The sequence below is a fragment of the Psittacula echo genome (assembly GCF_963264785.1).
Source record: "Psittacula echo genome assembly, chromosome: 1".
NCBI lineage: Eukaryota > Metazoa > Chordata > Aves > Psittaciformes > Psittacidae > Psittacula > Psittacula echo.
The window spans coordinates 77,173,113-77,244,877 of record NC_137735.1 but is presented as its reverse complement, the minus strand read 5'-3'; the positions used below and the strand labels follow the sequence as shown (position 1 = coordinate 77,244,877).

The following is a 71,765-nucleotide window of genomic DNA, read 5'->3' as shown; positions in this document are numbered from 1 at the left end:
TGCTGCTAAAAGAAAGGATATTTTTTGAAAGAGTTCCAGATGGTATTGTTTCCATTTCCCCCACATCCAAAAAGCAGTATCACTTAATTTCAGTTGGTAAAAAATAAGCGTGTACAGCTTACAAATTCTTGTATATCACCTACCTAATAACCTCTACACTCAGCATTTAGTTTTTCTCACATGGATCCTAGGATGCAAGAACCTTTCTGTCTTGCAAGTCCACACTCATCCCACTCGTTCTTTTTGCTTTTTGTGTTGTGGTAGGGTGTAAAAAATAATTGCCTTCTACCAACCCATGGTCTGTTCAGTTGGAAACTAAAGCAAACAAATGGTAAAGGAACAGAGAAGGAGTAAAGAGTAAATGAGAGTAAAAAGCAAGGTTTCCCAGCAGCAAGTGATGTAGAAGCCACACTACTTTAGTCAGCTTTAGTTCTAGGCACAGATTTTTGTTCTGCTGTTTGTTTGCTTGTATTTAAATGATCAGATTTTTGTTCTGCAACTCATTAGGTGTTAGAAACGAAACTATACAGGAGTTGTCTGGCAAGAGAGAGTGCTAGTGCAGTCTGCGTGGTTCTCTAGTCCTAGAACAGAGCAGGGAGGCATATGGTAACCATTTTCCAGTTGTCATCTTTCCAAACAGTTCAAAATCTGCTGTGAATATTAAGTTGAGTAAGTTTTACTTTGGCTGTAGAGGTGCATCCCAAATCTAATAGCATTCTCACTCTTCCTATTTGGGTCTACTAATTACTGCATGGACAGTAGCATTGTAGAATGGCCAGACAGAGCCACCCTTGCACAAACTAGGTGTCCAACAGCATTAGACTGCTTCAGGATTGTGTGGGGGGCTGGCAGAGATGGCCTGAGACCTGCAGGAAGACCCTTCCCAAGTGGCAGCAGAAGACACGGGGAATACACAAGGGCATATTGCGTTCACACTGCATTTGAGTATATTTTTACTGCAATGCTGCCAAGCTTGTGTTAAGAATATGCCTTAATATGCCGTAATTTAGGTGTCTTAACTCCTAAGAAGTCTGGTCCAGGTAAAGTTGAAAATGTTTATATAGTCTCTAAATATGTTTCTATACAGAAATCAGCACACATATCTATGTTTGTTCTTTTTGTGGTCACCTTTGTGTTTTCACAGAGGTGTCTTTTCTGTTTTCACAAAGACACAAAAAAAATATTCCACAAATCTTCCTTTGTGATGGAAATACTCGTTGCCAGGAGGTGTCTGCACACATTGACTCTGCACACAGACTGACAACAGATGACTTGGAAGTCTGCTTCAGTGGGAAGAAAAGACCTTTCCCTCGGAAAACTGATCTGAGGTGTTTATCTTGACTTTGTTTTCATTTATTTGCATGTAGGCGATCTATCAAGAAAGATGTATTTTTTTTTTATGTAGAGAGATAGCTTATGAAAGTGGTTTTCACTGAAAGGCAAGCATGATGGATCAGAATTAGTTGTAGAGAATGGTTTTAAGAAGGGTCTCTGTCCTATTTATTTGGTTCAGAACATAAAACTTAACAAGGACATTACAACCATTGCCTCTCTGTGCATCTCTCATTACCCTGAAGATTCTGTGAGTAGCAGTATGGATGCCAGAAAGGGACTCTTCATCAGAGGTAATGAGTTTGAAACAGGGGAAGTTCAGGTTAGATGTAAGGAAGAAGTTCTTTACTGTGAGGGTGGTGAGGCACTGGCACAGGTTGCCCAAAGAAGTAGTGAATGCTCCATCCCTGGCAGCGTTCAAGGCCAGGCTTAACAGGGCCTTGGGTGACATGGTCTAGTGTCCTTTCCAGCCCAAACCATTCTATGATTCTGGGACATGCTCTGATCGGTGCTAGCATGCTTTCTGAGTGCCATCAGCCACATTGCTGCAGGCAGCAATTGCTGGAACATCTCCAGCTTTGCCTGCTCTCCACAGAGTCCATGGAGGATGCTTTGCTTTGAAAGTGGGCCATCTGTAAAAGTCTTCTGGTGGCATGTAAGATTGTGTGTTACCTGTGACTAATGAGAAACATCATTGATGAACTTCTTCCTGAATAATTTGTTTTCCTTAAAATTCATCCTGTGCCTGAGTCTGAGAGATGTGTGTGCCCTTCTATTGATGAAGGCCAAATTGAAGAGGCTTGGTGCAGCTAAGCTTGCAGTCTGAGTGAGGCCTGGGACTGTGCTTAGCACTAAAGCAGTGTGTGCTACTGCAGGCACGTGCTATCCAGCAGGGGGAAGGAGATGGTACGCATCTTAGAAGGGAAGAAGTGTCCATAACTAGCAGCAGCGTCATGTGCAGTCACTATCTCCTGGTGGAAAGTTGTCCAATACAAGGGAGTTAATGCCTTTTCTCCATCTTCTAAGAGTCGTTTTCAGTAATGCAAATCACTGCAAATACTATTGAGTCAAATTCTGGCATGTGTTCCAGAGGGAGAAAGCAGAAATGGTTGTTGGAAGGGACAAGTGGGCTGGTGAAGGTTTTGCATGATTCGTTCACAGGACAGCAGATGTCAGCAATGAGGCAGAGATACTGAAACCTCCCAGCGCTGCCTGAGGTGGGAAGTGACACGCCTGATTTTCCGCTTTTAAATTGTCGGGATGGATCAGACAGTGTCTGTTTATGACCAAATTAAGAATAGGAGTGAACGCAACGTTGTGCCTGCTTTGCATATGATAGCCTTTCTACATATTAGGATTTTATTAGTGACCCATATATAAGCCTTTTTCAATTATTGTTGTCATATCTAATAGGAAAATGTCACTGCTGTATTCAGTAGGTGTGCTTCGTCCTGGTTATTCTGAGTTGAAAAAGTTTCATTTGATGTATGCTTCAACCTCTTCTTCCTTCCCTTGTGTCAAAACTAGGGTACACTGCAAGCTTCATAGACAGCTTAGTGTGTTCATTCCTTCTAGTGGTATAATATAGTTGCAGGTGATAATTTGTTTAACCTCTTTGTTAAAAAAAAGGGGGGGTTATATACTTATATATGGGGTTTTATAGCTAGAATGTAACCCATGCAAAACTGCATTTGAACCTTGCAGCTGAACATAAAATGAAGTTAGATAAAGCGTGCACAGCGGCAGGAAGGCTACTTTTGTTCTATTCATATACATATGTAAGAATGTATGCACTATAGTTAAGGAGGTTCTATTACAGTTATATATATATAGAAATAGACATATTTATTTATATAACAATACCTACATATGCTGAAGTCTTAGAACATTGGACACTGGCTAAAGAAAAAAATGTTTAGTTTATGGTTAAATGATATGGTTCTTGATGCATCACATGTACAAACTGGCTTTTTGTAAAAGCCCCATCACCTCACAGAAAACCTCTAGCCACATTTATGTATCCCATGGTACACTGGGGTTGTTGAGCACCCTATTTTGGATCAGATAGGTATCTTCAGAGCAGGACATTTCATTTCCACCGTGTCTCTCATGGTTAACATTGAAAATGTTATTGGACAGAATGTTATTTATTGGACAGGCATGAAGAAGCCCAGGATTTGGCTCGTACTGTACGGATTTGAAGAGTCTCATTGGCAGAGAACTTACCATGTCCCCGATAACCTTTTTCATTGAGTAGATAAGAAGATCCAGTTTCTGGGTTGAAGTTCAATTTGAACTTCACCTGCTGGTTTCTGTATTTGTAGCTGTGTGCCAGGTTAAATACAGCTTTAGAATTCAACAAGTTGTAATTACATAGGCTGTCATCAAAAGTGTCTTCAGCCACTCTTCAGTAATCTAAAAAGAATTTTCTTACAGGTAATTGTACATTTAATAGTCATCCCTCATCTTGGTTGTGTTGTTTTTCTGCCTTTTTGTTTTCTACCCAGCTTCTTCAAAACGTGTGCTCTTTGTGAATGGAGATGATTTGACTGTATGTACTCATTTTGTGCCTTCATCTTTAGATCTCTTGTCAAGCTCTGAATCTAAGACTTTCCATCACGTCTTTCTTCCCTGGATATTCAGACATTTAGGCAGGTATAAAAATATCAGATTATAGATGGCATATCTAGTTCTCAGCCTGAAAGCCTGGCTGAGTAGTTGTGTCAAAAGTGATTGTTCCTAAAAGTCATCTTATCAGTTTGAGTTGTTCCAAAATGCTGCCTTCTTAAAGGACAAGTTGGCTTGGGAAACAGCCTCACTTAGAGCTTTATGAAGCCCTTACTCTTGGTCATACTTACTCCTAGTCACTTGGGAGATTGTAAATTGGGGTTTTACAGGGCATGTTACTGTCTTGTGCAGAGCTATCAAATTATCTTTCAAATATGGAAACCTGTACTTTGCTGCAGTACACTTTTTTTCCTCAGCTGGCCTTTTTTTTTCTGAGGCAGTCAGAAGGTACTAAACTTGTTCTTAAGGACTCTCTGAATCAGATTCGTGTTCACAATACGAAGTAAAAATACTGAATGTTTAAGCTTATGTGATGTTAATAGTTTAAATCTGGTAGGTAATATCAGAGGCTCTCATATTTTATCTTCGTGGTTTGTCTGAGTATTTTTGCCATTTTATTGAATTGCACTATCAAGGGAGTATTATTTATGTGATATAATCCTCATTCGGTTCCTGTTTATTAAATGAAAGGAATGTGTCAGGCAGTCAGTTCTTAAGACGTCTGGAATCTGGATTGTAATTGAATCCATTCCCTCTCAGCTGATTTATGTACTCTGATGAGAAAGAAGTGTAGTGCAATTTGTTCAAAAATGGAGAATGTTCACTCTATGGAACCATACCAGAGAAGTTCTCTGAAGGAAGAACTGCTGCAAAAGGGGAAGTTGGGCTCCCTTCTGTCTGATCAGCCTAGTGAAAGAGGATGAAATTAATGTCTTGCAGTAGAGTTGTACTATTTCAGTTTTGTGTGAGCTCTTGCCCTGTGTTTTCATTAGCTTTCTGTGGCAGTGTGCTAGACATGGAGGTTTTGACACTGTACACTGTAGCCTTCCATCCTCGTGCTTGGCTTGTTGTTGATGGGGTTTCATTTCATCTTACTAGTTGTGCACATTCTTTAAAACAGAGGCAGGGAAAGAGCCATTTGCTGTAGAACAGGGGTCCTACATTTTCCCCTGAACTAAGGGGCTGAAATCATTGGCTTGGAAGCAGTAAAACTCCCTTGGTTTTGGCCTTATCTGATATTGGCATCAGTCTGAGCAGGGGAGGTCTGACATTCAGTGTTTGTGGTGATGCACCTCATCTGCAACGAAAGGGCATCATGACACATGGGTGTTTTCAGATACAACATGTGGGAATTGGCGAGGACCATCCCATCAGGTTCTGCCCTTCTCTTGCAGTTCAGCTGTGGTCTGTTCTGGCTGCAAGGGGGCACAGCACTTGGCAGTCATTCAGTAACTGGAGTTGGAATTCCCTTCCATTTTATTGTCTGGTATATTCTAAAATACTATGTGTTAATCTGTAAAGACCTTTAGGCCAAATTGTGGCCAGCAATATGTTCCCAAGCATGGAGCATGAGGCAACTTCTCCTTTCCCTGCTGTATCCCGCAGACCTGCAAGCAGTTTACAGAGGAGCTGTGCTCCTACCCCACTTTCCTAGGCAAGAGCTGAGAGGACTACAAATCCAGACTTCATTTCAGGAAAAAGGTAGGAATATCCTGAGTTTCTAAAATGTGTAATCTCCAATCTTGGAAAGGATTAGGCAGACTCCACCCCCTCATTTGCAGGGATTACCATGCTGCTAGTAATATTACAGTGTAAAAGAATCCAGGGTTGAGAAAAAATAATCATAGAATCAGAGAATGGTTTGGGTTAGAAAGGACCATAAGACCATCTAGTTCCAACCCCCTGCCATGAGCAGGAACGCCTCACACTCGACCATGTTGCCCAAGGCTCTGTCCAATCTGGCCTTGAACACTGCCAGAGATGGAGCATTTACCACTTCTCTGGGCAGCCTGTGCCAGTGCCTTGACACCCTCAAAAGCTTCTCAACATCCCAATTTCATAAGGACTTTGCCATGGCTAATAGAGTAGGTTTCATTGGATCTTTTTGAAAAGAGATGCTGGTTTCAAGCAGTTTGACAAGCACAATACTAAACTGTCTTTGTTTACAATAATGTTCTGTGTTTGTTGACCAATACTCAAATAATACCAAGCCAGTTGCTGCTGAGACTTTGGCGCAGTGGGAGGTAAAGGGTGTGAAACCAGGGAACCTAGGTGAGAAGATGTCAGTGAAGGCTGGTATTGCCCCAGGCATGTTGGCTGGAGTCCCTCTCTAGCCATATTGTGGGGCAAATGTCCTTGCTGTTTATCTGTGACTCCAGAGTCCTTCCTTGTATAATGGTATTCATAGAATCATAGAATGGTTTGGGTTGGAAAGGACCTTAAGATCATCTAGTTCCAACCCCTATGCCGTGGGGGTCGCCGTTGATCGTATATGAGCCTTAGTGTCATATTCATAGACAGGAGGGCCCGAGTTTGGAAGATTTTCTGTACCTCTGATACTGTTGCTTTCAGTGGTATTTACGGCTTAGTCACCTGCTAGGTTCGTACTTATGCATATTGTTTTCTCATATTGGGCATCCAGGATTTCTTGTCATAGTCTTCAGATCTTTTGGAGGTGAAGTGAAGCCATGTGCTGACAGGAGGAGAAGGTCTGTGGAATCCAGGAGATTGTTCTTCACCACCACTTAGGTGTGCAGGGCAATGGAGAGTGAGGGCAGGTAGAGAGAAGAGTACATTCAGACTTGACGTTTGCATGTGTGAGGAGAAATTTCCATTGCTGCCAACTTGGTAAATGTTTCATTTGGAGATGTATGATTCCACATCCGGCTTCTATTTAAGTGCTGCAAATATTACTTTTAATTTCTCTCTCTCTTTTTTTTTTTTTTCAATTCAGACTTCAATCTTGTAAGAAAGGTAAAGTCTTTTAAGAGAAAAGATTGGCTTTTGACAGCTTTGAGCAAACTAACTGTATGCTTTTGAAATGGAGAAATGGAAACTACAAAATGCTATAATCTTAGGAGAGGAAAAAGTGTAATGTAAGGAAAAGACTATTTTGTGCTCCTTGTCAGTGCAGTTGAACTATCACTGGAAAGAACAAAGGAGAACAGTAGGAAAAGCCTCTCAGAAAATAGAAATTGGCCGGGCACTTGTCTGGAATGTGATTTGGGTTAAGGCTTCTGTGTGCAATCTGAGAATCATAAATGATTCACGGCTGTTTACGTGTGAAGACAGTGTTATGATGCACAGACAGATGCATTCGGCAGCGGGACCTAAATGCAACAGCTCTTTTCCCTCTTGCTAATTGCCTGAAAATAAAGGGAACAGTTTTGCAGTGTTTTCCTGTGCATTCACACATTCCAAGGAGGCTCTGCAGGCCACAAGATCAAATACTATGCATCCTGCTTCACCAGATAGCCACGTAGTTTCCTACCAGCCTCAGTTCTCACTTAATGTGGACCAGAAATTATACTGAATTTATCTCTGCAATGCTGACATTATATATGTGCCAGTGCTGTCAGGCTGGTTTTTGTCGAGCTCTTCTGTTGTTTGTGTTAGAGCTGTCAGTCCACGTGATACTAACCCAGCAACGTCTCACGCGTGGAGGATGTGCTGAATACTCTCAAGCTGCAGTGTTAAAGGCCCCTTTAATGGCTTCCTGGTATGGCTGCATTGTCATTAATAATATTAGAAATGAGAACAGCTAATGGGTGAGGTCCCAAACAAGGGACATACTTAGGCATCCCTTCAGTACTTCTGTATTCAGAGAAACACTTAAAGCCTATGTTTACATGCTTTTCCAGGCCAGGGAACTGAATAAGGACCCTAGATTGGGGTGTTAGTTACAAAATGTATCTGCACACAAAATGGTAAGAAGAATGTAAGTTAAAACACAGTGCATCATGAAGGAATGTGTGTGAAGTGTGGAGGGAGAGGCATTGAGGCAGCACAGAGCCAAACACAGCACGGCCATGCACTGTGCACCCGCAACATGTCTGCTCTGACTCATCAAGCAGAATTTCAGCCGTCATTGTAGTGGCCAAACTGGGTGTTGTTCATTAGTAATGGACATCAGAGGAAGATTTGTACTGAAGCTATAGTGTCCCTGTAGCTCTAGGTTTGTGCCGAAGCTTTGTACTGAAACTGTAGTGTCCCATAGCTTTGCGAGTACTTTTGGTTTGTTGTCTGGACACACAAACATCAGCCAGAGCACTGTGTGCTGATCCCACGGCAGTCTGTGATTCCTGCCACATACACAGGTGCCTAAGAAACCACTTTTTCCTTCCAGTTAGACCGGGAAATAGCTGTGGCTACAGTCAGTATGTCCACATTTTTTAATGGATGGTTGTATGGAATAAGTAGGACTTTCTTCAGTTGCCAGCTACATCCTAGTGAAAATGATGGCAAAATTCTGCTTGTTGCACTGGTAACTAATGGCATTGCTGTGCCATTACTGTAGAGCTGTGCTGGGTATTGCTGAACTGTGTGTTTTGGGCAGACAAAGTTTAACTGGAAAATCACCACATCTTGCCATAAACAGGTTTTCTCTCTAATGCTGAGCAGGGTGAAGCCCCAGCCCCTGTAATTGACAACCCATACCTGCACCTGGCCAAGGGCTGTTTCTTGATGATTACTAACTTGCAGGAAGGAGAATCAATACTGAAGGAGGGATCTGGTTTAACTCCTTAGGAAAACTTTCACTAAAACTTCCAAAACTATTGTTTGGAAAAGTCATAGCATCTTAAAAATGTTTGGGGAGGGGGGAAAGGAGCAGGGGAAGACAAAGAACCACCCCGAGTGAGCTCAGGATAACTCAGTACTTACTGGCTTTTGTGGCTGCATTTTTCAATCTTTCCTGTCTGAGCTATGGCAATAATTAAAGATCCAGTGAAGGATGGACGTACAACTGCGTTTCCCACATCCTTGGTGAGGTCTGAGCAGTAAGGGTCTTGAAATAAACATTTGGTTGAAAAATTCCTCAGTACCTTGAACCGAATGTGCCTATCTCCCATGCTGCTGCAGCAGAGGTCTGCAAGTAATTTGATGGTGTACAAGAAAAGTATTTCCAGTTAAAAGTTTGTGTTCAGTATCATCATGTTTTCCCTTATTTTCAGCTTACTGTGATGCCTGCATGATGCTGTATCACTTCTTCATGCCACTGTATCTCAGTACTTAGAAGCTTTAAATCTGCATCTCTTGAGGGGTATAAAGAAGGTAACGAAAGCAAACTCCTGGCCTCTAGCAGAGATCTGCCTGGATAATAGTATCTTCTTCTGTGCTTCTCTTGACTGCTAAAAAAAAAAAAAAGGAGGGGGGGCATACACAATCTTTTTGTTTGCTTGCACTGCAGAGTCCATATTTATGTTTGTGAAAATCTTTCGATGATGCACAGTAGTGACTTCAATATCAAAATATCCTGAGGGCACCCATGCTTATGGAGAACAGACAGAAGTCTGGCTGGGGAGTCAGTAAGCCTTCAGGAGGAAGCCTGAGGGCTGTGTTTCATCCTTGTCTACTTCAGGACAGGGCAGCTTGCTTCATGACAACAGAGGATATGCCAAGTAAAAGTAAAGTACTGAGAATGTTAAAAACTTCATCATGTTCTTTTGTCTTTTCTTTTTTTCCCTTGCCATCAACATATATATCCCTTCCTCAACATATATATCCCTTCTCTTCCTCCATGAAATAACCATGTGACTTTGTTTTCCTCATCTTTAGTTTTGTTTCAAATCTTTTCCTGATTTTCTTGGTTTCTGGCTTTCCTTAACTCCATCTGCCTCCTTTTCTTTTCTCACTCACAGAGAGCTCAGAAACTTGGCCATTCCTCTGGGAAGCCTTTTCACAATTTTTTTGGTTTTTAATGGAAATGAGGCTCTCTCACGGTGACAGCCCCAATGCCAGCCTGTGGTGTGACAGTGGCACAGGGACAGAGGGTGACCCAGCTCTCTCCTGGGGGTTTCCCAGTGCTCCCTGTCGGGTCGCTGCAGCTGTTCAGCACAGCTCCTGGAGCTTTTCATTCTCCCTTTTATACCAGGCGCAGTGCCTGAGTGGCAGGGAGTTCCCGTGCTCCTCCAAGTGAGCCCAGCGGGGCTTGTTCAGTGCAATCCGAATCTCTCGGCCCCACTAAATTCTTCTGGTGCCTTTCCAGGGGCTGAAGCATGAGCCTAATTTAAGGGAATAATGTAATTCACTGCAGCAGTAAAGACCATACATCTGCAGGTGATGACAACTTAACTGCAAGTGCTCTATGGGTCCCATAGGCTATTTTTATTACATCTCCAAAAATGACCACAAGCTAGGAAAGTGGCTTAATCCCTTTCACTGATAGGATATTTTGGGAGGGTATGTTTTTTCTCTGCTATAGGCTATCCTCCCTCCAGCTGGCCCCCTTTCTTGTGTAATGCCTGGAGGCTATGGATTTAGAAGGATATTCCAGGCTGATCTAGTAACAAGGTTTGGATGTGGAAGCTGCTGCATGCTGAGCCAAGCTGGAGTCCTAGCTGTGCCAGAAATGCATTGTTTAAGCACTGTCTGGGTAGTGCACCTGCACCTACGCACTGGAGCTGCCACTGAGCAAAACTTTTCCCCAATGCTGCTTCTCATTATGACCCAGAGCAAACATTCTCTGCAGTGCCACGGTATCTGGTATACACTGAGGTTTGTCGAATACTGATACCATGCTCTCTGAGATGTTCAGAAGCTCGGGGAAATAGTTGGGAATAGGGATTTATGGTCTTCTGCGCGCGGGCAGATTGCACATGTAACCACTGAAAATATTTCCTGAAGAACAGCAGGAGAAGTGGTGGGAGAAGAATGGGACAGCATTTAAGGTGGTGCCCTGGGTTCAGCTGTAGCAGAGTTTTTCTCCTTCTTAATAACTGGTGCAGTGCTGTTTCTTCAACTTTAGTCTGAGAACAGTGCTGATAACACACCAATGTTTTTAGTTGTTGCTAAGTAATGTTTACTCCAATCAAGGACTTTCTCAGTCTCGTGCTCTGCCTGTGAGGGAGGGCATGGGAAGTCAGGAGAAAGCAAAGATGGGACACTTTGACCCAAACTAGCCAAAGGGGTATTCCATACCACAGCACATCATGCCCATTATATAAACTGGGGGGACTTACCTGGAAGGCCCAGATTGCTGGTCAGGCTAGGTATCATTCGGCGGGTGGTGAGCAATTGTATTGTGCATCACTTGTGTTTATTTTCTTTTGCTTTTCCCCCTTTAATTTTATATTCTCTCCCCTTGTTATTTCCCTTATCATTATTATTATTGGTGGCAGCAGTAGTGATTTGTGTTATACCTTAGTTACTGGACTGCTCTTATCTCAACCTGTGGGAGTTACATTCTTTTGATTCTCCTCCCCTTCCCTCTGGCAGCAAGCTGGGGGGAAGGGAGGAGTGAGCGAGTGGCTCCATGGTTCTAAATTACTGGCTGGGCTTAAAGCACAACAGGTGGGAAAGGAAAGATAATTCTTCTGTCCTTAGTAAAATCACATAATCATAAAATAGTTTGGGTTGTAAAGGACCTTCAGATCATCCAGTTCCAACCCCCTGCCATGGGCAGAGATGCCTCACACTAGACCATGTTGCCCAAGGCTCTGTCTAACCTGGCATTGAACACTGCCAGGGATGGAGCATTCACCACTTCTTTGGTCAACCTGTGCCAGTGCCTCATCACCCTCACAGTAAAGAACTTCTTCCTTATGTTTAATCTGAACTTCCCCTGTTTCAGTTTAAACCCATCACCCCTTGGCCTATCACTGCAGTCCCTCTCTGGCATCCTTCAGATACTGATAGGTCCTCTTCACATACTGGAAGGCTGCTCTGAGGTCTCCATGCAGCTTCTCTTCTCCAGGCTGAACAGCCCCAATTTTCTTAGCCTGCTTTTTTCTTTTTTTGGACTGGAACATTCAACTTATTTCTCACATCATATAATCCCATGTATATCATAAAATATTACAGGACATAATCCCAACCATTTCAGCCCCAAACTGATGCAGAAGTCAGAATTTTCACAACATTTTTCATGAAAAACGCACAAATTATTAATCAGACCTGTCACATCTGCTAAAATAAACAAGGAAATAGGAACTGTCCTTTCCATGGAATCCCCTTCCCTCGTCTTCCCTCGTCTGGAAGCCCCTTCGCTCGTATGCGCGGCTGAGGAACAGCCCATGGCTTCCAAGCGTGACGGCTGTGGGGGCATGGGGAGAGCTTGGGGCTGTTACCAGCTATTATTTGCCAGGGTGTCTGCAGGTTTGCCAGAGCATGTTTGAATGTGTTTAATAGATGGGTGTTGATAGGCTTCCTGCTGGAGTTCTACTGTGATTTTCCACTATGCTTACGTTTCCACACTGATACGTGCCTATAGATGCCTTTTGATGTATGTTTCTTGCAAAATGACAACTTTACATAAAATACTGAAGTATAACACAAATTATGTTGTGTTCCATACTTTGGGAATTCTGTCTTGAAGACCACAGGTGACAGATTTTAAAACAATTGTGTAGGAGGCAGGAGTTGTGGTAACATATAGCTCTAGTTGGATGTATAGGAACTCGTAAGTTTTCTCAACTTGTGTTTGAGAATATCCCTTTTTTTCACTGTTAGACATGGCAGTATTCTGTTCTATATACAGCACATATATCATATTTCCAGTACTCTAAAACATTCAAATACATTAAGCAGATGTGGAATAAACAATGATTACATCAGTTATAAATAAAATTATTTGAGAATCCAACTCAAAACATTAGGGAGAGGAACAACTTATCTATGCTTTTTAATTTCAAACTGCTAGAAAGTGATTAGTCTGCTCTAAGTGAAATGTTCCCATTGTTAAACATTGTGCTATTCCAGTGTTTTAAGAAGCAATTAATCTTTGGTTTTTTTCTTGTGTACACCCCACATACACTGTCTTCAAAGACAGATGTTTCTTGAAAGCCTTTTCTGTAATTGTTCCACTAAGTTCTGGTCGCTCCTTTATCCATCGTGGTTTGTAGCATTGCTGTCTGTGCTGCCTGACAGCTGAGTGTTCCCCATCCTTGTGGCGTTTTTGCTTTTCCCCCTGATACTTGCTCCATTGTTGCATTTTCTTGCAGTTTTACAACTGTTGTTACCCACCCATTAGTTAAAATCAGAATAATTTTACTGTAGCTTTCAAGGAACTTTATGGGTATGTTCTTTTGCAAAGGATGGCAAAGACTTTGCTGTCTCTGGTTTTATGCTGTGAAATGTTACATATATAGTGACATGGGATTTGTTCTTACATTGCTCCTAAATGAGAGAGAACTTCCCAGGATTTGCAAATGAGGATTCTGAATAGCTGTGTTTCGAAAACAACAGCAGCTTTGTATGAAAGAGAGTTTTTGCATTCACCTCTCTGCAATAGTTTTTATTCATGTGTAATATGCAGGTACATAAAAGGCATGTGAGGCTGCTGTCACTGAAGCTTTGTCCTGGACCTGCCTGAGATCAAGGCTATTCAATTTGTTCTTTCTCTTAGAATCACGTTCTTTTTCAGACATTGAAGCATCTTAGTCTTGGAGGATGCACTGAAGAAGGGATCCACTGTAGTTCTCTGAATACTGCAAAATCCCTGCTGTCCTGTAAAGTATTTCTTCAACCATGGAAAATGATAACTGTGTTCAAAACCACAGTTTTTTTCTATGAAACTGATGAGGGCACTCAACCAGTTTCCAGGAAGCCTTCATCTGCACTTCAGGCTTTACAGGACATTTACTTCTCCTTATTAGTGTGCTAATGTTTTCCTTAGTAATTATTCTGTATTTCTTTTTCTTGCTATGGTTCAGAGAAATGCAAACTGTTGGCTTGATACTCTCCACTTAAAATGCTTTCGTTTGGAACTAACACTAGAAATGATCTTTTGACCTTGAAAGTCATCTCTGTGTTAGTGAAGAGAGAATTTAAAAAAACCCAAAAACATTATGGGGGGGGGGGGGGGGGGGGGGCAGTGTCAGCCTCTGTTTTTCATTATTGTACTTGCATCTACGTTTTGTCAGATCTGTTTCCCCAACATCACTGATTTTATTTGACACCCCACAGTGTCTCAGCCAGATGCCACAGACACAGTTTGGTCATAGCACAGATAAAATTCTGCCATACCCACTGGTTGAATTGCTTTGGCTGTTTCCTCTGCGTTCATTGCCATCTGTACCAATTGCTTCTTAAGTCGCAGCTTGCTGAGGGGATTGTTTCAGTTTATGGTTGTCTGGAGTAAGCAGTTAATATCCTCTTCATGTCTGCATACTGAAGACAAACAGGGAGAGTGGTATTCTTAAAAACTGTGTTACTGACTTTCAGTGCACTGTGTAGTCCTGTTGTATTCAATGTGTTCTGTGTAGTTTGAGGAACTGGAGCCTCCATAAGTTTTATCCTACCAGATTTCGAAGGGGTTCTGGTTATAAACTGTTTCTTATTTCAATGTGCAAGTAGATGACAGAGTTTGACTCTCTAGTTACACCTGTGTGTCTCATGTGCATAAGATTTGCAGTCAGATTATAAACTATAAATCGATAGTAGAGAAAAGATAAGGAATGTGAATAATCTGTATGCCATTTGCTTCACTAACATCCCAGCTCTGCCACCTTGTTTGGATTGAAATAGAAAAGTTGCCTGCCTGATGCCCTGTCATCTCTCAGCTCTGTTGCTAAACCTACATTTGAATTAGGTATGTCAGTCTCGCAGATTGATAATATGTGATTTGACAGCATTACAAACCCAATCTGTCTGCAATAGTTATGTTGATTTGAGCCATTCAAGCTATATGTTGCTGTGTGTCACACCAAGAGTTGAAATGGGTGTAGTAATGGGTTAGATCAAGTTTGTAGCAGCAGAGAATAGGCACAGCCTTTTCCTGTACCAAGCATTCAGCCCTAAGAAACTAATGGATTATGCCAAGGCCAGTGTCTGCAAGATGTGATGCCTGAAATTAAACCTGATGTTTTTTAAGTAAGTATCTTACTTTTGAAGATTTTGGTTTTAAACTACTGGCTTTTAGTAATTCTTCCCAGCCTTAGCAGTCTCCTGGGTGCTTTGGTCCCACCAAATCCTAGCAAAACACATTTTTTTTTCTCAACTATTGGCAAGCTGAAAACTGCAAAGGCCATTTTGCGGAAGATCTTACATCCTGAACCCAGAGTTTGTAACCCAGAGGTTTTCTGAGGATGCATTTTATGATAGTCCTTTGAATCTAATAAACTTAGGAGTGACTCTGCCAAAGACCTTTTTCCCCAAGTGTCGTAGTTTAAGCCCAGCCGGTAACTCAGAACCAAACCATGCAGAATTGGCTCACTCCCACTGCCTCCTTCCTCACCCTACTCCTGGAGGGATGGGGAGGAGAATCGAAAGAATGTAACTCCCACAGGTTGAGATAAGAGCAGTCCAGTAACTAAGGTATAACACAAAACCACTACTGCTACCACCAATAATAATAATGATAAGGGAAATAACAAGGGAAGACAACACAACCACTCACCACCCGCCAACCGATATCCAGCCCGACCCGAGCAGCGATCTTGCCCTTCCGGGTAACTGCACCCAGTTTATATACTGTGCATGATGTGCTGTGGTACAGAATACCCCTTTGGCTAGTTTGGGCCAGATGTCCTGTTTCTGCTTCATCCCAGCTTCCTCTCCTCCCTGGCAGAGCATGAGACTCAGAAAGTCCTTGGTCAGAGTAAACATTACTGAGCAACAACTAAAAACATCAGTGTTATCAGTGTTGTTCCCAGGCTGAAAGTCAAAAACACAGCACTGCAGCAGCTACTAAAAAGGAGAAAAATGACTGCTACTGCTGAACCCAGGACATCAACACAGGGTAGTCCTTTCCTCGATAGCTGGCATTTTTGCCACTTGAAGGGCATTTAAGTTGCTCGAGATGGGAACTCCTTATGCATTCTCATCTCTCCTGCTCTTGTGTATTTAAGAGCTGAGGTCACTCTGTTATAGATAAAATCTTAAGCATATTGCAGAAATGAGGAACTAGAGGGAGGCAGGAGGGAGTCTTAGAGCAATATTTTGGATACGTGCCTGTCCTGGGTTCAGCTGTAGCAGTCATTTTTCTCCTTCTTAGTAGCTGGTGCAGTGCTGTGGTTTTGACTTTAGTCTGAGAACAACGCTAATGACACACTGGTATTTTTAGTTGTTGCTCAGTAATGTTTACTCTGACCCAGGACTTTCTGAATCTCACGCTCTGCCAGGGAGGAGGGGAAGCTGGGAGGAAGCAGAGACAGGACACCTGACCCAAACTAGCCAAAGGGGTATTCCATACCACAGTACGTCATGCCCAGTATATAAACTGAGGGCAGTTACCCGGAAGGCCCAGATCACTGCTCAGGTTGTCGGTCAGCAGGTAGTGAGCAATTGTATTCTCTCCCGTTGTTATTTCCCTTATCATTATTATTACTGCTGGTAGCAGCAGTGATTTGTGTTATACCTTAGTTACTGGACTGTTCTTAACTCAACCCATGGGAGTTACATTCTTTCGATTCTCCTCCCCATCCCTCTGGGAGCAGGGGGGGAAGAAGAAGGGGAGTGAGTGAGCAGCTGCGTGGTTCTGAGTTACGGGCTGGGGTTAAACCACAACAGTGCCTAAGTATTTAAGATGTTACTTCTAAATGTTTGTATAGCTGGCAAAGCTTGGAGAATATAAGAGTTGCTAATGCAGCTTACCGAAAATGCAGCTTTGCTGAAAACAACAAGGCAGGCAAGTGCCTCTAGGCTAAGGTATAATGGGAATCATGTACCTTTTCCCATTTCCAGTGGGAAAGATGTATCTAAATGTTGCCAGGTGCTTGGAAATTGCAGTCTTATTCGTTTAGCACATTGGTTACTCTGAGGATACCCTCAGTGCCTCATCCATTAGGATCTCAAAGGGTTTGCATTAGTTGAGGTTTGGGAAGAGGGAAAGAAACCTTGAAGGTTATGTCTCCCCTGGCTTTACCTCACACAACTTAGGTAAAATAATGGGGAAAAGAAGTGTTCATTTTTCATAAAAGTATTCTTTTTCATCAGTGCAGCTGATAATTAGAACATTCTAGCACATGGCTTTATAGATTAATCCTTTCTGGACTCCAGTCTTTGCTGTAAAGAGATTACAGTTGGAAAGGAAGAAGACCCTTTGAAAGAAACCACAGGAAGAAAGACAGAGAGATCCATGCATACATTAAGCATGCTTCAAATACATGCCTTAACAATCCATCGTTTCATCTCAGATCCTTAATCAAACTTTGATCAAGAGGCTAATTTATTCATAGATGTTAACCCCACTTCCTTCAGAAGGGAAGATGTTGGAGAAGCTGGCCCAGCCCCACAAACACACGCATCCAAATGGATGTGCAACAATAGTTTGACATTTCCTGTACTAGCTTGCCTACTTGTCTAGTTGACTTGTAGTTCCTCCAAGTCTTCCTGCTCATCATGTCTTTCTGTGGCTCCGACCCATCAAAGCACACAAGCATTGTTTTCGGTGCTAGTTACGCACATCTGAAGGTTACGTTTTTGAAAGTGATAAAGGTTTAGGCATGTGCCTAGGGGGATTTTGAAAGCTCCTTGCAATGCACCCCACCTACTACAAGAAACTGTCAGGCTTTGGAAATGTATCTTGGCACTTAACCTGCCTCTTTGGCAGCTGAAGCAATCAGGGCTGCAGTTGTTCATCGTCATCTGGCTTTTCATGAGTGTAAGAGGAAAACTAGTAAGTGAACCTATATGACAACCAGAAAAATGCTCTACTGTGATGCCTTTCTTCATTTCTAGGTTAGCGTTTGCTAGGAATTCCCCCCAGATAATTTCAGTCATTGAAACAGGTTGCCCAAAGAAGTGGTGAATGCTCCATCCCTGGCAGTGTTCAAGGCCAGGTTGAACAGAGCCTTGGGCAACATGGTCTGGTGTGAGGTGTCCCTGCCCATGGCAGAGGGGTTGGAACTAGATGATCTTAAGGTCCTTTCTAACCCAGACCATTCTGTGATTCTGTAATCAGTTAATAAATCTTTCCCTAATGTTTGATTATTTTCTAGGAAGATTCAGTGATCTGTTCTCCCATCTCACTGCTGATCATTATATACTCCTTTGTCTGTTGTGATGAGGAACTGGTTTCAGTAAATCCACAGTGAATGAACTTGAGGTCCCCTGTTCTGCAGAGACCATTGTTCAGAACCTTAGCTGGCCACACCACTTGGTGTGGAGCAGGGACAGAGGGACACTGCATGCATGCTCTTGTAAATGCTTTGGTTGGTTGGGTTTGCTTTGTGTCAACACCCAAGGCCTATCTAGGAGGGAAGCTTTAATGACTGAGACTTTTAGTTTTATAGGGTGATTCTGGCGGGGGCTTCCATCTGAAGACATTTTTAAAAGGCGTATTAGGGAAAAAATATTACTTGCTTGCTTGGCTGACTGCTCTTGCAATCACCACATACCTGTGCACAAAAGAACAGGACTCTGGGTTTGTAGGTTGATCTATCAGATATATGCAACTCCCAACAGGCCTTCAGTGATTATTAATTGCACAATATGTATAAGCTGCTCATCCTGTTGTTCGTTCAACAATTACGTGCCTCTCTTTTATCTTTGTAGCTTCAAGACAAACCTTTTTCTTCTCATTGGCCATAAATCCTGATGTGTTGGGTCGTTTTATACTTTAATGATGGAGACGACTAATAAGATAATCCATTCTGAGTGACTACTGCACAACTTGTGGAGCCTGACTGTTTCATAATTTCTTGGGATCAGGCCTATAACCCTGAGGACTTTATTTCTTTTCCTTTTATTGCTTTCATTTCTTCTCTTTTTCTTATTAATCTTAGCCCCTATCCTGAAATGCAAAAAAAGTACCCTACCGAAGTTCAAACAGCGGTGGGTGTAGTGAGCAGAGCTTAATTGAAGAGGAAAACTAGTAAGTGAACCTAGGTGACAACCAGACAAATGCTCTACTGTGGTGCCTTTCTTCATTTCTAGGTTGGTCATTGCTAGGAATTCCCCCCAGATAATTCCAGTCACTGAAACAGGTTGCCCAAAGAAGTGGTGAATGCTCCATCGCTGGCAGTATCCAAGGCCAGGCTGACAGAGCCTTGGGTGACGTGGTCTAGTGTGAGGTGTCCCTGCCCATGGCAGAGGGGTTGGAACTGGATGATCTTAAGGTCCTTTCCAGCCCAAACCAGACAGACTGTGATTCTGTGATTCTATACCTATTTGCATAGAAGCACACAGCAGTATATAGCAGGGGTAACTCCAGTGGACAGTGTGGACAGCAGTAGTCCAGTGTCTGGAGATCTGGTAGAAATTTAGTCAGCAGCAGTTATCATAGAAAGTTCTGCCAGAGTTTGAAGAAACCACAGTTCCAAAATTCTGAAGCACCTGAATTACATGGGCCATTGCAGACAGGCAGTGACATAGTCTCTCCATGATGGTATGTTGCAGAAGGATTTGTAGGGGTTTTTTTCCTACAACATACAACTGGCATCACAGATGATTTTTCCTCCAGGGTTAAATTTCTCTAAGGCACAAACCAGATGTCCCCATCCTTCCACATTACCCACTGAGTACAACCAGGTCCTTGTGTGAAGGGAGCCTTTCCCATGGGAAGAGCAATCCACATCACTTTCCCAGCCACTTTCTTATGTGCACTACGAGGGTCTTTTCCCACAGTTTGTAGGGGTTTCGTTTGGGCAGGACCAGGACAGTGAGAAAATCCTCTGGTGTCCCAGCACTTCCATGCCCCATTTCCCAATGCTCTCGTGTGTTTAACAGGCCATTCTCTAATCCTATTGTCTGACTCAGTTCTTTCTGGGGTACTCCTCTTTGGAGTGGGGAAGAGTGTGAGGAGTCCTCCCCTGAGGAGAAAGGAGCAGCAGAAAGAACATCTGATGAACTGACCACAGCCCCCATTCCCCAAAGAAGGAAGAATCCTAGACTTTGCAAACGAAAAGGGAAACAATGTAGCAGTAACAGGTTTGGTGATTTTAATGACACCCTTCTAAGACAGCAAACTTCAGGCACCCACTGAGGTTATGAGGACTGAAACATGTGCAATTAAAGTCCTTCAGCTTTGACAGAAGGCAAGGTGCAATGGCTTGTGATATAACAGGATGGTGAGACAGGAGAGTGAACAGTTGGTGAGATAGCACAGAGATGTTTAGCGTGATCATCTGGATTCCACTGCTGCCTGCAGAATAGCCGTGTGGGGGTGTGTATGTAGATAGAGTAGATATATCATGTGTGCTTGTGTTACATGTATTTGAAGTCATCTTTGAATCATAGATAATTCATGGCAATTATCTGATGAGTAAGCTCTGTGGAAAAAAGTTTTTCAACGGTTCTCTGTGCATATGTGTGAAACAGAGGAAGAAAATCTAACCATTTTAGATGGTGGTAGACAGAACAATATGAAGCTCTTCATGGGGACAGGCAGGAGAGGTGTGAAATGGCAGTACCCAAGAACACAGAACTCAGTTTTTCCAATATAAAATTGACTATTTTATATGAAGATTAGAGATTCTTATTTTTCTGCCAAGAAAAAGGCTGAAAAAGAGAATCGCAGGATGATAAGCATCTTTTGGCTGCGGAAATTCCAGAGCTGTCTTTTGTAACAGAATTTCTTTCCAAGTCCTTTTTGTGTTGCTGCTGTTCTGACTGAGAAGTATGCCAAGCCATGAGAAACTTCAAACGCACTGTTTAGTTCGTGCTCTGCTAAGAGCTGTGTATCATAGAAAAGCTTTAGACAACCAGCATCTTGAAGCACTTCCAGCCTACATCATAGGACTGAGGTTTGGGTTATGCTCTTGTCCAGTCTAGATGTATGTTTCCCAGGCACTGTGGGTTTGCAGTTCAGTGAAGCTCATTGCTAGCATACCACTCCCTCAGCCACCTTGCATTTATCTTCACCTCCTTTCAGTTTGTTTCCCTTCATGCTATAGAATCATAGAATCATAGAATGTTTAGGGTTGGAAAGGACCTTAAGATCATCCAGTTCCAACCCCATGCCATGGGCAGGGACGCCTCACACTAGACCATGTCACCCAAGGCTCTATTCAACCTGGCCTTGAACACTGCCAGGGATGGAGCATTTACAGCTTCTTTGGGCATCCTGTTCCAGTGCCTCACCACCCTCACAGTGATCAGAAAGTCACAAGACCTGACTTAGAGGCCTGTGGTTTTTGAAAAGAAAAAGATAAAGGAAGGAGAAAGAAAGATAAAAAGTATTTGTTTTTAAAGCCATGCAAAAAGGGGGGGAGGCAACAGCTCAGGGAGGTATTTCGAACTCTTCCTATTTATAAGCTTCATTGTCATGGAGTAGCTGTAGTCCCAATGCCTAGCAGTGATGTGTTAGCTCTTGTCCTGTGCTTGTTGAACATACTGTGTGAGTATCAGCTCTCCTGCAACCATAGAATCATACACTCATCTGGGTTGGAAAACACTTTAAAATCACCAAGTCCAACCATTCCCCCAGCATTGCCAAGGCCACTAAACCATGTCATAAGGGCCTCATCTACATAGTTTGTGAACACTTCCAAGGACGGTGATTCCACCATTCCCTGGGCAGCCTGTTCCAATCAATGCCTGATCATCCCCTTGGGGAAGAAATGGTTTCTAATCTCCAGTCTAAACTTTCCCTAGTGTAGCTTGAGATCATTACCTCTTGTCCTATCATTTGTTACTTGGCAGAAGAGACCAACCCCACCTCACTACAACCTCCTTTCAGGTAGCTGGAGAGAGAGATAAAGTCCTCCCCAGTCTTCTGCAGACCAAACCCCCTCCAGGTCCCTCAGCCATTCTTCATCAGACTTGTGCTCCAGATCCTTCACCAGCTCCATTGCCCTTCTCTGGACCTGCTCCAGCACCTCAATGTCTTTCTTGTAGTGGCAGCTTTGTCACTGTTCAGTTTAGAGCCAAATTTCAGGGGTTCTGCTGTTGTTTGGGAGAGATGCAAAGGAAAGACTATGTTCAGGAGCTGCACAGTGAAGGTGCTGGTGCTGCTGCAGGAGCTGTCCAGATGTGAGAATGAGGGAGAGTGAAGAATCAGTGCAGGATTCTGACTGCAGGGTCATCCCTCAAAGTGGCTTGAAATAGGATGAAACGGCACCACTGCACCCAGTGCTGATGGGGCTGCTTCCCACGGTCAGTAATGAGAGGCAGTAAAGTACATGTGAGCTGAATGGCACAGGCACTGCCAAAACAGTCTTAAAGATTTTTTTTGCCTGTAGTGCTGAATTTTCCCATCTGTTTTAGTTCTCAGGATGGCAGCATGGCCACAGATCAGAGGCAGAGATCCCCATTGATCAAAGTGCCAGTAAAGTAATATAAAGAGGATGTGTCAGACACTTGCTGTCTGCTGCAGTGACTCCTGCTTTGTAACTGCATGTGCAGCAGGCAGGGCTGAGATCTTGCACCACCACTAGGAAACTAAATCAGGAACTGATCATATTAGCCAGAAGCTCATTTCTACCACTTTTATACAAGACTTCATTGGAATTACTCCTGATTTACAACTGCTTTGCAAGATAATCAGTGAGTTTAGCTAAATGCTGTAAGGGTTTAATTCAGCAGTGACAATGTAGCACAGGTAAAGAGGAAAATATCACCAAAACAGCTACTGTGCACAGTAGCTGTGGACAAATCAAATTGCCTTGTTCTCTGAAGTACTGTAATATATCTTGCCCTACCCTGGCAATCATTTGATAAAATTATTCCAGTCAAAATTCAAACAGCAAAACTCAGCATCTTTAAGTTTCTTACGTGGAAAAAGTAGCCTCTTCTTGTTTAACCAGAGGTGTCTGACATGCACCTCATTGTGAAGCAGTGGCTGATGTGGAGTCAGACACATGTGCTGCATTACTTTGTGTCCTGTCCCACCAAGGTTTACACCAGAAGGCTGTGAAGGGACTGACAGGCCAAATCCCATTCAAGTATGTCACTCCTTTATCATATTTGGCAAGCACATGCAGAATGCCAGTTTTCTCTCTCCCATTAGAACAATTGCCAGCACACTCCTACCAGAGGGCAGAAAGGAGAACACCAGCATAAAGGAGCTGGGGCTGCTTTTTGTTTCCTCGTTCTAGTCCCCTTTGTTGTACTGCATGCCTCTATATCCCTTGTCTGCAGCCTTCTGCTACTGCCCAACTGAGGCAAGCTGGTGTGTAAATTCCTGGGGGGGGGTCTGAAGCCAGATAGTTTGCATAGCAAATCCATAGAACCACAAACTGAAAAAAGCTGTTGAGCCATCATTGTTTATAATTAGTTTTTGACTGAAGTCCCAGTCTGCTATAGGGAACGGTTTTACCTCTGTGTATGTGTGGGTGGGAAGAGAAAAGTAGAGAACTGCATCAAGGAACCAATCCTTATCCTGAGGGGAAGAAAGAATAGGGTAGTATACTCTAACCTCATGGGATCAAAGGTGGGGCCAACACAGACATAAACACCTTTACGTGATGTTCTGTCTCCCTGATTTTGCTGATTGAAATAGTAAATAGTAAGTTGGGACAACAAAGCTTTTAGCCTGCGGATGCACACCTTCTTTTCTTTTGGTCAGATGGTGATTGGCAACCCTCAGGTTGTTCAGTGTCTGAAGCGCTGTCCTGGACCTGATGCACTGTGGCATTTCAACCACCACAACAAGCTGTGTCAGAAGTTCTTCATCACAGCTCATTTCACAGCAGATTACGGGAGAAATGGGGACAATCACACACTGAGGCATCAAAATCCAGTGCGTAACCTAGCCATGGAATTTCGGTCTAGGAAAGCAGTTATCCAGCTCCCTGAATTTGAGATGTGAGTGTCCACAGGACTCCAACCAAAGGCTGGGGCCAGCAGTTGGGACTCTGCTGCTCTGCCAACAGCCCACATATCCTAGGGAAAAATCTCCAACGCTTTTTGTGCCCTGGCTTCCGCAGCCACTGATGAGCTGGAATAAAGTCTGCCTTACATCTCACAATAATGTCAAGTGGTTTAGTGCAGGTTTACAAAAGGACCCAGAGATTTTGGAATGAAAGACATTCTGTAAGCACCATGTGGTTTGATGTGCTGCCATCTTGGTACCCAAAGGGTAGCTTTAAGGATACAAAACCCTGTATTCACACTCCTGAGTTTTGGGAGGGCATCTGCCTGCCTGCAGAATAAAAATCTGCTCAGACCAGAACTAGCTGATAAATGAGAAGAAAACCCTGCCTCACATGTTTTAGGCTGTATTCCCAAACACACTGTGCTACTTGTTATATACCACTGCACCAACAAGTCATTGTCATAAAAAAAACCCCAGTAATATGCATTCTTCTCTACAGCTGGACTGTGGGCACTGCTCAGTCTTTCATACTGCGCATTCTTAAGTGTAGTGCTGAAAGCTGTTACATTTATTCCAAAACACATGGTAATGAAGCAAAATAATAATAGAAAAAGTAAACTGAATTTTTATTCTTTAGCATTTGATCATGTTCACCTGATAGCATGTTTTCATCTCATAGAAATATAGAATAGTTAGGGTTGCAAAGGACCTTAAGATCATCCAGTTCCAACCCCCTGCCATGGGCAGAGACACCTCACAGTAGACCATGTTGCCTGAGGCTCTGTTCAGCCTGGCTTTGAACACTCTCAGGATAATTTAAATATTTAAAGCCACACAGAATTCTGCTGACAAAAATGTATTAGATTAGATTGGGATTATAGTAAGGTCTGAATAGCATTTACTGCTGAAGTGCAGTTTAGTATTTCTTGTAGAGAAATAAACACAGATTTGATGTGATTCCCTATATCCTGATTTCCAGCCCCTTTTTCTTGCAGCAGCCTTGTGGTAAAATGCCTTGATGACAGCAAGCGAGTTTCACCTTGACATTAAAAAGCAGGGGAGAGGCTGCTCCAGAGAAGCCAGCTCCAGCCTGTTGCTCCAATTCAGTTTTCTTCTGCAGTGCTGAAATGTTCTTAGGATCATAGAATGATAGAATAGTTAGGATTGGAAGGGACCTTAAGATCATCTAGTTCCAACCACCTGCCATGAGCAGGGACACCTCTCACTAAACCATGTCACCCAAGGCTCTGTCCCGCCCAGCCTTGAACACCTCCAGGGATAGAGCATTCACAACTTCCTTGGGCAACCCATTACAGTGTTTCACCACCCTCACAGTAAAGAACTTCTTCCTTATATCCAATCTAAGCTTCCCCTGTTTAAGTTTGAACCCATTATCCCTTGTCCTACCACTACACTCCCTGATGAAGAGTCCCTCCCTACCATCTCTATAGGCCCCCTTCAGATACTGGAAGGCTGCTATGAGGTCTCCATGCAGCTTCTCTTCTCCAGGCTGAACAGCCCCAACTTTCTCAGCCTGTCTTCATACAGGAGGTGCTCCAGTCCCCTGATCATTCTCATGGCCCTCCTCTGGACTTGTTCCAACAGTTCCATGTCCTTTTTATGTTGAGGACACCAGAACTGCACACAATGCTCCAAGTGAGGTCTCACGAGAGCAGAGTAGAGGGGCAGGATCACCTCCTTTGACCTGCTGCTGATCTCTCTCCTCTTGATGCAGCCCAGGATACGGTTGGCTTTCTGGGCTGTGAGCGCACACTGCTGGCTCATGTTCAGTTTCTCATCGACCAACACCCCCAGTCCTTCTCCACAGAGCTGCTCTGAATCTCTTCTGACCTCTTGCCTGTTTAGGCAGTATTAAAATTATTTCCTACCAGTATATATTACTTTGTCCTTCCAGTAACACTGGGGTCTAGCTGCAGCAGCTCTTCTCATCCTACCTGCTGAAAGTGAGCATGAGGCTTACTTAAATCTCCTTAGATCATCAGTTTTCAGTGATGAACATGAATAAAGGTATGCAGGGGAAAATTCCTTCCATGGCCAGACATCTAGGCTTCCTCAAAGTATCCGCTGTCTGCTGGTTTTTGTTTTACAGAACATGGGAATGCCAAGAAGCTCAGAGCTTATATGTGGGAAAGGCAGCTGGAGGGTGCTGGGGGGGGGGTGTCTCTTAGCCCTCAGTACAGAGTTCAAAGAGACTCTTTTTGTTTTGCTGGTGGACTTGGAGATTGTATCTCGCACATGATGGAATCTAGTCTGTCATGGAGTGAAAGAGTCCATGGCAAAGCTGTTTGCTTTAGACATTGATTTCCCAGCAGAAAGGCTGGCTGGACTCTGACCTTCATCTTCGTTGGCTTAAATGGGGCCATATGGTAGAAGTGGGTTTGGAAACTTGGCAAAATGCAAAAAGTTATTATCTATCACAGTATCACAGTATGTTAGAGATTGGAAGGGACCTCAAAAGATCATCTAGTCCAATCCCCCTGCCAGAGCAGGAACACCTAAATAAGGTTACATAGGAATGTGTCCAGGCGGGTTTTGAATGTCTCCAGAGAAGGAGACTCCACAACCTCCCTGGGCAGCCTGTTCCAGTGTTCTGTCACCCTCACTGAGAAGAAGTTTCTTCTCAAGTTTAAGTGGAACCTCTTGTGTTCCAGTTTATACCCACTGCCCCTTGTCCTATCATTGTTTGCCATTGAGAAGAGCCTGGCTCCATCCTCATGACACTCCCCCTTTATATATTTATATACACTAATAAGGTCCCCCCGCAGTCTCCTCTTCTCCAAACTATAGAGACCCAGCTCCCTCAGCCTTTCCTCATAAGGGAGACGCTCCACTCCCTGAATCATCTTAGTTGCCCTGCGCTGGACTCTCTCCAGCAGGTCCCTGTCCTTCTTGAACTGGGGGGCCCAGAACTGGACACAATATTCCAGTTGCGGTCTCACCAGGGCAGAGTAGAGGGGAAGGAGGACCTCTCTCGACCTACTGACCACCCCCCTTCTAATACACCCCAGGATGCCATTGGCCTTCTTGGCCACAAGGGCACAGTGCTGGCTCATGGTCATCCTGCCATCCACTAGGATCTGACAGTTAATTGACTATTTCTACATTTAGATGTTTAATTTCTCTTTAATGAGTGTGGGGAAGTCTTTGCAAAGAAACTTGCTCCCCCTCCCAAGATAAAGTTGAGTAATTTCTTCCTAAACTGGTAGTGGTTTTCCAGGAGAAACAATCTCTGTGCAGTTGGACTCATTAACCAAGTTGTGTCCTGGGGGCCAGGGAAAAGCTGTATGGATGAAACAAGATTACTGAGTAGAGAACTAAAAGAATCTGCGCATTTAATTTGCATATAAATTTTCAGATCTTCTTAGATGTAAACAGTGAATGAAAAAAATGTTCTGGTTACCACTTAAGGTGAGTACTCAGAAGCATTAAATAATTCTGTAGACAACAAATTAATGTGACCAATAAGCGTATCAAAGCAAAGCAGTTATTATTACTAGGCCAAATGCATGGTGTCCACCCAACCTTTCACTCATTGCCTGCAGGCATGTAAGTACTAGGAAGAGGGCAGCTTCTACTTGTGCCAACTCGCTTGAAGATGTCACTTTGTGATGAGCACAGCATTGTACAGTAGGTGGCTGTAATCGAAGGCCGTAGGCTTCAGTGGCAACTCATCCACTAACTTCAGTGATGCTGAAATGAATTGTGTAAGCACATTGTAAATTGGTCTCCAAGTCATTACACGTTGCTCCATTCCTACCGGAGTGATTCAGGAGGTTTAGAGTACGTAACGGTGAGGACTGGTTTTTTTCACTCTTTCAAAGTGAGGAAGAAGTCAAGGCACTTTAAAACACAGAGAATCATAGAATCACAGAATGATTTGGGTTGGAAAGGACCTTAAGGAAGAAGCCCAAGGCTCTGTCCAACCTGGCCTTGAACACTGCCAGGGATGGAGCATTTACCACTTCTTTGGTCAACCTCTGCCAGTGCCTCACCACTCTCACAGTAAAGAACTTCATCCTTATATCTAACCTGAACTTCCCCTGTTTAATTTTGAAGCCATCACCCCTTGTTCTCTTGCTACAGTACCTGATGAAAAGTCTCTCTCTAGCATCCTTGTAAGGCTCTTCAGATACTGGAAGGCTGCTCTGAGGTCTCCATGCAGCTTCTCTTCTCAAGGCTGAAAAGCCACAGTTTTCTCAGCCTGTCTTCTAATGGTGTTGTGCAATTTATAGGTACATCTGAGCTGAAAAGGTTTCTGAACAAATACTAACAATGAGCATTCAAATGACAGCCTGTTTAGTTGGTTGTGTGGCAAGTACAAAGCCCAAAAGGGATGAGGTCAGGTGATAAAAGATTTGGGAAGTCAAAAACCAGAAGTGTGAGATGGTTTAGGGAGTTCCAGCACCTCTAATCTGGGAGAAAGACTGAGATGATCTTAAAGTCCTTTCCAGCCCTAACCATCCTATGAGTTAGGATGATCAACTACTGAAACACTTCTGTGGCCATTCTGTATTTCAGCTAGCTGGCTGATTCCTTCTGACATTTGTTTAGCACTGGGCACTGTGGAAACTAGCAAATACATTCAGCCCAATCCAACGGTTTGCTCCAGAATGAATCCCAGGCTGATGCCTACAGCTCCCCAGAAAGCTGGTATTTTCCTTCAGGGAGTTCAGCCCCTCCTGCTATATCTGGCCCATGGGGAGACGTCCACAAACTCCTTACTACCAGTGTTGTATTAAAAACAAGAGAAAGGAAAACAGTAAGGCAGTAAGAGAGTTCCAATGAGATCCTAGGGGAAAACTGTTTATTCCCACATCTGGTTTGCAGACCTGTGGTGGTCTAGGAAGCACTTCCAGGTGGTCTTCAGAGCTGTTTCCATCACAAGGGTAAGTAGTTCTCGAGCACTACCTCTTACCCCTAGTTATAACCCGGGCTCTGTGTTAAGTACTGAATGGATGGGGAGATGGCTTGGGGCCTCAGTTTTGGTTTGACAGACATGAGCTATGTAGGACCACATTTAGCCAGATTTTCTAATATTTAGTAGACTTCTGCACCTCAGTGAATCTGTATGGCTTTCAGAGGGGCTGTTGTGGAATTAGGAACTACTCAGCATTAATCAGGAAGTCAGAATCTGCCCTCTAAGCTGAAAGATCTATTAAGATCTATTAAGATCTATTAAGATATATAAGCTGAAAAAATCTATTAAAAGTAAAGCATTTCTGTTTCACATTTTCACAGCTTTTACAACTGGAACAGAAATGTCAGCACCTCAAATTCCAGCCCAAATTACCAAGTGATTGCAGAAAATGCCTGTGGACTATTCTTCAAGAACAAAAGTCATAGGAAAATAGTAAATGTGGATTCCAAGCTAAATGTGGAGGGTTTTTTCAATATTCTGAATTGCCTTTACGCAACGGAGCTTGACTGCTAAACTGTTGAGTCCAATTGTAAATATTGTCTTTACCAATACACACCTAACATTTCAGGCTTACTCAGATGTGCTATTCCCCTTGTTCACACATCTGTCAGGATAAACTTAGCCTACCTTGTTTATGACTGAGTGTGTCAAGGCCTTTCCCTTGTGATGAGAAAAATCAGAAGCTGAACTGACTGATGAACCTGAAAGATTTCCAAAGCAGAGTTTCACTTCTAACCCTAACCCTTTCCCTGCCTTTCTTTGTTCCAGCTGGTGCTGTTGCTGCCAGGATAGGCTGCAGGCTGAAGCTCTGTCCTATTAATTGGTTTGCTGAGAAGTGCTAAGGAAAGGGAAGCTTGGGAAAGGAAATGGGCTGAGTGGGAAAGCGGGACTTACTTCAAGATGTGATGAGTGAAACATGGGAGAAGTACATCTAGTTTGGAAAGACACTGTGTTTTACTCAGAGGATGACACGTGTGCCTCTAGCTAAAAGGAAGACTTGCTAAACTGGTGGCCACACATCACGGGAGTGGTGGTCTGGCCCCGTATTCTTAAAAATCAAATTATTATGATGAAACATGCCTGCAGGGATAAAAAGAAATAAATATTGGATTAAAATAAATAACTATTAGGCTTCTTTGAAGCAAAAGCTGCAACTTGCAGGAATGGTAATATCTCAGATCCTGGCGTGGCCTGTTGAACACCAGGAAATCCACAAAGCAAAATCAGTTCCTGCATGTGAAGCATGAGCCATCTTCTACCCCAGCACTTCTGCAGCAGTGAACTGGAACTGGCAGAATTCCTTTCCCAGCTATACGCAATCCTTATTATTCCTCCTGAATACAAAAGATTTGAGAGGTTCTGAGGAAGGCTGCTCCATGAAGGTCATTTAGTTCTTGTAGCAGATTGTGATTATCAGTGGCAGACAGGTTGAATTTTAACCTTATCCCTCTCAAAAGAGACATTGGAAACTAGATGCATCTTCTAGTGTGTGTTTCCACAGGAAACACTAAATGGTTCAGAAGGATTTACAATTGAGTAAAAGGAAAGAAAATGCTTGTGCCTCAGCAATATTATGAACTGGACAAGTTTCGTAGACTCTTTCTCTCATAAATGATTAACAGCCCTAATGTATGCTTGCTTCACCTGAAAATGGCTCTGATCCTATCCTTGCTCACATTGATCAGTCCCTACCATTTCTTTACATTGTAGCAGTTAAAGCCAAAGAGAGCAAATGCTTGAATCATACCCAGGCATCCCATTTTCAGCCATAGTTGAAACCTGATTAAATTGCCATGACTATTTTCTCTTCTATATTGAGAGCTGAATGGGTAATAATGTTAGAGGCAGGTTCCCTGTGTAAGAAACCAATCTCTGGTGCTCCTCTGGTGCCAGCCGCACATCCCTAAACTTTACAACTGAAGTCCTTGGACTATAGATTGGATGTGACAAACACACCCAGGCTTTGGTTACTCTCAAAACCAACATGAACTAAGATGGGCAATAATTTGTTTGGGTTTGTACAGAACTGATCTAGGATGACAGTTTGTTTGATGTGCTTCCCATGAAAAGATGGTCGCATATTAATAGTAGTAGTACAAAATATCAAATTATATGCATTTCAAAATAAGGGCATTGGTTTGTTGGAAATTCAAAAATGCATACCTAAAAATGTGTTTGGTTGCATTGAAAGTGGGCCACCAGTCGAACTTCCTGCAGCTGCGCAACATCTGCTACAAATAACCAGCCCTTGAGCCACTACGTGGAAGATCCTCACGTGCCAAAAGCCACACCAACAAGCATTTATGCATGTACGTTGTGTCCCTCCACAAGTTGCAGGGCACAGGCCCATGAGATCCATCTGGCTTTGTCTTCTGTAACACCCACTGATACAGAAGCAGCTTTTGAGAAGTGCTTGCTATAGCCTGAACTGAAATTGGCGTAAGTTATCTCTCATGGGGTTCAGCTTGAGCGGACTTAGTCACAGCCACATGATCATCCAGTCTACTGGTTCCTAGCTGTACGTAGCTAAAAGAACTTCATTGCTGTCCTTGCATCTCCTGAAAGCATTGCAGGAGAAACAAACTGCCCAGTGCTGGGACATGAATCTGTACTGAAAAATCCCTACCCTCAGAGCTAATTGCATTTGTCAAACTGTATGTTTCATGTGAAGAAGAAGAAAATTTGTGACATTAAAACCCATGTCTTTTCTTTCTCCTGACTGGGTATCTGTAATATTCCAAGTTTCAGGCCTAGCCAGGGAACAACACAACATGGATGCCTCTTGGAACAGATCTTTGTTGTTATTTATGACTGTGTCATCAGAAGCAGGACCTAGGTTATATCTATGTGGCTCTTCTCCCAGTGATTTCTTCAGCTATTTTAAAGTCTTCTGGAAGAAAAATAAACAGTTGAAAGATCTTTACCTTGTGTTCAGTGATAAGAAGGGAGATTTTTATACTGGTTTAGAGTTGGTTTGTGCCTCTCTCCTTGAGGTAAGTGGAAGGAAGACCCCACACTGGCTGTAGAGTCTGTGTATCTGGGGCCTTTGTCTGTCCTTTTTAAAGTCTATAGGTTATGGGATTTGCCAAAGTGCCCAAAGAAGTTTGAGAAGTTTGGACCCAACTTTTCCCACTACTCCTAGGGCTGCAGGGCGGCTGGGACAGAGATGCTGCCTTCTTTCCCAGAGTAAAGAAACTACTGTCATATAGTTCCTCAGCAACAGGATGTTCTAAAATCTTCCTGGGAGACTTTTTTTCAGGTAGGCATGGGCCTCTGTTGAGCAGCTAACACCAGGTAAGATGGACCAAGCCATTCACAGGGTATTAGGAAGAAGTTGTACCAAATAGACCAGTAAATGTAAAGCAGTCTGCAGCATTTCGATGGCATGAGTGGTTCCTTGAAGGCCACTTTTCATCCATTCCTGCTGTTGCTGCTGTTCTAGTAGCAACTTGCCAGAAGTTCAGGCAGCAACGAAATAGCCCAAGGGACTCTCTTCCATTCCTGAGGCAGCTGGGGAATTTGCCTGTACCTATATGACTCAGCCAGTATAACCACCAGTGGAGTTGTCTGCTGACTGGAGAACTGGAAAGCCACACAAAACTATGCGGCAGAAAGAACCAGCAGGAAACAGAAGCAGTCATTACAAAGAAAAGGAAAAGGACTTGGAGATAAAGGCAGAGGAAGCAAAAGCAGAAAGCGCCTGGATAAAATTCCTTGGACCTTGTTCTTTTAAGGGATGGGATGATTTTAAATGATCTTTTCTGGCCGCGGTACCATGCATTTGCGAAAAGGACAAGTAAGGCAACTCAGAGAAGAGAAACAATAGTAGCAGCGCTGCTGGGCTCACCATAGGGTGGGATTTATCTGCCAGCCTCATCACAAGCATGTTCCCTTTGGAAAGGGCCAAGATCCTCGGCCTTAGCAGTTGGCGCATTAAAGATCCCTTTACTGCAAGAAGCGGGAATGTTCCAACAATCACAAAGTGAAAGTTGTTACTTCAAAGCTGCAGTAATTTGGGAGAGAAGCCTTGTTTTCTTTCCCATAAAACATTTCATTGTTGTGAAGTTCTGCCATTTCCAAAATACAATAAAATCTTTTGCTGTAACATCTTGCTTTTGTATTGAGCACTTGGTCCCCAAGCACCCTGACACTTCTGCAGCAGGTTGGCAAGCTGCAGATCTGGTGGTGGGTCCCTGATGGGCAGCCAGGTTGTGGAGGAAGCATTCAGAGCATAGCCATGCTGCTCAAGGTCTCTGGCCTAGTCCCCACAATTGCCAGGTAGGCAGAGCCCTCTAGTGTGGATGGAGCAGATGCCGTCAAGAGCACAGCTCAAGGGCTAGATACTGGCTGACAAGGATTTTTATGGCCTTAAGGCAGAATTGCCTTTATAGTGCAGCTTAACGTTTAGGATATATTTTTACCCACAAAAAAATCCAAACTCCTGAGCCATTTTACAAACGTTAGGTTTTGCATCTCTCAGGCACTGGAGAGGGAGAAGTCCTCATTGTGAAGGCTGGTAGGAAGGAAATTTGATGGAAAGGGTATGAATTATATTCTTCATTTCTCTCAGCAAATGAATAGTCATTTTTCTTTCTCAATCAGATTTTAGAGTAATGTTAAAAAAACGAAGTTGGAAAGAGGTCCCTTGAGTTTGGAGAATGTTATCTCAGAACCATAATAAATAAATATCATGAAGTAGAATATAGTAGAAGTAAATTTTCAACGTTAAAAGTTATTTCCATGAATTCAGCTTCATTTGTTTTCATCTTATTAATGAACAACCTTGATTGGAAAGAACAACAGGAAGTCTAGGAGTGCGTCAACCTGTGTCTGCATCTGCAGAAAAACAAAAGGAAATTTGGATCTAAGTGGTCTTTATGTGTTTTCAGGTCAGTGTGCTGTGTATCTCTAAAGACAGGTAACTGAAAGGCTGTAAATGTAGGAAGCCTCGTCTTTTGCAATTGATGCTGCCATCCTATGGAATTGTCATTTCATGCTGTTTCTGACTTGGGCAATAAACATCATTTGTGACAGAATCTGTGATGGAAAGTACGGTATTCACTGAATAAGTCACAGAATTACTGGCTGCACAGTAAATTCATCTGATTCCTTCTCACCCATGCTTGCCTGTGAGCTAATCTCCTGGTGTTCTGTCTGTTCTGATGTTCAAAACCTAGGACCTCAGAGCCTTTTCACAAATGAAAGCTCCAAAGTTAACATGTTACAGTTTTTTGCCAGTCCTAGTTGAAAGAAACTCCAGCCTCTGCTGTGAGTGAAAATCTGTCCCCAGACACTCCAATAATCTTGCATTTTAAAGAAAAGGGTAATTTGCTTAGACGAACAGGATAGTGCCTAAAAGCAATTAAGTGCTATTACACTGAATTTCCCTAAAACATCACTGCTGGTTTTTACTAATATCTTGTGGCTATTTAGCCCTGGGTAGACACAAGGTGAAGTGGACATGCAAAGCAAGTGCTGATCAGGAGGGAGGAGGTTTCCCAAGGACTGATAACTTCATGAAAGCTCCTTGTGGGTGTTCTTGGGCTCTGAGACTTTTTAGCAGAACCAAATGCAAACTGGCCAGCCAGAAATGATTGCCTGCTAGAAACGGAAGGTGAAGGGGAGTTTTTCCATTCTGTTCAGAAAAAAGGCTCTAATGTCATTGCTGCTTGTGACATAGACAGCAGGTACACACTGCTGTCAGGTAGGCAGTAATGAGGAAGAGCATCCTTGCAAAGGATTCCCACAACTCCAGGTTTTGTGTGTTTTCATCAAGCATATCCTCAACATAAGAAGGACACGGAGCTCTTGGAGCAAGTCCAGAGGAGGCCACGAGGATGATCAGGGGCTGGAGCACCTCCCATACGAAGACAGGCTGAGAAAGTTGGGGCTGTTCAACCTGGAGAAGAGAAGGCTGCGTGGAGACCTCAGAGCAGTCTTCCAGTATCTGAAGGGGGCCTACAAGGATGTCAGACAGGGACTTTTCATCAGGGACTGTAGCGACAGGACAAGGGGTGATGAGTTCAAACTGAAACAGGGGAAGTTCAGGTTAGATCTAAGGAAGAAGTTCTTTACTGTGAAGGTGGTGAGGCACTGGCACACACTGCCCAAAGAAGTGGTAATTGCTCCATCCCTGGCAGTGTTCAAGGCCAGGTTGGACAGAGCCTTGGGCAACATGGTTTAGAGTGAGGTGTCCCTGCCCATGGCAGGGGATTGGAACTAGATCATCCTAAGGTCCTTTCCAACCCAAACCATTCTACCATTCTGCTGACAGGGTCATGAGACCAAATTCTGTGAGGAGAGACAAGGTTTTTCTGGAGCAATGGCTTCTGCAGGGGATAACGGCACACCTTAGCCAGAGATTATGGGTCTGGTATGAGTAGGGCTGACTGTGGGGTTGGAAATGTGCTGCTGGGAGCAAAGCTGGTGTCACTGGCTATTCAGAGCAAAATACACAGAAGCCCACGTGAGACCGGCAGACAGATGGTGCAGAGGGCTGGTGTGAGCCAGCCAAGGTGAGGCTGGGCTGGGGGAGAGGGTTTGCCAGATGACAGCAAGGAGAGTGGGATGTAGGAGCCACCACGGCAGAGATTGCTTTTGTAAGTAAATCCTGGAGTGCCTGACAGCTGAGCAGCTAAATAAGCACAAGTGCGAGATTGGCCTTCATGTGCTGAACAGATTTTACTAATATCACTTTGTTATGCAAATATGTAATTATTTCATATCCCCCAGAAGGAGTATTTGTGGTTTCCTCTTCCCCAGGACTTTCAAATGCTTGCATGGAGGGAACAAATAACTGTGAAGTTTACCAGGTATGTGTATTACATGGCAATGTTCAGAAAAAGTGGAAACCTGGAAGTTTTTGGTGAAGGCGTTAACTAACTAGCACTTTGGAAAGGGGCTGCTAGAAGGTAGTAAATCTGGCCCTCACAATGGCATAGGAGTTGCTCATCATTTAAATAAACTTAATTAAGATTGAAGCTTCCTATGTGCCCGGGGCTAAGGAATAAAAAGGCTAGATTGCCTCACAAACCAGAGTCTCTGTGGTGGATTAGGATAGAGCTGAACTAGCAAGGATCTGCTGGTACCAGCAGGATCTGCAGACCTGCCTGGAACTGTGCTGGCTGTAGCTCAGAAGGATGGTGTTTGTAGATCACCTGTCCTTGCTGACCCTCTTTCTATAGTGCTGTAGTGGAATACGAATAGGTGGGTGATCAACTTGGAAAGTCCAGGCCTGGCCAATGATAAGGCAAGCAACTTTTGTATTATTAAAGGGGAGAAAGACAGTTGGGCTGTCTTACACATAGCCAGAATGTGAGGTAGTTTGTTTGGTTTTGCTTCGAATACCTGCAAGAGCATCTGTAGACACACATATTGGCAAGCATGCACCAGCTGAAGTTTGGTGCCTGCTTCTAAAGCAGCATTGTTTGACTTTGCATTTTTCTTGTTTCTAAACAGAAGGGGAGGGGAGGGTGGGAAGAAAATAAAAGTTAAAATTTACAGCTTAGTCTGTAGCAGTCCAAATTGTTTTCTCAGCTCTGCAAATGGAAATCTAGGCTTACTGCACTGGATAGGATGGAGTTGCTCCATAATCACACTGGTGTGCACACAGGCAGTCCCATGTGGTGGTGGTGGTGATGATTCTTTTTGCTGGTCTGTGTGTTTTGGAGCTTTTCATGGCCCTGCAGCTGTTTTGTGCAGAGACCTGCTCTCCAAACTGATCAAGACCTGATTCGTACATGTGGATCAGCATGATTTGTATGCTGCATAGAAAGGCAGATGAGTTTATATGGATGTTCCAAAGAAGTGATTTAGGAAGTTGGACAGTGTTTTGAGATGTGGAGCCTGTCAGTATATCATCCTGAAATGTTTGCCTTGTTTTTATAAACACAGAAAAGACAGGTAAGCTTTTACTCCATGTTCACTTTGATGGTTATGCTGTTGAGCTGCTACGTTTGGCAAACCAAGACAGAAAAAAGGGGCAGGGAGAAAAATAATAAGAAATGCATGTCCCATTTAATCATCTCCATTAAAAATGTAAAATATGTAGATTGTTTCTGCACCAAGTTCAGGCTAGATCTCATCCTGCAGAAATAATTTGTACTGCTGTTGCATCAATATTAGGGCTCAACACATTCCGTAACCCTTCTCAGCCTTTTAAATGAATTGTTCTTCTTTTAGCAGTAGAAGACTTATGAAGCCAATTTTCTTGCAGGTCAGCTGTCACCAGAGGGACCCACGTTCAGGAAGGAGTTCCAGTGTTTGATTCCTTTGAATCTCTCTTTGGGCATAATTGGGATCTATTCTGCTGACAGCTGAAAAGCTGAGATGTTAGATTTCAGAACTGTTACTAACTATTCTTTTCCTAGGTCAAAAGCTTACATGAAGAAAATCAGCTTAAATTAATACTAATTTACTTTTTTAACCAAGATCTAGACATGAAATTGCTGCCTCAATTAAAGTTTCATATTAATTTTGTCAGAGAACGAAGTGCAGCAGTAAAATATGTCAGCAAATGCTGCCCTTATTGTGTTAAGTATATTGGCCATATGAAACATGGCCATACAATGCAACCAGGCTAAAACACCCATCTGCTTTGCCTGGAGCAGGACTTGGGCCACAGAGTATATTAAAAAACCCTGCAGAACTACATTTCCATTTTGGAAGTAGTGCCGGTGTCAAAATATCTGCTGAAAACCAAACCACAGGTTCTTTCCATAGCCCTCGTTGCTATTTGTAAAATATTAAAGAGACTGAGCTGAAAAGATGCCCAGGGAGAATTTCAGATGGGGACATAGTCAGAATCCAAACTAACCAACCACAATGTATTTCAATCAAAATATTTCATTTAAAATGAAACCATTTTCTCCCTTTGCCAAATCCCCTTGCCTTCCCTCTCAGTGTTTTAATACATCCCTATCTCAGCAATAAACATTGATAGATAGAAAGAAAACAAACCAAGGCTGACGGGATAGCAGAGTCGCTTCTGCCAACTCAGCAAAGGACATTAAGTGTGCAAACCAGTAGCGATGAATATTCATCAGTTAATGAAAGAAGATTTTTCTCCTCACAACCGGCAAATTCAGATCCTGCTTTCAGATGCAGAGACTGCTGTTTGTGTGCCAAGATGTGTATTTTCAAAAGCAGGTGCTAATCTGAAGAGTTTAATCTGCTTAGTTTCAATTAAGCACAATTTTTTCCTGCCAACATTTAGTTCACTTGTTCTGTGATGGTCATACCAGCACAGTGACCACAACTGCTGGGGTAAACTGGCTTCTTTTTGGTCAGCCACAGCAGAAATCAAGAGGGGTCATGAAGATTAAACCATCAAAAAAGATACATAGCCCTTTCAATTCAGGGTAAGCTCTGGTTTTGCGTAATATGCTGCTGAAGTGCTGCACAGTAAGCCTGATATTTAGCAGTAGTAAAATTATGGAGTAGTTTTAGCATGCGTGAGATATCAGAGTGGAATTACAAGATTGAACTCTGCTTATACTGATGTGTTAAACCATCCTACTGGGTTTCATGGGACAGGAATATTATCATAGAATCATTGAATGGTTTGGGTTGGAAAGATCCTTAAGATGATCTAGTTCCAACCCCTTTCCATGGGCAGGGACGCCTCACACTAGACCATGTCTCCCAGGGCTCTGTCCAACCTGGCCTTGAACACTGACAGGGATGGAGCATTCACCACTTCTTTGGGCAACCCGTGCCAGGGCCTCAACCCCTCACAGTAAAGAACTTGCTTCTTATCTCTAACCTGAACTTCCTCTGTTTCAGTTTAAACCTATTACCGCTTGTCCTATTGCTACAGTCCCTGATGAAGAGTCCCTCTCCAGCATCCTTGTAGGCCCCCTTCAGATACTACAAGGCTGCTCTGAGGTCTCCATGCAGCCTTCTCTTCTCCAGGCTCGACAGCCCCAATTTTCTCAGCCTGTCTTCTTATGGGAGGAGCTCCAGCAGCTTATATATAATATCATATCATATATATCATAATCATATATATAATATCATATCATATATACCATCTATCATATATATCATATCATATATATAATGATCATCCTTATCATTATTGCACAAGGGTATATCTCATCTGCTGTGAAAACAATCACTAAAGAGCAGAACAAGGGCAGATTCCTCAGATCCTCTGCCCCTCAGTGTCCCAAGGCAATGTCAAGAGGTGGAGGATTACCTGCAGGGACAGAGCTCTCTGCTGCAAACGTGGAGGAAGCAGCCCTGGCCCTGTTTGGCAGGGTACCAAAAGGAGCTTCCCTGCTGTCTACATGGTTCCCTGGGATGGCTGTGGGATGCTGAAGAGTTTATAAACCACTTCCCTCCTACTGTAGTCTCAGCAAGCTAACACTGACTTAGGGCCCGTCTCACTGCAGGCTAGGAGTGGTACATCACTGCAGGAAGCAAAGCAATGTCACATGTGTTTGGATCCCCACCAAAAAAGTGCAAAGATAGCAAGTCGTTAAGCTGTCACTCATAAACTGAGCGTTTAGAGAAAGATTAAATGAAAGTCATTGTCTCATTCTTGATATTCTTGATCCATCCCTGGCAGTGTTCAAGGCCAGGCTGGACAGAGCATTGGGCAACATGGTCTAGTGTGAGGCATCCCTGCCCATGGCAGAGGCTTGGAACTAGATGATCTTAAGGTCATCTTCAACCCAAACCATTCTATGATTCTGTTTTAAGTGGTTTTGTGTCCTTTTCACTCTCATTCCTACTCTCATTACTACTAGATTGGGGAGGGCACTGGTGTAACAAACTCACATTTGTCAGTACTGGTGGCACAGGCCTTTCAGTTGAGCATTGGGTCCCTAGCTCACCATGTTGGGTGAGCTAGGCAGCATGGACATTTATCACAGCATGTCCTTTTCCCATTACATCACTGTCCCAGTCCACTTGTGAATTACTTCTTTCCACTTCCTGTCCTGTCCCATGAATGCTGCATGCCAACACATTATTATAGGCCTATAGAAGCAGCTGGAATCTGACCGTTACCTAAATAACCCATTGAATTTGCTCTTTCAGATTTTTTACCAAAGCCAAAAACCAGAGCATGCTTCCTGCTTGGAAATAACTGCATCTGGAAGAGGAAGGGGCAATTTCAGTGGCTGTCAGTGATGCTTGCAGTTAGCAAGGTTCTCTGTCAGAACCGTTGTTTTGAGGGTGAGCCTGTGGGTGCCTCTACCTCCTTGGTATTTATAATGGAAGCACCATCCCCCTCCATCCAGGCTAGGCTCACAGCTTCGCCATTGTGCCTGATACCTCTTTCTTCTCTTGGGAATCAGTGCAACTCCTCTGAAACCCATGAGTTAAATCTTCAGCTGTCTGGGACATGGTCGAAGTTGGGTTCTCTGAACAGTGCTTAACTTGCTAGTGATTTGCAGCACTTGAATGGAAGAAATGGAAAAGAAAAAATAGGGAAGTGCAAAAGCACTGTTATCTCTGAAGTCAGGTCTGAGAGTTTGACAGGTATTATTTACTAATGAGGAGTAACTCCTTGCACGTGATGGTTTGGTTTGTGTAGTCACAGTGCTCTGGAGTTTGAAAATCTTATGCCCAGTTCGAGCTATGGATATTTTCCAGTTTCGGGAGCTGCAGAAGTGCATGTAACAAGCATTCCACCATGTCACAGGGACAATCCATAAAGCAGGGGGTATTTGAAACCCAGCATGTTGTTCTGCAGCACCCTTAAAAGAATTGCAGCAGCTGTCTAATAGGGGGGTTCAGAGAAGGCACTTAAAGCCCCAAGAAGTCACTTTCTTCTTCTTCACACTGAGTGTCTTCTTTTTTCTTCCTGGCTGTAACAGGATTGTGTAGGGCAAACTTTCTAGACACTGAACTTGAATAACCATAGCCAAGTGGTGGGGCAAGGCTTTGGGAGCCAAATTCTGAATTGATTTTGCATAAACAGGGCTTTTTCCTAACACGTAAAAGGTTTAAGATAAAAGCTCAGCAATGGGGTGCATGAGCTTCCATGTTGAACTTCAGCTAGTTCTAGTCTAATCTTCCTTTGCTTGAGTATGGTGTTAGATGTCTCTGAGTATTTTAATTACCTTTCTTTTATTGAAGTCATTCCTGACGTAGAGTGGTCCAATCTCAAGAATCAGGCCACAGTTTGGAAGATGTATTGGCTATGCAAAGTATCACATTCTTACAGGCAGTTATTGCACACTGTAGGTTTAAAAGAGGATTCCTTTAGGTTTGTTTTATTTAAAGAGCTGTGGTGTGTTGTTGGCTTTCAGGTTTTAGATCACATTTCTCGCCAGTAACATGACTGAAGTTGAAATGACAATTCCAGTATTCCAGTCGCCTAAAGATGCTTCTCTGGGATTGACAGTTCTGCTGCGGGTGTAAGCCAGATACAGCTGCTTGTGCTGAACTTTCTAGCTATCTGTTCAAATCATTGTGTTTTCTTCCTGCACTGGTTTTATTATTTGTGTCTAAAACCTTGATCATGTCTTAATGTTTCAATTATGTACATTTATTTGTACAGTTTGTATTTTTATTGCAGTAATGTAAGTTTCTTACCTAGAGAAGTGAGAAGTATAGCTAATGTTACTGTTGGCATTAATATTGGAATGGGGTGTGTTTGCACATCTATGGATAACATTTTGAGCTGTGTATTGCAAATGTGATGCCTCAGAACTGTCTGAAACCAAGACACTGGCATGGGTTGTATTTGAGCACTCAGATGTAGAAGCATATAGAAATCATTATTCTGCTTTTGAAAAGGTTCTCTTTGCTTCCTACCTGCCAGCAGACACTGGCCTCTTGTAGTTACTGAGGGACTTACTAAAACTGCATAACAACATTTGTTACTGATCCCAAACTCCATAGGATTTGAAAGGCAAGTTGACCCTCCAATACGTGATGTATCATAGTGTTATATTTAGTGTTTGACAATGATACAGTTTCTGTAGCCTGTTGAAAAATGTGAATGCCGCGTGCAGGAAGTGATGTGTGCTAAGCTCCATGTACTAATCTGCAAGCCAACTTTCTAATTTCCCCCCTTCAGGTTAGGAATGAAGTCTGGGAACCAGTGTCTTTATAAATTCTGAAAACAGAGCAGAGGCTTCTTTTCCACCTCTCTTTATGTTGCAAAGTATATTGTGGAATGGACACATTGTCTGGTGCTGTGGTGCTTGCAAGGGGGCCGAGACATTTCTGTCCTTTTGGTAGTGAAAAGCACCAGAGGCAGGAGGCTGGTGAAATGCTCTCAGTCAAGCAAGAAGTACCTTGCTGTGCCCTGCTGTGAGTGGAGGAGTCCTCAGGTGCAGGATTTCCCTGGTGGATGCCATGCAGCTCACTATGTTGAAGGGCTGTTGCCTGAGACGGCTTGTCCTCCTTTTACCTGGGCACGGTGCACTTCCCTTCCCATGGGCTTCAGGCTGCTGAGGGACACCGCTGCCAGCCCTGGCCGGGTTGCAGGTTGACAGAGGAGGGAGCGGAGTGCCACCGAGCATGGAAGCTCCTTGGGAGAGGTGGGCTGAACCCAGCACAACCTGAACAGCGTCCCTTTCACCTGCCTGCCATGGGCTGTGCTCCGAGTTCAGCCAAGCCTCGAGGCTTCCCAGGGGAGCAAGCTGAGTGCGGTTCGACTTGTGATTTGTGTTTTACTGCAGTCATGTTATATTTTACTGCCTTTGGAAGAGGCGGGGTGGAGGTCGGAAGGGGGCATCCCGCCACCCTATTTCCCGGCCGCCCTCAGGGACGCAGTCAGTGCCAGTGATTGGATTTCCAGAGTCTCCCTCTGCATCTGCCTCTGTGTGTGCGCTTTCCTTCGGGTGGTGGTTTCCCCTTTGCCTTTCCTCTTGTTCGCAGGCGAGCGAGCAGGGGGTGGTGTGATTGGCTGCAGATTGCACAGATCAGCCCCAGCGCCGGGTCTCGCACTCACTCGCACACGCACACCCCACAAAAAACTTCACCCTCGCCGCGTCTGCACCAGTCCAGGCGAGGAGTGAGCATCGGGAGCAGCACCTTCGCCTCTCGTCAAGAAACAACCTGCGCAGCAGGGGGAATAAACACCTTCACTGCCAGCGCCGGGGAGGACGGGCGGTTCATTTCTTCCGCCCCGCTTTTTATCTTTTCTTCTTATTTTCTTTTTTTCCTTCTTTATTTTGCCCCCCAGAAAGAGGAAAGCCCGCCTGTGTTTTTTTAGCACAGCCTCGTCTGCACGCCTTGCTGCCGGAGTCTCTCCTGGCCGAAGCAAGCTGCGCTGGAGTCCCGGTCCTATTCCTGCCTGCTGGCCAGGACTCAGGGGACGCCGGAGCCTACCTGGCCAGCTCGGAGGGGCAGGATGGCGGCGTCTATCCGCTGGGTGCTGTGCTTGTGCCTGGGCTGGGGCTGCCTGTGCCTGGCGCTGGGGGATGCGCTGAAGGATCGCTGGGTAGGGCTGCGGCGGCGCACAGCCCTGGGAGCTGCGCGGCGCGGCCGGGCCAGAGCCGCTGCAGGTGACTGTGGCCCACGGCACGCAGAGGAGCAGCTGCAGCCCCGGGACAAGGTCTCCGAGCACATGCTGAGGCTCTACGACCAGTACAGCGCAGGACGGGCGGCGGAGCAGCCCCAGGACATGCTGGGTCTGCCCCTCCGCCACGGCAACACGGTGCGAGGCTTCCGCCCGCTGCCCGCAGGTGAGTCCAGCTGTTGGAATGAGTGCGCCCGGTTTAGTGTCGGGGTACTGAATGTAGGGAAGGAGATGAGAAAGGGATTGGCGAAGTAACGCTTCCTGCAGCCACGGTCGTGTATTTTAGGTTATAATGTTTATATTGCCTCACATATTTTAATCACTGGTTTATCTCTTCAACTCCGTATGCCGTGTCTGCCATATGATAGCTGAGCACCATATGAGGGAAGTTAAGTCATTAACATATCCTCTCTGGAGCCTTTTCTTATCAGTGTTTTGCACGTGTAGCTTCTGTTGAAACCAAGGGCTGAGTTGCATGTGGTAGAGCAGAAATGTAGTTAGGCGATCCTTTATACCATCTAGAGTGTCTTAATTTGGTGACACTGGTGACAGTACTGGCAATTAGGGGCAGTATCAAATGAGTTTAGTTGAAGCATCATTTGTGCATGGTAAATACTGCATCTCAACATCTTTGGCAGTGGAGCTTAGCTGTCTCTGTGATTACAGACTGGCATGCACAAGTAGATTTATGAAAATATAAAGTCATTTTTTCATAAGGGAGATATGCATATAACATTGCAGCATCTCGGCTAGCAAAAACAGAGGATGGCACTGTCTTGGCTCTGACCCTCATTGGATATGCTTCTCAAATCCACAGCATCCCAAAAGCTGGCTGTTTGTATGATAATGTCATGCTGTACATAGCAGCCCAATTCGCCAGTCTCCTATTTTTCATTGCACTAGTGGATTGACCCACCATCTTTTTCATGGGCAAGCATCTATCGGTAAAAGTCGGTGTCATCTGAGAGTTTCAGGGACCTGCATAGATTCTTTCCTTTCCCAGAAAACTGAGAGCTGGGTGCCAGATTTGCCTTAGGTTTCTTTGGAAGTCATTACTTCTGATTCTTCAAAGGCAACAGTGTCTCTTATAGGATAGCTCTGCACAGAGATCAAGTACTATAAATAATTGAATGGCTTTTGGTGTTTTAGGATTCAGCTCAATAAATGCTTTCCATCATATGTTGCTGCAAGTATTTCTGTCCACAGGAGAGGTTTTAGAGGTATAAATACCCTGGATTTGGAGGATGGAGGGCTGGGACTCCCGAGCTGCTGTTCCTGCAGAGGAACTCTCTTGTTTTTCTGACATGACCACTTTTTGCAAGGTAACGTCTAATGTATGTTGCTTTGCTCTAAAATAAGCAGTTCCCTTGCTGAAAGAGGGGAAGGTATAATACTAAAAAAGGGGGAGGGTGTATAGTCCCAGCAGAGTGATATTTGCTCCTTTAAACATATCTGATTAAATATATTTATTGTTCTAAACCTTAGAAGGCCTTTGGTTGAAATCCCATCTCTGTGGTCTTTCTGATTATATTTATACTCTCACTTGACATTGGATGGCAGCAGTCCTATAAACACACTATTGAGTAATCTCTTTTTGCCTCCTCCAATACTTCCACAGTTCAAGTGCCAAAGCAATAAATTTGATGTTGTTGTAAGTTTTTTGATGCTTTTATAAGTATTAATGCAAACCCTTTAACCAGTTAGCCATTGTCTCTTTCTTGCCATAGGTAGCAGCAGCTCATGTTCTATAGTTATTGATGGCAGAAAAGCGATTTTCCAGAAAAACCTCAGGTTAAATTTTCCTCAGGGCAGTGGGGGCAGCAAAAAGGCTTTTTCTCCTTTCTGTCATTTTCCCTGTGCCCAACTGCCTGGCCAGCACTTTGAAGGAAATGGTACATCCACAGCATCTCCCTTTCGAGGTAGTTTGTTTCCAAATCCTCTGCTCTGACTGTTGCATTCCTTGACTGCACATTTCAGTCTCCCACAGGCTTCCTGTAGTCCTTATAATGTGGCTGCATCAGTTAAATTACTAGATTATGTTGCTGCTTCTCCTTGAGCAGATTTTACCATCCCTGCTGGCGGCCCCTGCAGGAGACAGATTTTTGTCTGTGATGAGCAGAACTTCCCTAAAAATCTGCCTGTTTTCCTACCTCTACAGCAAAAGGTCTTGAAGACAATCTTTAGTGATTTAATTTGCAGTTTAACCATACATTTTTCAATTTAATTTTATATTTTCAGGAGAAAAAAACAGTTTATTTTCTGAAACACAACTCTAAGGGTGGCTGTGAAACCTTTCAGTCCTCACTTTTCCCCTGGAGGGCTCTGGCTCTTGTGTGGTACGCAGGAAAGGCTTCTCAGAGATTTCACTGGTAACCTGCCAGACATTGTTGAGACCCTTTAAGATAGCTTGTGTGATGAGACCAACAACTGGTAACATTTGTTGAGACTTGTCCTCATTTCTAGTGGAAGAAAAGTGTTGTTCTATGTGGCAGCTCTGGTCTTGTGCTGGACAGCCAAGAAGAAAGAACTAAGATGTGATTAATCAAAAGAAACATTCCTACCATCTGTTAAACGCAAGTTTCTCTTCCTGTGGCTCAGTCTTCTGAGGGGCTAGGATGAGAACTTCAGCCCTGTGTGGCTACCTCTGAAGTTCCCATCCTGTGCTGCCCTGAATTCTCTTGCACACCAGATTCCACAGGTAGGATGGATTATTAGTGGTTTGTTGATTGGGCTGGGGGGGTTTGGCCATTAGTTTTGATGAATGTTCATGTGATCTTATATTCAGGCAAATCTCTTTCCATTAATCTTGCTAAATTATCTCAAAATATAATTGTTCAGTTTGAGTCACTCAAAAAAGGAACCTGTGATGCCCATGACAAAGCCAAAAGAAACCCCAGGCCCCAGATCCATTTCAGTGAGGTAAGGATGTCTGTCATTCACAGTGGATCTAGTGATACTCCTGCACCACTCTCTCTCGTTGACTTAACTGCTCTTATTTATGTCTATGTATTTGAATCAAAGGATGTTCAGCCTGTGATTTCTGTGGCAGTTGTGTCATTGCTATGGGATGTTTCTGAGGTGGCACCAGCAGCCTTGTCTTACTCAGGCCAGGCCTTACAGCGAGCTCTGCTTTAGGAAAAATCTCAAGGCAAAGCCTTTTCTGGATATTTACCTGTGGGTACCACAACAGTGAATGGTTTTCCATCCCTTGGGACTCTACAAAGATAGCTGGGAAAGAAGTTGGGTGATCTGCAAGTTAGAACTGAACACTTTCTCTTAACCTGTGGTTGAGTCTGTGCTTCAGCTTCCGTACATGTACATTTTTATCTCCTGCCAATTAGCAGAACCACTGAATGACCAGACCTCCAGCTGACAGAAATCTGCTTGCTTTGAGTGCTTCCCCTAGAGGTGTGCTGATCTGAAACTTCTGAGGCTCAGGAGCTGTAGGAAAGATACAGCATGGAATAAATAAGAGAGAGCAGAAAGTCAAAAGCCTCAAATGCAAGACTTTCAGTTTGCTTTTGAAAGTGCTTTTAATCATAGAACATGCCTTGCAAATGAGTCATTTAAAAAACTCCACTTTAACTGGAGGGTCCCTCTAATGATGTTATAGTAAAGCTATACAGTCAGAAATTACTTTAAACTCTTTTTTAATTGACTGAATTTCAAGTAATTTCAGGTATTACACCTGCCCCTAGGCCGATTCTTGTGGTTTCAGAACTATGCTCTCCTCCTTTTCAAAATGCCTTGCTTTCCTTTGTTGTGGTATTAAGTGCCCACGCAAACAGGGGAAACTGAGCACTGCGCAGGGAAACCAGATCATCACCAGCCTGCAAAAACCAGTATGGGCTGTGTTCTAGCCTCTCTGAGCTCTGGTAACATTAAGGGTCTTCTGTAACAAGGCAGGAGACAGGAAGAGTTTGTGGCTTTTGGGGTTTGAGTTTTATATTGTTGCTGTACTCTTAGAAATAAAATGCAAGCAGCATCCTGGTAATATTTAGGCAAAGGGAACTTGTAAAGCATTAACCTGGAATTTAGGTAGCCTAGGCCCAAATCTGCAAACCTCCTCTAAGGAAAATGGGCAGGATCTGTAGGTTTGGCCTCTCAGGACCCGACCCAGAATTTGGGTTTCTGGCTTATGTTACTCCCTACCTCACTGTGCTGTCACGCATGTGTGTGATCAGTGGTCACAGTCCCCACTCGGTGTCTAGAGTGAACTTTTTCGGTGTCTAGACTCGGTGTCTAGAGTGTACTTCACGGGTGAAGTGTTCTGACCTGAAGGGAACACACTGTGCACAGTGTGACCTACTGCCACTAGCTGAAGTGGAATTCATGAGATTGGTGAGAAGGAGTAAGAGTTGGCTTTTTGTTTTCTCCTTCCTGGATTTGTGTACTTTATTGATGCAACCTCTTTAGCTGCTTAGCTTGTGCTAACTTCAAGTTCAATATTGTGTTTAGTTTTCAGACCTGCTGCGGTCTTTCTGCTTAAAATATATAGAAAAGAGATGTTTTTCCCAGTGTACAGCCATTTATGATATGCAGTGTGCATATTTATGGTTTTTATATCATAAAATCCACATGCAGGTTCAATCCTAAGCATGCACCATTGCTGCTTCTTGAAATTATTTTAGTAACTGATAGCTTTAACCAGTCTAGTGGACTTTTTACTTTTTTATATCAAATTGCTAGCTGCTATAACCTTATCTGCTTTGCTAAAAAAATCAGTAAACCCAATTTGACATCAAGTTCTATGGCTCTTTAAAAAGAGAGAACCAGATCCTATATTTTCCTTTCGCAAAATACTCAAATTGGTAAGAGGAAAGCAGCAATCAATTTTGAGCAAAGGTAGGAGAAAACAAGAAATCTGACTTCCATATCTGTGTTCCTATTCTGGAACTTGTTCGCATTTCCTAGTCTGAGCAAACTTCTGTAGCTGGGCTATGAACCCATGAAAACAAGTTTTACAATGGAAACACTGATACATTCTTAACTGTGCACTGGCACAAGGGCACAGTTTATAAAATATTAACTATCTCATTTAAATTATGACTAATAATGACTGTATAACTAAACAGTCCTCATTATTGCATCCTTTTTCACCCGTGGGATAGATTTGGCAGTCCATAAAAATGTCAGTGCATCCTCTATAAAGGTAAACATACCATATGTTAGCAGACTTGTTCTAGCTTATTGATGCCTGGAATTGCCCCTTGTAACACAAATATGTTTATACTGGTGATGTCAGTCTCCACAGACCTAATGCTTTTTCTTCAAATACCTTTCTAATGCTGTAACAGGCATTCCATGCAGCTGTGAGCTATTGCAGGGAGGTGAGGAAGCACGGGCCACATCTCTGAAGAGATTCAGGGGATACAAGTACTTTGGCTGTAGGGCTGTGAGCTGAGTGGTTTTCTGGTCTGAGCTATCAGTAAATAAGCTGGCGCCTCCCATAGACAACACAGTAAAGCTTTGCCATGGTGCTCCTGGGGTCTGGGTTCCATTCACATGAGGAAGTGCAGGCAGCTGAATAATGACTTGCATATGGGCCAAGGAGGCCAATAAATATCTAGCTTATCCTTTCAACTGCATGTACCTCCAAAGCTCTGCTCTGTAGAGACAAGTGATACTGACAGTACAGTGATGTGATGTCTTCCCCATTGCAATTCAAAAGAGCTCTTGTGTGCAAAGTTTGGTCTGTAAAATTCCTCATTGGGCTGGCAGCAACATACAGTGATCCCTCAAAGGGAAGCAGAGATTGCTGTTGAAATCCAGGCTCAGAGTATGTGGAAGGTATTCCTTGCATATAGCTCTGTTACACATGTATTTCCTTTGCTCATTTCCCCTTCAATCTTCTGCTCTCATGCTTTGTTGTTGAGAAGTCTTCTGTGCTTCCTATTCTGTACTACAAAAGATCAAAGCTGAGATAGCAGAACTCATTAAAGAAAGAAATAAAAGACAGCTCAAGTAGGGCTACTCTGATAGCGGTCTGCTGCTTGCAGTGTTGGGAAGTGTAGGAAATGAGCTAGGGAAGTTACTGCTGCTCATGTAATACTGAGTTGCCACTGAAATTCATTGTATACTGCTGCAGATGAGTGTGAGGTTTACTAAGCACAGCTGCTCACAGGATGCAGGCAGAATCGTGTCAGGCAGCAAGGTGATGGCAGCATCCTAGGAATACCATTTACTGAACATTAACAAGGTGTTCAACCTGGCCGTGAGTTGCCTGCAGTGCAGGGACACCCAGGGCTTCTCTGGTCTTCCCACCGCTGCTGCATCATAAGAGCCAGCCCCAGCAGAGAGGGACCTTCTGTCCAGCACCCCTCTGAAAGACAATTAGCACCAAGAAAACTGCTGTAAAGCTGCTGTCTTCACTGGGTTGGTTTGATATTGAAAACTTAAGAAAAAAGCTATTTTGATGCAGTGATCTTCTAGGGTGTCGGTTTCTGAGTGTGTGTTTTACTTTCACCTGCAAAGCTGATTTTGACCTTCTAGATCAGTAGAGGGCTTTCTTGCAAGGAGATCTGGTTGCCTTTAAAACCCTAAAGGTGGTCTTGGCTTAGAGGGCAACCTGGCCAGAGGCATTGGCTGTGCTTAGTCAGTCTGCCTCTTCCTATTGGCTGCTGAGCAGTTGTTGATGGACTTGACCCTGCAGTTTGCGTACCTCTTCCTTTCCACTGAACATGGAGCTAGTGATGACAGCATCCTAGGAATACCATTTACTGAACATTGACAAGGTGTTGAAATTAAAGCCCCACTTAGACTTGACTTGGGTTTTTGTTTCGGGTTCTTTTGGATTAGTGAGGGGGGGAAATCGGTCAATGGAACAGTCTGTATGAAAGGAATTATTGGTGTAAGTAATTTTAAAGACTGAAGCCTGAGCTCACATCACTCAGTAAAACTTCACTGGTGTCAGTAGCTGGATGAAGCTCGTTGAAAGCTTCCCACATAACAACGAAGTTTAGTTAGATGCTACTGGATACCTCCTGGCAGTGGTGAGAAGTTTTAACTCTTCTCCTAACCTGGGCTAACAGCTTAATGGCGTTATGGTGGAGATGGGTTTCCAGCAGTTTCTGTCCTCTGGGTTTAAGGACAAAGTTTCATTTAAGGGGAGTGAAATTTTCCTGAGGAAAAGGTGCATTTGTAGGTATTTAAAAGCTTTGTGTCTGACATTTTTAATGCTTATGCTGCAGGAACACTTATTTCAGTGCATTGCTCACATCTGGGAGTCAGGTATCACTGTCACACAACAGATATGTTTGATACAGCATTAAGTTGTGACACAAACCCAGGCCACACAGTTGGGTTTTTCCAAGCTGGAAGCTAGCAAATCCGTAGACATCTGTGCCAGCCACTAGTCACTGGTTCCAAGCTGATTTTGCAGCTTGAATGATGTGAAAACTTGAGAGATGGTTGAGTGTGATCATTTAGTGAGAAAATAGCACCACCTACTGCAAGTTCTTAGGTTTTGGTGTAGAGTTAAATGCCAAGAGTGGCTTTTTGAGTTTTGCTTTCATTCAAAACTATGTTAGCGATTACAAACCAAGCAGAGGTCAAGTCCTCATGTGTGCTTAGTACAAATGTAATAAACAGCTGATTTTGGCTTGAGGAATTGAAAGCAGGATTGAATTCAAAGGGAATCTAGTTCCTCAGGCATAAATAATAGCTAGATTGGGTGGGTGTGGTATCATAGCTTTCAGCTATTGGGAACTTACCTATATGATCCACTCTCAGGTTGGGCTGAATGTGTGAATGAGGGTGTCTTCTGTAAATTATTTGGCTTTTTTTTTTTTTTTTTTTTTTTTTTGCCTGTTTGGCTGAGAAAAGTATATGTTGTTGTTTCCCTAATTTAATGAAGCAGTGCATGTGAGGATGGAGAGGCACAGGGAAGATATACTCTTTTGCTGGACTTTACTGCAGTTAGCAGTTGGGATATTGCAGGGTGGAAGTACAGAATGTCACCCAGAACATAAAGCTGTCAAACTCTTTGAAAGAGCCAACACTGTGCCCTTGTGGCCAGGAAGGCCAATGGCATCCTAGGGTGTATTAGAAAGGGGGTGGTCAGTAGGTCGAGAGAGGTCCTCCTCCCCCTCTACTCGGCCCTGGTGAGACCGCATCTGGAATATTGTGTCCAGTTCTGGGCCCCTCAGTTCAAGAAGGACAGGGACCTGCTGGAGAGAGTCCAGCACAGGGCAACTAAGATGGTGAAGGGAGTGGAGCATCTCCCTTATGAGGAAAGGCTGAGGGAGCTGGGTCTCTATAGTTTGGAGAAGAGGAGACTGCGGGGGGACCTTATTAGTGTATATAAATATATAAAGGGGGAGTGTCATGAGGATGGAGCCAGGCTCTTCTCAATGGCAAACAGTGATAGGACAAGGGGTAATGGGTATAAACTGGAACACAAGAGGTTCCACTTAAACTTGAGAAGAAACTTCTTCTCAGTGAGGGTGACGGAACACTGGAACAGGCTGCCCAGGGAGGTTGTGGAGTCTCCTTCTCTGGAGACATTCAAAACCCACCTGGACACATTCCTATGTAACCTTATCTAGGTGTTCCTGCTCCGGCAGGGGGATTGGACTAGATGATCTTTTGAGGTCCCTTCCAATCTCTAACATACTGTGATACTGTGATCTGTACTGGAAATGACGCTTTTCTGGATCTGTGGCCAAGTTGGTTTCCTGAAGTCAGAGGAGCAGTAGGAAATGTGTGAGTATTTCTGAATGGAGATAAGTATTGCAAGGAAATTGAATGGAAAGTGCTTTATTTACAGTCACCAGTTTACCAGCTTGGTTATTTTTCTGAATAACAGCCTAAACCCATTCCCACAGTACTGTGTGAAAATGTCCTGTGAACTTCACGGTTCTTTCTCCACTGTAATGTTGTGAAATACCTATATTCTTAGCCAAGTATTTCCCCTTTTAGGGAGCCCTGAAAGCCAGAAGATGTATGTTTTTAACCTGACATCCCTCACAGAGTCTGAAAACGTCTTGTCAGCTTCAGTATATTATTATATTGGTGATTTGCTGCACGTGAAGTGGAACTGTTCTGAGTCCAGAGGCTGTTCTCACAGGCGCAGGAAATCTGAAATTCAGATACATCTTTCAGTCTGGACCTTACCTTCTGTGGGGAACAAGACTTGGACCCTAGGACATTTCCTCATCAATGTCTCCGTAGCTCACCAGGACGCCCTTTCCTGGCAGAGGAAGGATATCACTCAGCTTCTGCATGGAGCAAAACAAAACAATGAACTACTGATAGGTGTCAAAATGGATTTGAGCAGCCATCACCCCTGGGAACGAGCACCTTCTCGCTATGAACCCTACATTCTGATTTATGCCAACGATTCTGCAATTTCAGAGCCAGAGAGTGTCATCTCTAGTTTGCAAGGGCACCGTCATCCTCTGGCGAGGGTCCTTCCCAGGCCAGAAAACCACATGAGGAGCAGCCTGGGGAAGCGGCGGCAAAAACGCTCCACAAATGTCCTCTTGCCGTTGCAGAATAATGAGCTTCCAGGAGCCGAGTACCAGTACAATGAGGATGAGAGATGGGAGGACAGAAAACCCTACAAAAGCCTCCAGCCACGGCTATCAGACAGGGCAAAGAGTAAGAAAAAGCAGAGGAAGAATCCTCAGCAGAAGAGCCAGGCTCTTCAATTCAATGAGCAAACGCTGAAGAAGGCGAGGAGAAAGCAGTGGAATGAGCCCCGGTATTGCGCCCGGCGTTATCTCAAGGTGGATTTTGCAGACATTGGCTGGAACGAGTGGATTATTTCCCCAAAATCCTTTGACGCCTATTACTGCTCAGGGGAATGCCAATTCCCAATTCCAAAGGTACAGTCTTTATTGCTTAGTTTGCACTGTTAACCACAAACTGTGCATTTTCTTTCTCAAGTCAGTAAAAGGTGGTTGGTCACCCATTACATGTTCAAATGTAGTAAGTAAGTGGTATCTTTGTGTCATGCTGCAAGGAGTAGTGGTTAGAAGAGCTAGTAAAAAGACAGGCTTGTAAAGGTAACAAAAATATTGCATGTTATTTTTTTTTTGTTCAGTCCCCAAATTTAGTGTGAGGTGTCCCTGCTCATGCCATTGGGGTTGGAACTAGATGGTCTTAAGGTCCTTTCCAACACTAGCTATTCTCTGAGTCTATGGTTCAAAATTGCTAAAAATAACTTCCTGAATAGCGAGCGGTCAGTTGGGATGCTCGAATGTAAGCAAAAGACTCCAATGATAAATTGCTTCTTTGATGGAACAAGTGGCTCCAAAAGCAGTGGATGCTGGCCAGCTGACTTGTGAAATACCCTCTGGGTGTGAGGTGGTTGCATGTGGGTAGCAAGAAGGGTGATGTGCTCCTGAGGCAGAAAAGCTCTCTTTTAATAGTCAATACATAGCATATATCTGCAGGGTTAGCCAGTGCCTGATGCAGACTGGCTGCTCAATAATGAGCATGCTGGAGAGCAAACAAGGGTTTCTCAAAAGCAGTTTTGGATGTAGTGGTTTTAGAAGCCCTTGGTACTGATCTCTCCTTGCTTCGACTGTGATCTAATCCTGTCAAGACAGAAGATAACAAACTTTAGACAGAAAGCAAGTCTCTCTTAGAGAGTCCAGGTGAGACTTTGAGAACACAGGTTCTCCAGCAGCAAAAAGCATCGTGCATCTTTGTAGAGATAAAGAAACTTTCAGAAACCTAAAGTAGAGTAATGTTGAAAAAGCACCATACTACCAAGGTTGCTATTACCTTCACAGAGCCTTTGCAACCCTACCATCGCTAGGTAGTGAGGTGGTTTTGTGGTGGACTTGGCAGTCCTGGGGTAATGGTCTCTTCCAGCCTAGTTGATTCTATGGTTTTATTGGTAGCGTGCTCCATAACCTCATGGCCTAACTCCCAGACTTCCTTCAAACCTCTGGAGAAAAGCACAATGAGCCGTGCAAATGCTCCTGCGAGTTAAAAATCCTGAGGTGAGTTTAGTACCGGTGGTTCTGACGAGGCAAAGTGAAGTTTATTTCATAGAATCATAGAATGAACTAGTTTGGAAAAGACCACTGTATGTTCTGCCAAATTTGGGTTCTGCTTTCCTTCAGGTAAAGTATCTCAGTGCCCAAGATGCTGTGATTTAGCTGCAGTTTCTCAAATAAGTACACTTGCATATTGGCTACTCTTATGGTAGGTGAGTCCAGCAGTCCCAAAGGAGTGTTCTTCCTCCTCCTTCATCCCTCTGCTCTGCCTGGGGTAGGCATGTACATGCTGCCGGAAGTGGTCTGTGCTCTGGAAAAAGCCGATAGTAGAAAAAAGGTGAGAAATAAACAGCAAATAAACAGCAGCAAATACAGTGCAGAGTTTAAATAACTTTGACATGAAGCCGGAGGTCCAATTGCTATAAACTAAGCCTGTAAGCACAGGCCTGACTGGGATGATGGCCTGAGCCAGCCCTTGTGCAGGGCATTGTGCTGGGTCTGTACTCTGGTAGGAGTTTGCCTTCCCGCAAAGCACACACCTTTGGATTTTACTTGGGGTCAAAGTTACGTTCCCACTGGCAGAAGCATAGCCGGTTATCCCCAAGAGCGCACTTTAAGGGCCAGAGGCAGGGTATCCCAGATGTACTTCAGTCAGTATGGAAGCTGTTCTGTCTCGTATGATATGTCTATCAAACAGAGATATTTCTTTCATCACAGAATGACAGAATGTATCCGGGCGATTCCCACTGGCAGCCGGGGGCCATCCTTCAAATTCATTCTATACAAGTTAGCATAGCATTTTATTGGTATGGGTTCCATATCTAAAAGGAAGGGTTTCCCATGGGAGCTTAACACAGCACCTTCAGAGACCTTTTTTACTTCCAGTACTACTGGCAACGGGAAACTGGGTCTTGGGAGATGTTTTACCTTTTAATGTCTGACCAGCAGGCTCTGGAGATCCATTTGGCTCCCAGGTCCCTTTGTGGAGAATGCTGGACTGCAGCTGAGACAAGAGACAAGGCTGGATGGTACCAGAGCTTTCGCTTCCTTTTGCAGGCAGGAATGATACAGAAATCTGTATTGTATACTAATCTAAGACATTTTTTTATATCCCTATCAATTACTGCTGAGGAGCACAGGTATTCTTGAACTCCAAACAAACAGAGATATCTTTCTTGAGATGAGCTACCTAGATCATAGAATCATAGAATCACAGATGGAGATGATGTCTTTGTAAATGTCTGTGTAAATGTCTTTGTAACCATGCTGGGAAACCTATAGCCATGGGGAGGATGGTGCAACAAACTTTGCATTTATATTTTGAACAGAGCTTGACCACTCCCCTGCATCTCATTCATCTGATAAGCTATGACAGTAAACTTAAACAGCCACAGGGGTAGAAGGTCAGGCACTGTGTAACATCTGCATGTAGAAGAGTGGCTGAATGCTCCCCAGTGAATCCTTTGCAGGTTCTACTACATTGCAGCCACAGTGTGACTTAATTTGATAGAAGATATATTGTACAGCTGATCAGATGTGGGGTCTCTATAGGACCCTTCTTGAAGAAATCAGTTTTGTTGTAGGGTATGTGGGTCCCTTCTAATGTGGCTGTAGTAGTTACATTTTCTGTCCTACTTTTCTCTTGCAGGCCTTGAAGCCGTCCAACCATGCCACCATCCAGAGCATAGTGAGAGCTGTTGGTGTTGTCCCAGGCATTCCTGAGCCTTGCTGCATTCCTGACAAAATGTCTTCTCTTAGTATCTTATTCTTCGATGAAAATAAAAATGTGGTTCTTAAGGTATACCCCAACATGACAGTGGAGTCCTGTGCATGCAGATAACGTCTCAGGAGACCCTTTTGAAATGCTGAGATGATCACTTGCTGTTGGGGAGGGCAGGGTGGGCTGGGGAGTGTTTCGCAATATGTACTTTTTGTTTGCACTGCCAGTGCATTTTGTTTGGACAAAGAGAAAAACAATGTAAGGAAATCCAAACACTGAGGATGGAAATGGAATGGCAATTCCAAGGAAAGAGAACACAGACTTCATTCATCTTGAATTTGACCGAGACACGAGTCTTGGGAATGGGAACTTACTGTTTCTGTTGAAATCAAAAGATGGAAGAGGAATTTGCAGAAGACTCTTCAAGATTTTTGAGACTGTCAGAAGGACATCTTGATTTATTTTTGTACAAGGTGCTGGAGGCAGCAGCAGTAGCTGTTGATTTTTGTCTCTGTTCTTACAGTGACTAAACAGGAGGGAGATTCAAAATATACTGGTCTGCATTTTAAAGCTAAGCTTTCTGCCTTAGGTTATTGAGTAGTGCAGCAAGGAGAAAAAACAAATCCAGTATCCTAAGATACCTAAGAGCCTTAGGTAACACAGCTTAAGACATGTAACTCAGTGTGTGTATTGTTTTTCCTAATTCAGCCTGTTAGATCTCGGTGCCCTCAGTCGGAATAACATAAAATGCATTATGGCTGCCTGCAGAATTGAGGTATTTCAAAAGCACCACTTCTTCCAGAAACCAGAACTGTCTTCCATGCTGCTGCGGAAGCAGCGTGCCAAGGGTGTGAATGTATCTCACTCAGTGAAGTGGACGAAGGACTTGTTCTAGAACACAGTTGCAAATAATCTTTGAGTAAATCATGGCAGGCGATTCCTGACGTGAAATTATTTGGTCTGTAATTCTTACCTGTAGGCCTTAGCTACAATTATTTGACCAAAATTGCCTCTGTTTTGATGGTTACATGAATCAGTAGATTTTTCTTTTTTCTTTTTTCCTTATCTCAGTTCACTTCTCTGAAAATCGAATTGTCCATACTTATGCTGTCAATTTAAGATTTTCTTCTAACACTTCATTTGAAAAACTACAACCAGGAAAGAAAACATCTAATTGATCTCAGGCACAGCTGCAAAGAGTTTGTTCTGTTACGGGGTAAATGCTCACAGAAGTACTTTAGATAGAACCCCAGTTCTCTTTCCAGCAACACAATCTGCTTTTAAAAGCACTTTTGGCTGGTGAGAGCAATATTTCAGTTTGCAATGAGTAAATGTTAACCAACGTTTTCTTAAGTTACCGTCATAACGGACTATCTGAAATAGTGTGTTTAGAGGGCAAATATTCAGAGGGAATAAATTAATTCTCCATCACCACGAGAGTTAAGTTCTCTACTTGGGAGTGAGCAATTCCTCAGTAGATTGAAAATGACAGCAGGAAATGCCTTTTTGCATCTTCACTGCTATTGGAGGCTGGTTTAAGCACTTGGTCTTTGATTTCTGTATGTGGCCACTCGTGCTGTCATGTTTACTAACCTGAGTAATATAATATGCATGTGCAAAACCAAGCACTAAGTGTGAAGCTGTGTAGGTTCATTTGATCCACTTCTATATGCAGGAGAAAAGTCATATTCTCTGTGCAAATTGACTTAAATCTTTGCAAATAGACTTAAAAACAGGAGCAAAAAAATATGTGCTTTTCTCCTGGCTAAGCAGACAGTTGCAGACAACCGGAAGCTTTTCATAGCTGTGTCTTGGTAATGGAAAAGAACCTGCTTCCCTGTCTGGTGCAGGGCTACGTGAGCTCCTGTCTTTAAGGACAGGCAAAAGAAGTGATGTACACCACAGGCTGCCCTGGGCCACTGCCTAAACTGGAAGCAGGCTGGGATTTTCAACAGCCATTAGGCCTGGCAAGCAAAACCAGAGGCAGCAGTTTCTAATAGTTGTTCTTTGTGAGAGCTGCACAGATAAGTCCATCATTTTTAACAGTTCAGCATGACAATGGCTGCTTTTAAAACACAGAAGCTCCAACAGTAAACCAGCTGAGCCTAATCTTCAGTTTGTAGAGAGCTTGTGGCAAAATAGGTTTTGTAGAGCTTGACAAGGCAACCTCAGCTTTGTGCAGTATGTTCTGTTTCTTTGCTCATAGTGAGCTGGCTGGTTGGTGATAAGTAGCTGTTACTGCCAAAATCGTTTCCTTCACAGTGTTTTTGAGGCTCTTGAGGTGTCTCAGGTGGAAAGATGGGAGCTGCTCAGTAGCCCTCAAGGTCTGGATTTCTCCCCACATCACTCAGTGCTAGGATTACAGAATGGTATTTCCTTTAGAGTAGCACCGGACTCCACCTTCCCCAGTGCAGCACAGCCAGAGGAGGCAGCTTTGTGACTCCCCACGGGAGGGCTGGAGGGGGCCTCATCCCACTGCAGATGAGACTGGTGCTTCAGAGAAGGATGGTCAGCCCCCCAGGAAAAAGCTGGGGAACATGGACCCTGCAAGGTAAGGAGCTTCCCACTTGCTGTGGATGAATTGGAGCAGCTGGCTCTTGGGCAGAAGATGGGGACTGAGCCAAGCCCACCTCAGTCTGTGAATGGTGTCTGGCATGAGCAGTGCCAGGAACAGAGCTCCTCTCAGAGGAAAATGCGGAGTTCAGATGTGCCCTGGCCCACCCCTTGGATGGTAGTGGAGTTCTTCAGACCAGAACAGGGTGTTTGCAGCCAACCTTCCCAACTTCTGATCTCTGGAACAGAGAGGCATGAACTAAATACAGGTAGTGTATGTAACTTTGTACTAGTAGGGACTTCAGAACGATTCCCAACTTGTGTTGTTAATCACCATTTTCATCTCAAATCAGCATGGGGGGTGGGGGAAGCTTTTCCCACATGTTCTGCTGTTTGAAATACTGTTCCTCAATAAATGGCTCTGCTTCCCGTCTAATTATGTGGTATCTGATGCCTGCATGTTATTTTAATGACTGGCTCATAAGATGGGCAGGGGAATGTCTTGAACTATGCATGGTCTCTCTTCAGATAGGCTCTTGGGGGAGCAAAGTCCCCAGTGGGGATCAGACCATAGGAGGGTGCTGCAGAAAGCTCTTGAAAATCCCGCCCTTGGAGGCTGAATTGGGAATCTCATGGAAACCTCTCCTCTGTATTGAACAGATTCACTCTGAAATTAGTGGTGAGAGAATAGGGCCAGAAGAAAAGAAAAAAAAAGGAAATATGTCTGAATTGGTGAGGGATGGTTCACAGGATAATGATTGATTGTTTCTCAGCAAACTGCCTATCACACTTAGAACTGCTTGGGAGTTCTTGCAGTTTAGATGTGTGTGCTACTTCTGTCATTGCTAGTTTCCAAATTAAGAAAATGGGATATAAACATTATTCAAATATTTGATCTTTTCCTTGTGCTATTTTATGAATTGCTCCAATAATATTGTCAGACTGTTAGTGATAGGTAACACAAACTTGGGCTCACAGAATTTCAGTATCCTGACTAGGAAAAAGAGTAAACAGCCAAAAATAAATCTCAGGTAAGACTCTCATCCGTTTTTCCCCTTGGCTAATCTTCAGAGTACTAGAAACCTCGATTTTGGCCAGTGGTTTATTGATTAAGGGCTCAAGTGTCAGGTTAAGAACTTCTGAAGTTCAGTTTGCAAGAATTGTTATGAAGGTATTGTAATTGTAATCTTGTAATTGTAGACTGTATGCTTTTCTTTGAATGAACAGGGAGAAAAGTTGTTCCATACAAACTAGAGAGCATTTTATCCTTTCCATTGCCAACATAAATCTGTGGTGTTCACTATACCATAGCTTAAACTTCCTCTGCCACTGTCTTTGATATTCACACCTTGTCCTTTTTGAATTATTTTTGTGTGATGGAGAAGAACATGATCTACTAAAGTGGAAAGTAAGCTTCATTTTGCAGAAAAGAATCCTGGAGTCTAAATAGAAAAGTTGAACGTGAGGCAGCAGTGTGCTCTTGCAGGAATAAAGGCAAAGAGGGCTGCAATAAGAAAGAGTGACAGGAACAGGGAGAAAAGTGATTATTCTTCTCTATTGGGCACTTGTGAGATTTCATCTAGAGTACAATGCCTAGTTCGGAGCTCCAAACTATAACATAGACATAGACAGGAGCAAGTCCAGAGGAGGGCAGCCAAGATGTTTAGGAGGGTGAACCACATGGTGTGTATATTTTCAGCCTCTGCCTATACTATTTCATCAATTTATCTCTTCCCAAGTGCAGAACTTTATATTTGCCTTTGTCAAACTAGAAGAGGTTTATGGAAACCCATTATGTTCAGCTCTTCTGCTTCTTGAGCTCTTTCTGAATGTTAGCTCAGCCTTTCACCACATCAACTGCTTGCCTCATTTTAGTGTCAGCTGGAAACTTGCTGAAGGTGCATCTTATTCCATCCTGTTAACACTCTCTGTCCATACTGTTAACGAAAGCATTGCATATTCATGAGCTATTATGCTGTCTTTAAAAAAAAAAGGCTAAAGACAGAATATTAGGGGTCATCAATTTCTCTTATTTTTCCATTATAGTGTGATAATTCATGTATATATGGAGCTTAAAAAATTAAACCTTAAATGCTTACTAAACATTATAAGGAATCCAGATTAGAGGGTCAGTCCTGTCAAGGTTTTTTTTTTCCAAGAGCCCAGACATTAGCAGGGAGGATTTCTTCCCACCCTCTTCAGCTGCCAGGAAGCTGCCAGGAAGCAGTGTTTTTGCAGACAGATTATTGACCCTTGTCATTGTTTCATTTTGTGAATGTTAGCTATCTTAAGTATGTATAAAAAGTAACTCCCAGTAATTCTGTCTTTAGGAAAGATATCCACTGTAATTCAAAGCTAATCTATTAACTTGTTGCCCAGCATTACTTACAAATGAGTTTACATTTTCAGCTTTTTTTGAATCTTATTATATACTTCATAAATTGTTTATCAATTTTTTTTTCATGATTGAAATAATTTTCTGAGGAGATTATTCATATATAAAGTTCAATGTTGGAACAGGTTGCCCAAAGGAGTGGTGAATGCTCCATCCCTGTCCGTGTTCAAGGCCACGCTGGACAGAGCCTTGGGCGACATGGTCTAGTATGAGCTGTCCCTGCCCATGGCAGGGGGGTTGGAACTAGATGGTCTTAAGATCCTTTCCAGCCCTAACCAGATTTTATGCACTAAATGACCTTTTCCAGGCTTCACTGCTGCAATCCTGGTTTTGGCTAATGTCCTGAAGTAACCACCACTAGCAGTGTAAGCAGAGATGCTTATCTGGATGTTTAAAAACCAGTTTTCATTATATGGTACAGCAAATCCCAAACTTTATACTTTTTGTGTTAATGCGATTGAAATCTCAGGAGCTAAAGTAGAAGTGTAATTGTGGAGTTTAGAACAATAAAAATAGTCTTTGAATTGTGTAAAAAAACAATATCTATTAATAGTACATGTGACTCAAGTAGATTGTGTGAAAACTGAGGTTCCTAAGGAAGGACGTTTGATGGAAATGTAGAATGTCAGCCACAGCAGTTGTTATATTCAATGTCATATTAAGAAAGCATGCTAGGTGCTTAAAGCAGGGGCTTAAAGGAAGAGATCTGCAATAAATTTTGTAGTGAGATGATGATAACTCATTTGCGCTTCATGAAAGACAGATCAGCCTTCATGGATGAGGTATCCTTACTCATCTTGTGGTCCACTGCTTTGACTTTAAGTCAAATGTCAAGAGATTAATTAGATTTCAAATGTCTGTGTGTGCCATATTGTTAAACTCTGTTAAATATTGCATATCCACAAAAGTGGCACTCATGAGACCAACATCCAACTTTAACCTTTTTCATGAAAAAAAAAAGACAAAAAGTGTGTCAGTCTTTAACATACACAGATCTTTGACATAATGATAGGTAAATGACAATGAATTCCAAGCTCTCTAGTTAGATCCCGAAGTTTTCTAACTTATCTAAATCTTTGGAAGATATTCTTCTATATTTCACTTCCTCAGAGATAATTGTATTTCAGCTTCAGTCTCCAAAAGATGTTTGATTATTCTGCCCATAGCGCCGTTTTTAAGAACAGCTTCCTAGCCAGCTCTCTCACACCTGGTAAATTGTCAGTGTTCATGAAATTAGGCAGTAGGCAGCACTTACTCGACAACGCAGATATTCCTTGGGCCACACCAACCTATGCAGTAGTTTGAACAACACAGAGAAGGTGTTGTGTGACGCTGTGTGAGACTTGGATTTTAGAGATACAAGTGAGTTATTGGAGTAGCTGGTTTCAAAGTTGTAGGATTTTCTTCCAAAATGGCAGAAACTAATTCACCCCTACAGTGATCAAGAAGACCATAGACTAGTCATACAGCAGAAGTCTATTTGCAAGGGAAAGGCAATAGGTATAAAATCCTATAAAATACATTACTTAAATTAGTATGCCTTTAAAAATAAAACAAACCCTGCAGATTTTGCTTCTCCGATTCAAGCCTGTGAAGAAATCAGACACTTTCAGACTGATTCTGAAGCCATTTGCTTATTCTTTAGTAGCCCTCTTTATTCCTAAGAGGAATTTTCTGCAAAACTTTTACAGGATGCAATATAGGAATGTTTGTTTGTTTGTTCAGTGACTGAAGATAGAAAATGTGTTGTTTTATGGCAATACTTTAGACCTGCTAAGCAATGTAAAGCTTAGTTCATATGCAACATATTTTAGTTCTGGATGAAAAGATTGTCAGGGAGAACAAGTTAAGGAAATCAGTATGAGTGAAAACCTAAAACAAATTGTTTTTTCAAAATTGGTATTTAATCGATATTCGAAACAAAACACTTGGTCAAATAAATGTAAAGAAATTATTTTGAAATACAAAAAATAAATGCAGACAGGCTTCTGTCATCCTTTCTCAGTAGTAGCAGTTATTGCTTCTGTACATTTTGATGTGACAGTGGTAGTCCCTCGTTAGGAGGTGTGTATTTTACAGCCTCTGCCATGCAGGATGTAAGCCTTTCATAGCTTCATGCCAGTACTGTAGTAGATAGCTCAGCTCTTGAACTCTACAGAGATGTCTCTAAAGACACATCTAAAGACAGTATAGTAGCTACTATGTTCATATGAGTTACAGCTTATGTGAGAAGTCAGTGGTGGTTGAGCCTGAAGAAGTCTATTCTATGATGGTATGAAGTTCAGAATGTTTTTTAACAGTATTAAGACATATTTTTCTGACCCAAAGTGCCAGTCATTTAGGTAGAACTGCATAATATTACATGGGTAAACTTAGAAGCTTGGTATCATAAAAGATAGGTGGGAATCATATCAAAATAGCATGGCAGTTGTGAAGTCTTTGAGGGAAAAATAACCTGTGTCAGCCTGTGATATTCATCAACACAGCCACCTGAAAAAGGAGAAAATAGAAACGGTAATTGCTGTGAGAAACAGTTACGCCTGTTGCTGAGAGCCATACCTGTAAGGCACAAAATGTCACAGCACACTTGCTAAGACTTCAAAGGACAAAATAAGTTAATAAAGGCTCAACAGGTTGTTACTTCTTGTCTCACCAGTGCTGCACTCTAAAATATCACTGTTTTTTAATGTAGCTGGACTAAGATCCTTCCTGGTAGAATCCCCGTGGCTAGCCAAGCAGATCATCTTGCAGCATAGCTGCCTGCTTAAATCAGTTAAAATGTCTCATTTTAACACCTAATGGATGGAAGAGAAAGAAGTAATAACAAAAAAATGTTCAAAATCTTTTCATTCCATGATATTCTAGCCTGAAGGGCCCTATGCAGAAATCTGATGACATAACTGATCAGCTTAGTTTAACAGTGGGAGGTCAGTTCAATAAATATAGCAATTTCAAAACTCAGACTGTCTTTACATTTCTAATATGCCAACTGTAAGGGACATTTTTTGTGCTTATCCAAATCCTAGACAAATTTATGCCTTCAGGTTTTGGCTGTGATACAGGAGGCTTGATATAAGAAATGCTACTGCCTGGAAAATATAGAGTTAAAGTACTTTTTAGCTTAAGTTGTAGAAAGAAAACAGTGTTTATGTTATAAGTCTGTGGAATTTAGGGGCCCCACTAAACATGAGTTAATTGTTTCACACTGTTATAAAAATTCAGTCTTAGCCACGACTGATTCCAAATATTTTATTTAGGTTGTTTAAGAGAAAGAGGCAATAAGGAAGCAGCGCTGGGTGCGCAGGGGAGTCTCCGCTCCACCAAAGACACACACCTCAGTGTCGTTTCCCCGTTACATTTATCCTCTAAAGTTACACACCTATACATATTCATGACCTATCCCCGCTTCGTATTATAATGAGCTAAAAGGTCCTTTGCGCAAGCGCAGTGCCCCCCCGTGGTCATGGGCGAGGGTCTCAGGATGAAGTAAATGAGTCTTCCTCTTGTGAGTAGGGGTCTTCAAGATGAAGTAAACGAGTCTTCCTCTTCTTAAACTTTTCACCTTTGGCACAGTTGGACGCCCCAGTAGTCACACAATTAGCTGAAACCAGCCATATCTGTAATTCTTCTGTTAACTAGGAAAGATTTAGAACAGAGTGACCTTCCTGCAAAATTTATTGCAGGAAAGGGCAGGCAAGGAGTATCTCAAGCTAGCAGATGTTTGGGAGGCTCTGTCTGATAAGTAGAAGGATGGTGTGAAATGTTATACTTTAGAAGGCTAGTGTGAAACAATTAACTCACGTTTAGTGGGGCCCCTAAATTCCACAGACTTAAAGTACTTTATATTTCCCAGGCACTAGCGTTTCTTGTATCAAGCCCTCTGTATCAGTTTGACACTTACACAAAACTTAAATTCATTCACTCAATATCAACATTACAAAACCTATAGCCATATAATACACAAACTTTACTTGATCAGCAAATTAAACATTTAAGTTTATTACAACACTGGTCTTCTAAAGTATAACATTTCACACCATCCTTCTACTTATCAGTTAGTTCAAAGACAGAGCCTCCCAAACATCTGCTAGCTTGGGATACTCCTTGCCTGCCCTTTCCTGCAATAAATTTTGCAGGAAGGTCACCCTGTTCTAAATCTTTCCTAGTTAACAGAAGAATTACAGATATGGCTGGTTTCAGCTAATTGTGTGACTACTGGGGCGTCCAACTGTGCCAAAGGTGAAAAGTTTAAGAAGAGGAAGACTCGTTTACTTCATCTTGAAGACCCCTACTCACAAGAGGAAGACTCATTTACTTCATCCCGAGACCCTCGCCCATGACCACGGGGGGGCACTGCGCTTGCGCAAAGGACCTTTTAGCTCATTATAATATGAAGAGGGGATAGGTCATGAATATGTATGGACGTGTAACTTTAGAGGATAAATGTAGCAGGAAACGACACTGAGGTGTGCATACTTTGGAGGAGCTATCCCCATGCACCTCAGCACTGAATAAAAGCATACCTACTTTACAACTTCAACGAGTTGTGGAGTCAAACCGCGTATCAATTTGGCGAGCCAGCCAGGAGATCATCTGTTCGACTGCAGGATCGGCTGAGGGGCGGATATCCTAGGCGCCCCAGGCCACTTGCCTGGAAGAGCTCTGCTTCTTGCCTGATCACTGCGGGGACAGACAACAACCTGTGCAGGCTGCGGAAAACGGTATGCTTAGAATCTGTAATTTTGGGGCCTATAGGTCGTAATTTGTGGGCCTATAAGTCGTACGCGTTGCCCGGGGCTGCTGGTAAGGCGTGCAGAGACGTCTGGCGCACAGCGAAGTTCCCCTTGGTAGGTAGGGCGTGCAAGCAAGGGGCTCGTCGACCGATAGAGCGGCTGCTAGCGATCCTGAGAGCGGATCGGGCGAGTCCGGGTTTTCGCTGCATCCCAAGTTTTGGGAGCCAGGACGGACCCGCTAAGGGAAGCAGGTAGGCGAACCCACCAGGTCTCCGCTGCATTTCAAATTCTGGGAGCCAGGAAGGACCTGCTACCATAGTAGAAGCAGAAGAAGGGTAAGCGGAACCACAGTGTGAGTGTGTGGGATCCCGTGTGTGTTTGTGTGTGACTGAGACGTAGCATAGCTACGAAGCGAGTGTGGAGTCCTGCTGGAGACGAACGAAGCGTCTATGGTTTTCCATCCTGTGTGTCCTGTCTGTGTGTAGCATAGCGGTCAGAGCTGCCGGAGCTGTCCTGTGTGTCTTGCCTGTGTGTCAGCATAGCGGCCGGAGCTGCTGGAGCTGTCCTGTGTGTCTTGTCTGTGTGTAATCAATAAGCAGCATAGAAAGTGGGGGAGGGTCCAGCTACCCCTTCTGCAGTGAATAGCTTTACGCCAAATAGCAGAACTCGAGTCCTTAATAAGACATGCAGAATGTGCCTCTAGATACAAGGACAAGGGGATTCCCTGTGTGCCCTGTGGGAGTGTAACTATATATTACAGGTGGCGTTAGGCGTGGAAATTGTGGCAGTGCTTTAGGTGTAGATTCCACTTTTACAGCCACTCAGGGTACCAGTGGGGGGGCAGATACTGCTCGGGGTGTCTTATGAAACACTGGTGGGTGGGAAATTATAGTTTCCCAATCAGTTATTCTCTGGGACCAGAAATAAAAGGATTACTTTGTAGAGAAAGCCACAAAGTCCCAGAGGACCTCCAGGAAGTTAGACACGAAAACTGGGAAAGGGTTTGTAAAAAGTATCAAAATTTGAGCAGACATGATTACAAAGAAGAAAATAAAATGGGAACAAACCAAAGTAAAGAAATATTAAGAAAGAGCCCCTTAGGGTGTATTTTGGTACATTGGAAAGAAATTACAGGACCCGGGGGGCAGGGAAAATAAGAGAACCCTGATTAAGTACTGTAATCAATGGTGGCCTCTATACATTAGAAGACAGGGCGAAGTGGCCACTTAATGGGACATTGGGTTATAATACTGTGTTACAACGAATGTTATTTTTAAGAAGGGAAGGGAAGTGGGATGAAGTATGCAGATATGTTTTTCACTTTAAGAAACCACCTGGAGTGACAGATGCAATGCAAAATTAATATAGCTCCGCCAGATCCCTTAAATTGGGCTTTGGAAAAAGACAGGGAGAAACGAAAAGTTAAGATGGAGAGATGTTTTTCAGGTTGTGATACTGGGGGAATGATGTTTAAAGTTAAAAAACAGTAATCAGGAAGATAGATAGGAAAATTATGTATCACAAATACCTCCAAGAGGAGCAGCCTCTGTCCTAACAGATATTGATAAGGAGGAAGAGACTGCTGTCACTGGCAACAAGGAGCAGATCCACATTCAGAGTTAAGAAAGGGTTAAACGAGAAGTGCTGTTGCAGAGGCAGGCATCTGGAGCCCCTGCACAGCAGGGTGAGCAACCGTGAGAAAGAAAAAAAAGGAAAAAAAGGAAAACAAAGGGAGGAAAGGAGGGGAGCTCGGGGAGCTCCTGTGTTTAAGCCTAGGATGAGTGCTGGGTCAGGCGGAGGTGGGGGAGCGGGTTCTTTTTCTGTGGAACCGGATAGGTGTGCGTGCTATGGGGAGTTCGGACGATAGAAGTGAGACTGCCCTGGGGGGGAGTGCCATGGGGTGGCTCCGGTGACTGAATTGGAACTAGACTGACCGGGACCGGGGGAATCTTTCCTAGGGGATCCACTGGTTACAATGAAGCTAGAGGACAAAGAAAAGGAAGTGGAATTTTTAGTTGATAAGGGTGCAACGTATTCAGTTTTAAACAAAGCTTTAATGACTTTGGGGAATGATTATATTATGGTAAAAGGAGCAACTGGCCAAAGTGAAAAGGCGTATTTTTGTAAACCATTAAAATACCAATTAGGGAAACAATGGAGCATTCACAAATTTTTATATATGCCCAACTCCCCAAAGGTCCTCTTGGGGAGGGATTTATTAGAACAATTGGGGGCAGTCATCACCTTCAATGAAGGCGAGATCACCTTAAAGGTCAATGACCAGCAATACATAGAAGTGCTAAGTTTAATTTTAATTACACACCAAACAGGGGAAAAGATTAGAGAGGATGTATTAGACCAAATATTTCCAGGAGTATGGGCTACAGATATACCCGGAAAAGCCAAAAATGCACCCCCGATACAGGTCAAGCTCAAGGAAGGAAAAGAGTCAGTCAGGGTCAAACAATACCCTTTGAAATAGGAAGACAGAGAAGGAATCTGCCTGATAATTGGAAACTTCTTGCAGTTAGAGCTATTAAAGGAGTGCCAGTCTGATTTTAACACCCCTATCTTACCGGTCCGTAAACCTGACGGGACATATCAGATAGTACAGGACTTACGAGCTGTCAACAAAGTAACTGAGGATCTTTACCCTGTGGTAGCAAATCCATATACCCTGTTAAGATGCCTAACACCAGAGCTAACTTGGTTTACTGTTTTAGATTTGAAAGATGCCTTCTTTTGCCTCCCTTTCCACAAAGCCAGCCAGAAAATCTTTGCACTTGAATGGGAAAACCCTAGGAGTGGATGCACAACTCATCTCACATGGACGGTGCTTCCTCAGGGATTCAAAATCAGTCCCACCCTGTTTGGAGAACAACTGGCAAAAGATTTATAATCCTGAGAGGCCCCACCTGAAGAAGGAAAACTATTGCAGTATGTAGATGACATCTTAATCGCTACCCAGACAGAAGAAGCTTGTGTGGCCTGGACGGTAAGCCTTTTAAATTTTTTGGGACTCCAGGGATACAGAGTATCCAAGAAAAAGGCCCAAATAGTGAAACAAAAAGTAATTTACTTGGGCTATGAGATAAGTGCCAGACAACGAACTTTGGGACGGAGCCGTAAAGAGGCAATATGCCAGACCTCAAAGCCTCAGACAATAAAAGAACTACGAACCATCCTGGGAATGACAGGATGGTGTAGGCTGGGGATTTACAACTATGGGTTGCATGTAAAGCCTCTATATGCACTCATTGCTGATGGAAGCAGAGATCTTCAGTGGGCAAAAGAGGCTACTCAAGCCTTCAACCAACTAAAGAATGCTCTCATGTCAGCTCTGGCCCTAGGACTTCCAGACGTGAGTAAACCATTCCTTTTGTTTTCTCACAAGAAACAGGGGATTGCCTTGGGAACACTAGCTCAGGACTTGGGCCCATATCGGCGAGCAGTTGCTTATTTTTCTAAGCAATTGGACTCTACGGCTAAAGGATGGCCTGGGTGCCTTAGAGCCATGGCGGCAGTTGTGCTGAATATTCAAGAAGCACGCAAATTCATTCTGGGCTAGAAAATAACAGTGCTAGTGTCCCATACAGTGTCTGCAGTACTGGAAGTAAAAGGTGGACATTGGCTTTCCCATCAGAGGTTCCCAAGATATCAAGCCATCATGGTGGCACAAGATGATACAGAAATAGTAACAACTAACATTGCCAATCCAGCTTCTTTCCTCAGCGGAAATGAAGGAGAGCCTGAAAACCACTGAGGACACATACTCCAGCCGTCCAGACCTGAAAGATACCCCTTTGGACAAAACAGAAACCTGGTTTACTGATGGAAGCAGCTATGTCATCAGTGGAAAATGACATGCTGGATATGCGATCACCACTTGCAGAGAAGTAACAGAATCTGTACCACTACCAATAAACACTTCCGCACAAAAGGCGGAACTGATCGCACTAACTAGAGCTCTGGAACTAGCAAAAGGAAAAGATATAAACATCTATACAGACTCAAGATATGCGTTTGGAGTTGTGCATGCACATGGAGCCATCTGGAAAGAAAGAGGACTGTTGAATTTGCAAGGAAAAAACATCAAACATGCACAAGAGGTAGTGAGATTGTTGGAAGCAGTCCAACTACCTGAAAAGGTAGCAATTACGCATATTAAGGCACACCAGAGGGTAAGTTCGAAGCAGAAAGAAGGAAATGAGGAAAGAGGAAATGAGGAAGATCAGAAATTAATTACAGATCAGGATGGAATACTAAATAAGGAGGGGTGGGCTCGCACACCACAAGGGAAAATAATTGTCCCCTCCTCTTTGTTATGGGCCCTAATAAGAAATGAGCATCAGAAAACACATTGGGGAGTGGATGCTTAATAAATACTTATAAATACTTAATAAACAAAATCATGGCTAGAAATTTGTATGCTACCATTCAACAAGTAACTCAACAATGTGATCTTTGCCTTCAAACAAACCCCAAAAATATTCCCAAACTTAAAATAGGCCAAATTGGAAGAGGTAATGGACCAGGCCAACGATTGCAGATTGACTTCACAGAACTGCCAAGAAAAGGGGGTATAGACATTTGTTAGTCCTAACAGACACCTTTTCAGGTTGGCCAGAAGCCTTTCCAACTAGAAGCACAAAAGCCCGGGAGGTAACAAAAATATTGTTACAGGAAATAATACCACGATATGGAGTTCCAGCCACTATATCTTCAGATAGAGGACCACATTTTATTTCAAATGCGGTACAACAAATTAACAAACATTTAGGTTTGTTAATTTGTAAATTAACATTATGACAACTTAATACTCCCTACCACCCTCTCAGGCAAGTGGTCAGGTGGAGAAAATGAACCATCTAATTAAACAACAAATTGTGAAATTGGATCAGGAGGCCAGTCTACCTTGGCCCCAGGCACTTCCATTAGCTCTGTTGAGAATTCAATCTAAACCAAGAACTCGAGAAGGATTGAGTTCTTCCAAAATTCTGTATGGAAGACCATATGGGTCCAACAAGGAATGTCTCCCCAAGTGGGAGAGGAAACTATGAATAACTATATAATAGAGTTAGGAAAACAACTCAGGAAAATTGAAAAACCTGTGGCTGGAACTTGAAGCAGAGGACTGGATAGTCCCGTACATAATATACAACCTGGAGATTATGTGTATATAAAATCTTTCAGACCCACAGGAAAAGAAGATCTCGAACCAAGGTGGAAAGGGCTATTCCAAGTACTACTCACAACTTTCACAGCTATCAAAATTAGAGAACAAAACACCTGGATTCATCATACTCGAGTCAAGAAGGCTCCAAAGGCTCCCTGGAAAATCACATCAAGTGGTAATAATGGACTGAAATTAAAACTAACTCGCGAAAGATAGAGTGTTTCATGGATGTTAACACAATGTTACAGTTGTAATCAGAATACACGTCCGGGTATCACTTACTACCTGGATATGAGATAAAGGTAGTGCAAGTGCTGTACATATTGCATGAAGCTTGACCCAATTATAATAGACTTATATATATCTAAGTAGCATAGCTAGTTAAAATGAAACTGCTATTTATATTAACCCCTTATATCTATACCATGGTCCAAGCCATAGAAAAAGAAATATCAATACTGGGGTCGAACACTAATATCTGGCTCACATGGGCAAACAAGACTGGGGTTACTGATTTCTGTTTAACCTTGGCACGGGTGGGAAATCCTTTTCAAACATGCTTAATTTGTATACCATACTTGAGCCCCTTTGATTTTCAGGGATAGGTAAGGAATGACTCGGTTCCACAGTGACCAAAATGGTCAAGAGGGCTTGAGGAACCAGTTGAATAATTGCATCAGCCCAAATGGGTGGAAACCATTCCACTATCCCGATGCAAGAACTCCAACTCTTGGGATCTGACAGAACCAATCAGAGCTGCATAACTTTTAGTACATGGTCAAAAGAAGTCCCTGAGACTAAGGTAGCTAGCAGGAAGACATGGCATCATAATATAACCACTTACTGCTCAGGATCATCTCCAGTGTTACCATACAATGATAAAATACCCAAAGCTCTACCCCCAGGATATTTCTTGATATGTGGAGACCGTGCATGGCCAGGAATTCCTTCCAAACCTTTTGGAGGACCATGTTATCTAGGTAAATTGTCCCTGTTTGCAAACTCCAAAAGACATTTAGTCCAAGACATAAAAGGCAGCCTCCGCAGAGACAAAAACGATCCATTG

At 43.2% G+C, this 71,765-nt stretch overlaps 1 protein-coding gene across 9 annotated transcripts; it reads left to right on the top strand.

Annotated features, from left to right (window-relative positions):
* The first annotated feature begins 42,156 nt into the window (after positions 1-42,156).
* BMP3 (bone morphogenetic protein 3) lies at positions 42,157-62,479 on the top strand. Of its 9 annotated transcripts, XR_013958015.1 has the most exons (6): positions 42,325-43,339; positions 52,093-53,000; positions 54,024-54,125; positions 54,335-54,459; positions 55,071-55,150; positions 55,771-55,817. XR_013958015.1 is itself a non-coding variant. In XM_080629589.1 (4 exons), the coding sequence occupies exons 1-4, from the start codon at positions 43,006-43,008 to the stop codon at positions 55,775-55,777; spliced, it is 1,329 nt and encodes a 442-aa protein (XP_080485715.1). In that variant the 5' UTR covers positions 42,321-43,005; the 3' UTR covers positions 55,778-55,909. The 9 variants fall into 9 exon arrangements, 5 of the variants coding, with proteins under 5 accessions (XP_080485713.1, XP_080485715.1, XP_080485716.1 ...); XR_013958013.1 differs by lacking the exon at positions 54,024-54,125 and having other exon boundaries at positions 42,324-43,339; positions 55,068-55,150; positions 55,771-55,825; XR_013958014.1 differs by lacking the exon at positions 54,024-54,125 and having other exon boundaries at positions 42,324-43,339.
* Positions 62,480-71,765: the final 9,286 nt, after the last annotated feature.

Excerpts from the sequence above, each read along its gene's own strand:
- BMP3 (XM_080629587.1), top strand. The coding sequence starts at position 43,006 with ATGGCGGCGTCTATCCGCTGGGTGCTGTGCTTGTGCCTGGGCTGGGGC. Across the intron at positions 43,340-52,092 it reads CTTCCGCCCGCTGCCCGCAG|GGAGCCCTGAAAGCCAGAAG; the intron begins GTGAGTCCAGCT and ends TTCCCCTTTTAG. Across the intron at positions 53,001-55,070 it reads GCCAATTCCCAATTCCAAAG|GCTCTGGAGATCCATTTGGC; the intron begins GTACAGTCTTTA and ends TCTGACCAGCAG.